General features: G+C 42.6%; 1 long non-coding RNA gene across 2 annotated transcripts; it reads right to left on the bottom strand.

Annotated features, from left to right (window-relative positions):
- On the bottom strand, positions 27,493–29,857 carry LOC110395484. Of its 2 annotated transcripts, XR_002436412.1 has the most exons (3): positions 29,758–29,857; positions 29,577–29,679; positions 27,493–27,622 (listed from the first exon to the last, which is right to left on the bottom strand). It is a non-coding gene; the product is annotated as an uncharacterized LOC110395484 (long non-coding RNA). The 2 variants fall into 2 exon arrangements; XR_002436411.1 differs by having other exon boundaries at positions 29,577–29,857.

The following is a 72,089-nucleotide window of genomic DNA, read 5'->3' as shown; positions in this document are numbered from 1 at the left end:
CATTTGTGATCTGCAATGCCCTCGTAAATACTCTGCAGCTGGTCCATAAAAATGTGCTAAACCATTTCCACATCCATGCGAGAGCAAGTTATTCCGTAAGATCTACCAGAGCGTGACACGGACATAAAGTGGTTGGGAACCACTGTTTTCCTGGACTGCCATAAGCATGATAAAAATAAAGGTCTTTTGGGGAGTGCCACAGCTTTGACAATGAGGTTTCTTCCAAACATTTTTGGAAACACCAGCTCATGCAGATGATCGTCTGATAAACTGCTAGGATCAAGTGGGTTTGCAACATGCAACTTGATCCGTTCTATTGGCAACCACAGCAGCTAAACAACTGCATTAGAAACCTCACCTATAGTAAGAGCATTATTTTAGGGATCCAGCAGGGCTTTCAAGTGTAGATGCTCTCTGAGCAGAGAGAACGGATTTGGTAGAAAGAATAAATAATGCTCGGAATATTTCAAATTGGAGTTCAAGCAGAGACACCTGGAAGAGGGTAGATTTCTACACACTGAGCACCTAAGAGCCCAAAACCAGATGTCACAGCTGGACACCTCACCTAGTGGGTACTTTCAGCAGTCACTTTAGAAAATGCAGCTCTGAGTCCTTCGGTTAATAGAAAACAGGCCAGACATCTTCCCACCACTCCACTGAAACCCTCCAAATGTACTATTTGGAAAGTTATTAACTGGTAGCTGACAAAACCAATTCTCTCCCTTCATTTACAAAAATAAAAATTGGCATCATTCTGCATTTTAAAATAGAATAGTAGTGATGTTAACATCAATAAATCAACCGGGAAGATGTTTGTAAATCTTTATCAGCCAAAGAGATATACTTACCTGCTATAAAAGAAGATAGCTGACTTTTCTACTTCCATTAACTGTTGCCAAATCTCATAAATGTAAACAGAGAATAAATCCTTTCAGTCACTGAATATGAATATTCTCCTGGGAAATTCCAGTTGACATCCAACTTGATTTACGTGCTTTAAGAAAAGCGTTTGTTTTATATGCCTAGGGTGAGCCTTAAAACGTAAGTTCATGTGTAAAAAATGTAAAGGCTCAGGCCTATTTCAGCAAAAAGTGCACATCCTCTCAGCTGCCAACCATTCCCCACACAGAGCAAAGGCTCATGAACTGAAGCTCACAGCATCTGCTCAGAGGAATCTGTTAAACTTAGGTATTGCAACATGGAACTCTGGCATCACAGCCCCTTGCCTGACATTTCCCATGGCTCCCATATTCTGTACTGAAAATAGAAATTTAGAGCTGAAATATTTGATAGGTTCACTCCTCTTTGCTGCTTCTCTTCCATCCTCTTCAGGTGAAATGCCAGTTCCTTCACCCTGCCCTTTGCAGATGCTCCTAACCCTCTCCTTGAGAGCATAATACTTAACAGAATAATGTCCTTAATGAATAAACTTCAATTCTTACTAAACATAAGCATTACTATGAAACACATGGCTTCTTTCCAGATAATATTTCCTAAATCTGAGAGGAATATCTATCTTGCAGCCACCCATTACTCTTCAGTGTCCTTCCTCATGTTGGATGTACTAACTAAATCATTAAAGGAACGCACATCTTGCTTCATATCAAAGCCATATTATTAAGCAAAACGTGATTACTATGTCAGTAACGAGCCTGTCCTCTGGCTCCAGAGGATAGTTAGGTGACCTCTGGATTGTGGAAGCAATAACATAACATTAAGAAAGACTTAAGGGAAACTGCATATTAAACTGACCATTTCCTTGTGCTTTGTGTCTATGCCTTGTCTATGTCTTGATTATTGGTCTGGTAACCAATTCCCCATCTTGAAGATTTTTTTCCATCTGCATACATACAACCACATACACATGAAAGACACATTTGTTCACTGTGTATGAATGTCCCATGCCATTTTATTTTCGGTCTTGGGGAAATTGAGAGAACATCGCCAGGCGTGTTCTCAGTTCTACTCTGTGGAGGCCTGAACTAAAATTATGACTGAAAAGCAAATGCAGTGACCTTTAAAGGAATCGAGAAGAAGCTATTTCCAGCACATTACTAAATGCTATATTTTAAAGGTTCTAACCTTATTTGCTACAAGTGTATAATATCAGGAAAACCTTGTGAGTGAAGGTTCTGCATTCATCACATAGCCCAAGTCACTTACAGAAGAGATGGGGAAAGTTATTACTTTCCCCTTCGCAGACATTAAAGTTCAACCCCCTTTCCTGTAGCGTTTTGCAGCATTAAATAAGGTTCAGGGATCACTTTAAGAATTACAGGCTCCTTGACTTAACAAAAATATAGTTTCCTGCAAGCAACCATAGGTGCATCGTCAAGCTGGGAGAGCAGTTTGTGGGATAGGCATGTCCCACACAGCTGAGGCAGGCAAGCTGAGGGGTACTGGGTTTTGCTATCCAATAACACGTAGTGTAAACTTTATTGAACAAAATACTCTTTTATGAGAATTATTATAGGAATTGATTTACACGATACAGTTTAAAAGAAAAAGATAGGCCAACAAAAGACATGTCATAAAGTCTTGGGAGGCCACCCTTAAGCCCGGGGTTTAATTGCATCAAGTAGGCTCCAAGAGCGCGTGATGGCATGTGCTTCTCCAGTGCTTTTTTTAACACCTGACAGTCAACAGAGATGTCAGGTTTCGATGCTTAGAAAATCATAAAGTGAAATGTTAACTTCACTTTATTTATCATGATTATTTATGGATTTATATCATACTTTTCATATGTGTAATGGCGCTCCACACCAAATAAATCAGAGAGCATAAAGCCTTAGTCACAGCAAATAAAGAAGGAAAGTAGGCAGAAACAGAAACATCAATAAAATGCAGAAGTGGTGAGTAAACAAGCATGGGTTTTATCAGATTTTTATAAATTTGTCTAGAATTAGCCATAGGGATATTGTAGTGTCCAATACTTTACCAGATAAGTTTCTAATAAGAAATAAATAAGAATAAAACCTGTTAGGCAGTAGGCAAATGGAAGAGGTGGATGATACAAGTAATACAAACCAAAGATACACTGCAGCTTGCACAAGGGCATCTAAATTGAGCCAAGAAACAACACTAAGAAAATATGCAAAATCTGAAATTCCTCTGAAGGCACTGTAACATTTATAATCACAAAATATCTCACACAAACATGATCTGTTACCACTCAGATCTCGCCCCTGGTAGCTGAGTCCCTGGCCCAGTAAACTGCAGTATGGCGCTACCCAAGAGTTTAAAATTAAGTCTATAGTTCATGGAACCACAGCTAGATATTACATAGGAAAATAAGAAAGAGTTGAAGAAAAGCTTTAAAAATACTGCACAAACAATTGTTTGGTTTTTTTACATTTCATTTTTAGCCATCAAAATATACCTCCATTTGTTTCAGTGTAACCAGATTGTACCCTTAAAGAGTTACAGGCCCTGGATGTGCTCTAAAGCAGCACAGGAAATCACAGGCACAGATATGGTACTTGACCTTTAGTGGTGCAATGAAACCACTAAAATATATGTTAGGCTGCAAAATGCTGAGATCTTCCACCGTGAAACAAAACAGATATTGATTTTTCCTATACGCCTTTTAGTACGACAGTAAGTCAAACACAGTTGGTGCCACATGATTCTGGTTGTTTGAGATATCATGTAACGTGTTCAGTAAAAGTCGAGAGCAGTGAGAGTTTAGTGCTTGTGCAGCCTGGTTTTCTGAATTAAATCAATTAAATGAACACACCAGCAATGTCTTCCTGTACCTCACAGGATATGAAGATCTGCAGACAGTCCTCAACAGTGCAGAGTTTGATCGCAGAGAGGACGAGGTTCTGCTGCACGAACACGAGATGGTGTTTGAAGAGCTGAGTTCTGAGTTAGCCTCTAGGAAGGAAACCAAAGGAAGAATTCTGAAGATGCAGTGGAAGAGTTCAGGCCTCATCAAAAAGAACAACTGAAAATTTCACCTCAGGTGAATTTAGAATAACGTAAGGATTTGACGATAAATGGTTTTCGAAATGATTTGAAACTATTGACCCTGAAATGGAAGCTCAGCCAGCAACATTTTTGACTCCTTAGAAACAAAAAGGTCACTTAAGAATCCTTTATAAGCTAAGCAGCATCTTACGGCAACAAACTCAAATGAGAACCAGTTCCATCCGTCAACGGTATTTCTGCAACCCAGAACACTGAGCTGATAGTTGCAGATACTTGAGCAAAGGCTCAGTTGTTGCTCCTCCTGCCCTCCAAGCTGGAGCTTTTTAGGCAGGGGGTTCCTGTTCTCCAAACAAGGGGAGATGCTTCAGTATTTATGACCTAACCTTGCTACCCTCATATACTCAAAGTGTATGATTTTCAAAAGCATGGATTACATCTGCTCCCGTAGCTGTACTGGATGCTATGCGGAGGCATAAATCCAAGCAGCAAGGCCAAAACTGCTTACTGGCAGGAACTTAGGTCTTCAGCTGACTCCACCAGGAGTCCGTGCACAGCGAGTGTGGAGAGTCAGCACTGCTGAACATGATTAGTAACTGCAGCTGGGTTCCTCCCAGCTAAATCTGCCTCGTCCGCAAATGACCACCAGAACATGAAAAAAACAGATGACTTGCCATACCTTAAGTGAAAAAATATGATTGAATAAATCCCGAGCATAAGACTTTGTGCCTAATTAGTTAAATCCCCTTAAGACATAAAAAAAAAAAATTGCTAAAAGTGCTCTCAGTAATTTGTAATAAGATGCTTAGATAATGTGCTCACTATCAAGGGAAGTTTCCAGTTTCACTGTACTCCATTTTTTAACATCTTGGCAAAGACCTTTTTCTCTCTCTCATGCTAAAGACCTCCCATTGACACTGTAACGTTAGCCTGGGAGCAGCTGGTGACTATTTCTGATGAATGGCAGGTGAGAGGGGTTTTCACGCCAAACCAACACGCACACAAAACTGGATTCTCCATCCCCATTTCCCTCTCTTAGCAGTTTAAAAGAAGCCTGGGATAAAGAGACTGGGGCTCACAACTGCCCAGGCTGTTTGGGAAAGTTACACATTCACTCCTGCACAAGCAGGTTGGCTTAGGAAAATGCTCAGAGGGAGAGCTGCTTGTCCCTTGGCTTGGCATCTGCCCTCATGGAGGTTTAGCAGGGGCACCAGTGGCCACCAGAAGAGATATGGGTGCCCTTAGTCTACCAACAGAAGAAAAAAAAGAAATTTCTTTGGTAGCTGACCCAAAATGCAACGGGCTTTCTTGATAAAATAAAACAGCAAAATCAGTGCAAAGGGAAAGCTGAAACACGAGCATTTCTCTCCATGTAGAGAGAGAAATTCCAGGGGAGATCCTTGTTTTGATTCTATTTCCTTTCTGTTTTTTTAAATATTTATTTAATTTAGATGAATTTGAGCTTGAAACTTTATTTCAGAATGAGAAATTTAAAAGGTTTTGTCTTTTCCTGTAATTTTTGATATATTTTTTTTTTTTCCTGAGAGTAAACTGAGTGAACACCAAAAGCTGTCCTCTCCCTATCTACCAACACAAACCATGCGAGAAAACTCCACATCAAACTTCATATCCAGTCCTTTGATCAGCGGACAGATTTAAACCACGCAAGCTTAAAGTGAAGCTGCACGAAGCTGCACAGATGCCAAAGACCAATGCTTCTGCTGACAGGAGTGGTGCTGGCCTTTCAGCATCCTGCGACTGGAATCTGTGCTGGTGACCCAAACGTTCCAATGGGATGGACGAGGCCCAACTGCACAATCTGTTGGTTTCAGTTTTCCTCCTGATTGCTGTACGCCAAGAGCGCAAACACCAAAAAATGCTGAGTAGCCCCAATTTGTTCTGCTTTCAGAAAAATCAAGGGCATTCAGAAACAACCGGGACTGACCTCCCCCTCGATTTTTTGTTCTAAAGTTCATCAAAATACATTTTTACATTGCTTCAGCTTTTCTTTTTGTGCCAAGTTCCAGCAATAAACCTGCTTTATTAAACTGACATTTGGTAAGTAGTTAGTCCTGAAATTGACTAAGCCCTTTTGGTATTAGGAAAACCATTCTGGAGGCAGCTGAAATATTAAATGAAAAAAAAAAAATAGCTAATGGAATGGCAGGAAATCTGATTAATTTCTTTTTTTTTTTTTCAAAGTAATGCTGATGAAGCAAGATACCCATTTTGTTCAGCAGTGAGGTAATTTGTTTGGCAAAAAATAGAAACTACCTGAATGCGGACTGAAAATCTAAACCATCCTCGAGCTGAACTTCTGCAGTATTACTGAAGTTCATCTGAATTGTGTTTTCATATTCCCACTATAATTATGACGGATTGGCGCCCATACCACATCAGGATCGGCCACGACTTGGAGAGGAAACTTGAAGAATAGCAAAGTTCTGCCTGAAGCAAAGATGGTGATTCAGCTGGAAGAGAATTTTCTGAGGAATCAACGCTCCAGCTTAGTCACCTGGCAGATTTGGTGCAGTTATAGTGGATATTTGAAACTGAACCTGAGTTATCTTTCCAATGAATTAATTTTATTATCCTCTCTTTAGTTAGCTAAACTCACCCTGAGAATCAAGTTTTTTAAGTGAATTTGGAAGTGGAGAGGTTTTAAAAGCAAATATTAAATGCATACATTATATGGCTATACCACCTTCTGGTACTTGTTGGAAGATTAAGAACATAAGGCAAGCAAGTTCACATACACAGTGTGTAGATTTTTCTTTCTGCAGTTCTACACAAAATTAAAAAATTGTGGTTGCACACAGAAAGCAAATAGTCAGGTGTTGCACCTAATCTGCACATACGTCTGTGTGCTTTTTCAGGTGAACGCAGCACTCTTATGTGTGTGTGCTTCAGTGAGGTGCCTACGTCACATGGGCAGCTCCAAAGAGCAATTCAGTGCCAAGCTGCCCTCTGTCTACTTAACTCTACTGAACCTAGAGGGAGCCCACAGTAACTAAAATTGAATTTAAAACCTTATTTAAGCACTTGTATTTCAGAGGGATGAAAGTGGGTCCTATTTTGTGGATTAAAGGCAGCTCTATTTTTGCAAAAATTGTTGTTTGTTTAATCACCACGATTTCTATAATTCCAAAGTCAAAAGAGACAGTTTCAGAATGTTAGTTCATTATAATAATAAGCAAACTTTTGCCAGGATTTGGTTTGTTTCCTGTAGCACCACAGGTAAGCTTTTCACTATGGTCCTTTCTGACCCCTTGGGAGAAGAAGTGGTGACTGTTACTGCTGCCTAACAAAGCTCAGCCTGCATTACACTATCGGAGCAGAAATGCATCAGACAAGGAAGAGCTTGCATTTTGTTCTCAGGACAGACAGAACACGATGGTTATGAACAGAAACTGGGATTATACTGAATGGAACAAAGACTAGAACTGGGAGCAAAACCAACCAAATCAAGGCACTGCAGTAAGCTTACTACTATTATGGGTGACTGTTTTACCTTATAAGCGAGGTTTTTGTTATGTTTCTGTTAAATATGCTTTTGGAAAAGGAGTGTTTTCTTTCCCTGCTCAGAGAGGATTTTGCTCCCCAGTCGGATTGTGCAGCAGTATTACATGCATTTCGCCAATCAGTAGATCTAATAAAGCAAGCTGCAGAACAATATACTGAAGTCACATACATGCCTTCTGCCCTTTAAATCACAGTAGTTAAAACCAAAACAAAAAGAAATCTCTCAGCTCTCCGGGCTGGTACAGTACTGAATCATTAATCTCTCCCAGTGGCTAGCTCAGTCTAGTTTCTACAATGTCATCGTGCACTGCAGTCCATGTCTACATCCAAGAACGCTCACCGATCTGGGAACTCTTGATTTAATACATGTTGCCACACTGCCCTTGACCTCAGAAGGACTTTGAAGTTTTCTGGCTGGAGATGAAAGTTACAGTATGTGTGGCAGAGACGGGCTGTAGAGTAAGAAAGAATTGCTAACTCAACAACTTGTTAAAACACATATTTCCAGAACTTTTTTTTCTTATTATTTATTTTTTTTTTAAACTAATAAACACGCTATTTCCAGAATTTCAGTCCTCTTGTTCAGATTGATTAGATGAGAGATGAATTTGAACAGACAGATAGATTAAATCAAGAGTTATGGGTAAATTATTTCCAGTCCTCCAAACTTGGCCTGATGGTATCCATTTCCTTGCACTCCTTACGGATTTCTGCTGGAGCGTGGCCTATAAAGCTCTGATCCCCACGCACACCTTCAGGTTAGGAATGGCAATTAGATGCGATCCGGGGATATCTTCGCAGAGAGAGCTTTCTTGTTTGGAAGCCGTAAGAAGAGACCAGATTCAGAAGCTACTTGTCGGCAATGTTACTTTCCAAAAGAATAAAGAACTTTCAAAGGCATCTGATACAGTGTGACCAAATCTGCCTGAAAAACAAGAGGGATGAAACTCCCCAAGATTATTGTTTGCCTCCCTGTCATATGTTCATGCTGTTTGGACCCAAAGCAGACATCTGTTGGACAGCTTAGTCATGTTGTAAAAAGGCCAGATGTAATTAAAGTGTGTAATCGTTTCTTGCCAATCAAAAGGAGCTGAAAAAGAGCACAAAGCCAGAACACCAGATCACAGTTTTCGCTTTTTCAGAAAGGATCACATTTTCATGAGCAGAAGCCTCATACTTCACAGCCTGGGCAAAGACTCACCCATAGGCAGACAGCAGAATAAAAAGGCTTTGCCTGATGTCTCACTTTGGACCAAGAGAAAGGGAATACATTTTCTTAGCACCACAGAGCAGAGTCAGCTCTTGATACTGCTCGTTGCCTGGAGAACATTAAGTTTACACCAACAAACAGGGAGTTTGGAGCAGGCTTATTTCATGAGATTCAAGGATGAATAAAGCTTGATGCCCTTGACACGAGGTGTCTAACGCTGAATTAATCTGACTTTGGACAAAGAGGAATCCAGCAGTCACGAGTGAAAAAAGAGATGAGACCACCTTGTGAATCAAAGAGTTCGTGAGGGGGAGGGGGAAAGACATACTCTGTTTTCTGTTTCCAGATGAGACAAACTAGAAGTTATGAGCATAAACCACTGTTGAAAGAGCTTCAGGTTGGACATCAGGAACAAGTTTCTGATTGTATTAGTGGAGACTCTTAAATTAAATCTCCTGGGAGGAACAGCACATTGTGAAGTCTTCAGCACTGGGGATTTGTAGGAACGAGTTAAACAATCTATCCAGAAGGCCAGGATCACTTCTGCTCTGGGCAGGGGTATGCGTTAGATGAAGTAGTCGCTTGGGTCACTTTCATTCCCAACATCTAATATTACAGGTCAAATCAAAAGGCTTCCTTTGCCTGCACCTCCTGGAAATCATTCTGTGATAATTGCTACCCCTCTTCCAAATAATCTGCATCTTCTAGCTTCATAGCAAGAGGAGTTCAGCGTTGCCAGAAGACTGTAATATCCTTTAAGCAGCAGAACGCTGTAACATTGCCAAGCAGGAGAAACATGACGTCACCTTAAGGACTCATCCACCAATTAGAAATGCTCAGCAAACCTCAAATTAAGCAAAATACTTTTGTCACCTTACTAAAATGTGCTATGATTTATGTTACCCAGGCATAGGAAACACCAGGGAGAGAAGCAGTACACAATCTTTCTTTTTCCTGCCAGTCAGTAAATTGGTTTGTAAACAGCAATTATTTACTGCAGTGATGTCAAGGAAGTACTCCACCAAGCCAGCTCCACCATCACAAGTTTACAAAGTATTTGCAGAATAGATTTTCAGTAACTGAAGTGCTGGCAGACACATGGGCTGTTTGAGTGTCACTCCTTTGAATCCAATAACCAGGACTAAACCCAGCCTTCAGCAGGACCCCAGAGCATAATAAGTGCACACCAGCAACTCCAATACCCCTTTTTTTACTTTTTTTCTTTTCTTCACCATTTTATTTTCAAAACATTATTCTCAGTATGTTGCTGGTCAGAACTGTTCCTTACTGCTGGAAAGCACTTCTTACTCACTGAGTACTTTGCCTGGTGTTTCCCATTATCTACCTTTCAGCAACTCCCTTCTCAGTACCTTATGTAGCAGACTTGAGATGTTTTTTGAGGCTAGTGAGCTTGGCACTGACCAGGTAAAGGAGACATAGCTGGAGTTTAGGCCACCTCAGTATAGCTGCTTTCTTCTCGGTTACTCACAGTCATTCTGTAAAGGAGGAAGAATCCCTACTGGTGCATCTGGATTGAGTGACATGCTTAACTTTACAAGCAGACCCACTACCAATGGCTGCCTTCCTGCCAAAGGGCCCCGCTCACTCTACAGGCACTGACAGATAGGTTGATGAGATTTTCAAGCTCAAGAGATGAACAAAATCTAGTACTGAAACCAAAAGAAAAGAAACTATTTTCCTCCTGTTCTTTCTCACTTCAAAAAGTGAAACTTCTGTTTCCCTCTTCTTACTTGCTGTATCTCAGTTCAGATGTCGCCTTAGGTTGCTTAGATGTGGTGAAACAATCTTGAAGTGCTAGTGAACTGATAAAAAAAGTCATTTTTCACACCTAATTAATATGTAAATTAGTCTAGGCTAGTCATCAAGGCTGCCTTGATGGTATCTTCAGGTTATGATTCAGCCCATCCTAAAGGAACTATCAGAGACAATACAGATGAATCAAACCACAGAAGTGATCGTTTCTCTCCCACCAACTAGAGACAGAGTCTTTACCATTAGGGTAAAGACAACACATTTCTAGGTGCTTAATGCAAATCTCCCCAGAATCTCAAAAGTCAACCTCAAACTGAAGCCAATCTCTTGAGTCAGATCTCTTTTTTAGGGGGGGGATCAAAGCTGTCAGACTAATCTTGCATTAACATTTTTTCTGCTAGACCTTCTAATGTTACAGGCACAGAAACTGAACACCCTACCAAAACATTCTTGCAATTTTTTCAGCTCTTGCAAAAAAGTTAGAGGACTTTCCGGAAAAAAAATTTCATCTTGATTGTTTCCTGCATTTAGGATGAGCCACACAAGCACCCACAAATTCATTTCAGCTTAATTCATAAGTTATTTTAGGTGTGGCCATCATTTTAGCTGTGGGAAAGTTTGCAAACGAAATGGCTGACTGTGTTTTAGTGCCACTCCCAAATCATATTGTGACACTTAAATATTCTTTTGTCTGATTAGCTATGGGGGAAAGCCAGGATATATAAAGCGTCACTCTGTATTTATTGATTTATTGAACAACCATGCTGTTCACCTGCATAGAGTTTGGAGCTTTTGTTTGTTTGTTTGTTGTTTCTGCTCAGTAGGAAGATCTTTCAGTAAGAATAGTTTTGTATCACTCACTCTGTCTTGTCTGGTCATACAGCAGATTCAGCATGTTGTTCTGACGTTTCCAAAGTTCTCATTATCCAGATTTGTCCCTTCTAATCACGTATGTGCTCTCCTTTGGTGCGTATCTAGCATCTGGTTTTGCCCAAGAATCGTCATCCAGATGGGCACGGCTCTGAATTCACAATTACCCATAGGCCACAGGGAGAGGTGACAGGCTTAATTTTGCTGTTTTGGTTAAAATGCCAAATTTCACCGTTTGTCAGAGACTAATGACAGATGAAAACAAGCACAAAGTCATAACGATTGCTCTGAGTGGCCTTTTTGCTGCCATCTAACAAATGTTAACAACGTGGCACGAGGCATTTCATTAAGAGCTGCAATTTCAAGCTTTAAAACTCAGAAACCATTGCGACATCTTAGAGTTTTGAGCTTTGAAAACTGATTTTCACATTTTATTTGCCTGGATGCGCAGTGATGAAAGATCTGATAACATCTCCATGACGTCAGTCTGCCACATTTCACAGCAAAATGCAACAGCACTGCATTTTCATGGTAGACAAAGAACCAAATGTTTATTATGGGCTTTATGACATCACAGCACATGTAGGTTTTACGATTTAAAAATATATATAGGTTAGTCGAACCACATGGGATTTGCCTCCAAAAACCTAAAATTTCTAGTCCATCTTCATACTCTTTTTAGTCCAAGTTTCATCTCACAGCTCTTTTCTGTTCCTCCTCAGTTACGATCGCATCTTTTTAAAACAATGGTAACCTATACTGAATATTGCACAGCACGGGGTCTTAATAAAAGAATTAAGTAATCCATCACCATCTCTTTAAACTTATATTCTGCGTTCAGGCTCTTAATCTTGGCATTCCTATGGCTTCTCTAAATGCTTCTGCAAAATGTCGGACCATTTCCAAGAAAAAGCCTCCATTCTTCCACAGCCCTGGCACAGTACAGCAGCTCCATTCCTTCCTACTCTATGTATGACAGTCTGGTAAGGCTGTTTCATGATCAGTAATATCGGTCATAAGATATGTCAGTTTCTCAGATACAAAATGGATACAAGTTGCTTTGCTGTTTTGTATAATATAGATGAATATTGCTAATCAGATGGCAAAAACTCAGGTACTTGTTTCATGAAAGCCATTCCCAACTCTCAAATACAGCCCAACCCAAAATAGTACACCAGTTAATAATCATTCCTGTACTCAGTTACAGAAGTTCATTATGAGTTATATATTAGTAGTAGTAGTGCTGAAGGAAAATTTAGACAAGCACAGAGCCCTCCAAAAAGCAGTCAGTGCAAGGAAAAGATCTTAGCTCCATTTAGTCCATGCTCTAATCTTTAACTAATTGGCTGTACTCCCTAGGTTAAATCTCACATAAAAGCCTGACACACTGAGACAGACAATCCCATTTTAATAGGCGCCAAAATCTTCTGGACTTTGTAGTTCATTTGTTGCCACCTTAAAACATCTCTGGATTTGTGTACCTACACAATCTATGATTATGTAGTTCTCCTATAGCCATATGAAAGTCAGGATTGTGTCTGATCTTCTACACTATCTCCACAATGGAAACCAAAAGAGTGTTACGAGGATGATCCACTCCACCTTATAGCAGATGTCAGAGGTAAAATGCCACTTCTGGTATTCCTTGTACGTCTCCAATAGCTCAAATCCAGTATAACAGGCCTCTGCAAACCAACATAAATGAGCCTACATTCTCAAGAAATGGCTTCACTTGCCAAGTTGAATACAAATCCTCCATGTAATTCCGATGATGAAAAATTCTTAATGATCTCAGATTTTAGGGTCACATTTCAAGGACTTTGGGACATTGAGAAATTTCTGGAAATGTTTGAGAAAGGTGGCTCTGGCTCTGTCAGCGTGATTCAGTGACTTAAATTTGCTTCCACTTTGAAAAATGCCTCATCTATCTTCTTGGCTGTCATATCAAAAACACTCCACAATCCTTGAAACGGGTAGATTTCTTATGCTTGCTCCCATGACTGTCTAGGCTATGAAGGAGAAAAGATTATCTGATTCTGTACTGATAAATATAATGAAAGAAAAGATGACAGCAGAGAATGTCATTGTTGGCTTCCAAAACAGTCTCTGCCACTTCACAAAGGGAAGAGAAAAAGGCTTATGTGCATGGTAAGCTCCTCTATTTCACAAATTCTCTGCAGTGTAGCTGTGGTAAGGCTCATACCTGATGTACTGGCAGCTTAAGTTAACTTCTGCTGGTTAGGTACTGCAGAAATCCTGTAGCAGGATTTAAAGTCAAGAGGAATAGGAACTGCAGCATAGACAAATCTGTGCATGTCCAGATCACGTCCTGCACATGACACATACACATTACTCGCATTAACTTCAGCGAATGGAAATACACCTTTCATCACAGTAACAAAATCTTAATATACATTTTTGGCCATTCCTAAAAAGGAATACTAATCTTTCATTAGCTACATAAAAAGAAAAGGAAAAAAAAAAACAAAACAACTCCAAAATTTTCAGTCCTCTGTTCCTCCCGTAGGAACACAGAGGACGAGCAGGTAGCAGCCTGAAGCCATCATTTCCCAGCTGTGCTCCTGCACGGGCTCAGTTCCTCAGTCGGAGGGAAATCTCTGAGCCTTCTCCCGCAGCCAGTCCAGGCTCTGCAGGATTCAATGGTGCAGTTTCCACCGTCTTCACCTGTGTCAGGACTTCGCGCTATGACACTGCAGTTAGCAGCAGCTAGCTGTTGCCAACATTATATTATACCTATTATATCACCCACTTCCCAGCTTCACAGCTGTCCTCTGCCCATTGCACTCATAGGCCTCTGATGTTTTTTCAGTGAATTAACTCCAAGAATTTAAAAGAAAGAACATTTCAATATGTTTTTCTGACAGGTAAGAAATTAACTGCATACCAGGAGCTATTGAATTCAGCTTTAATAGTATCAATAAACATTTCTGATTAAATTATGAAATTGATTTTATACTTTTGACCATTATGTTTTTACATCAATATCATCATATGACAGCAAATGTAGTTACTGCTTCCTTATTGATTTTGAACATGGCACTCCAAAGTACTCGTTTGATGATATTACAAAATCAAACTTGATTTCCTGTAGTACTGTAGTAACTTTTGGTCATAACTTGATATGAAGAACCAATAATAAATGGATTATCAGGTTATTAAAAGGTATGTTTTCTCCTCAGAAACGCAGCCACGATTCCGCTGCCTGCTCTTAGGTCTTCCAGGGCAAGTTTCAGGACTTGGGGATGTTGTTATTCTTGTGTGCCAAATAATAAACCCTCCTCTTTCTCTTGATGAGCTATCTATCAGGTTTCTCATGAGTCATCTAAACACTATTTATTAACGAGCAGGAACAAAGTGCTATTTATAATGCTCATTCAAGCAATCCAACAAAAACTCAGAGTTTCTCTAGCTTGGGAGCATTACTCTTTATCTCGCCCTCCTCTCTGTCAGGATAATAGTTATGTGTTGGGCCACTCCATCTCCCCATAAGGTTTAATGTTCTGTTAAGAGAATGCATAATTCAAAAGAACCACTGTTGCTCTGATACATGCATAATAGTAAATCAAAGGTGTAATGTGCTGGATATTTATGTCTCAGGGTTAAGAACAAGTCTGATCAGATTAAAGAAATTTCAGTACCGGGCTTTTTTTTGGCTGCTGTAAATTCTTTCACAGGCCCTCCCATGTCTGAACCTTCCTAGGCTGAAGGACTACAAGGCATCTTCATTGATATAAACTGCTGTCATGAAAGAGGAGCAGCGAGTTGAGACCTTAAGCTGTTCTGTCAGATTGTACTTTGGTAATGGATCTGTGGGTCTGCTGATATGTTACCCAAAGGTGCCTTTTCAAAACAGTCAGTCATGTTTCTTCTTACCTAATTATAGGGGCATCTGTTTCAAAATGCAACTAATCCCTCCAGGTTTTGCGGGCTGAGGAAAGGGGCGGAAGGGGTCAGTTGGAACTTGTGCTCTTATCCTTTTTGCAAGATTATTCCCTAATATTCACAAAAGTATTTAGAGCATTGACAAGTATTTGCCTTGACAAGCCCGTGGAGAACTCGATACACTCTTGTCTGCCTCAGATAAAACATTCTCTGAAAAAAGACATCAGCAGAGCATGGGAAGTTGTTTCACCTTGCTTTGATTAAAAAAACACAATTGGTAACTCCTTAAAAATATTGGCAATCTAATGCCTATGGGAATGAACAATTTCTATAGTGCTGGTTAAATTGGTCTCAGCACAGATGAGCACTGACAGATTCTTTTCATGCAACAGATATGGGCCCTATAACTCTGCTGCTATACCAAAGCCAGAATAGAGTATCAAGTACCCTATGGCATATTCTGGTGGTGGTGTAGAGGGATCTGTACTCCGTTCAGCTCATGCCCTTGCTCCTTTTCTTTCCCATCCTGCTGTGCATGAGGTCTCACGATGCACTAAGCAGAAAATGCTGCAGTAGGTCACAGATCAGCACAGAGGAATGGCAAACCAGGAGTGTGGAGCAATGGAGTTTGCTGCCCTGCACGAGAGATTTGTGAGCAGCTTTCAGCTCTGAGCTACTACACCAAAGCAGCTTCACTGATTTTTTAAAGAATGTAGCCCAAGTCTCTCACATGTCTGACATCGTTCCAGAAATCTTTTTAGCTTTCCATCACTGACCACCATTCCAGAACTACACTTCACAAAAGCTTCGACGCTGCACTCAGAATTCTGTTTGGAAGGCTAAAATTATCATATATCCACTAGACACTTGATGCTGGAAGAAAGGCAATAGCTCAGGTAGAATCAATAAAGCTTGCTGGTTTATCACCAGCTCAGGACATAGTCTCAGCTGCAGGCCCATGCATCTTCACCGAGCCACCTGAATCCTGCACTGGGGCTCCTCAGTCAGCATCCGGACACCTGAAATCTCTCTGAGGACTCCTAATCTTACACAAGGCAGTGAGCACCCTCCATTTATCACCACAAAATGGCAGAAGAGGGTTAGGCTGTTCACCCTGCAAGAAGCAATTCAATTCCAGGCTTCCAAGGGAAAAAGAACCTCTGAAGTCTGTGTAGCAACTTTTTGATCTGCTTTGAGAAATCAAAAAAAGCCATGAGTGTTTCCCACCACCTCCTGAAACACACTGCCTGTTACAGGCAAAGATAACAGTGTCCTATTAGAAAGGTGCTCCTTTTAAAGTTTACCATATTTATTCTTACAGATACTTACAATGATGAAAAAGGGAAGCATCATATCCTTGCTCTGCAGAAGCAAGCAACTGAGATGCCTGGGGAAAAGGTGTGGCTCACCTAATTTCAACCAACGAAAAGCTGAACATCCCTTCTCAGGTGCTCCTTTGTAACTGCTGGAGAGAAATGCCTTCAGGAGATCATAGAATCAGAGAATGGCTTAGTTTGGAAGGGACCTCAAGGACCATCAAGTTCCAACCCTCCTGCCACAGGCGGGGCTGCCAGCCACTAGATCAAGTACTAGATCAGGTTGCCCAGGGCCCCAACCAACCTGGCCTTAAACACCTCCAGGGATGGGGCATTCAAAGCCTCTCTGGGCAGCCTGTGCCAGCACCTCACCACTCTCTCAGTAAAAAAAATTCCCTTTATATCCAATCTAAATCTCCCTTCCTTTAGTTTAAAACAATTCCCCCTTGTCCTATCACTATCTACCCATGTAAAAAGTTGATTTCCCTCAACCATTGCATCCTCAAGAAACTGCACAACTAGGACAAACCACTGACAAGAGGAAATTTCACTGACTGAAAAAGCAAAAATGAAAGTAAATTCTAAATAGCCAAAAGTAGGCAGAATGAACTGCACCCTAAATAATTTTCCTCATCTCTCACATACACACAAAAAGCATGCAGCAGAACAGGAAACAAGACTCGCTCTTCTCCATTCTCACACTGACACTTGAGGCATCAGGACATTTCTTCCTTGTTGCCGAGCCACCCTGCCTCTGTCCATTTGGCATTTATCACCAAGGGAACGTTTCCAAGGGCTCAGTGCATGAAGCGATAAAATTGGCAATTTGAAGTTAGATCTGGGTTCTGAGCTGTGGCCATTAGTAGTCACTTGCTTTCCATTTTGAAACCACTTTTTCCTCTAAAAGTGCCAAAGAGGTTCGCTGCCCCCACGAGTCAGGGCATTTGGTACCTCATGGTCCTCTCTGTTCTTGGGCCAGGAGATGCTCGGATTGCCACTAGGCACAATTTATCAAATCACCAGTGAGATATTTTCATCTTTAGCCTCCAATTCTCTTCCTTGTGGTTTCCCCAAGCTCGCTACTAAGTTAAGTAAGCACATAATTAAAGAACACAAAATAGATTTGGGGACAGATGGAGCGCAGGCTCTGAGTCCCTCCATTTTCAGGACATACAAACAGAAGCTTCATTATTGTGTGTGTACCAGTATGCCTCTGATTCAGACGTGAAAAAAAGAGTCTAAAGTTCTCTTCCCGGGTTAGCTGAGGTTAAACAGGTGTTTTTGGTAAGGATTGCAGTTACATTTTGATTACACTAGCCCACATTCTTACATCACATAATGCAATACGATATACCCAAATGTATCTTTCAGTGCCAAACCGGGGCCCCCAGCTTGATGTTGTTCTAATTGTGTTTTTCATTAATCCCTGTGACCTCTGCAAGCATCATCAACCAAATACAAGCCCTCAGAGCTGAGCGCTGGAGTTTCTTTGGGGGCTATTTTTTGCATCTTCTCTTTACTTTTTTGGTGGAGAATAGTAAGAGCAAAAAGGACTTCAAATTCAGCTCTGAGCATGAATGTTGAGATTAGTCTGAACAAAAATATATCTAAAGAACTAGTTTGTTGCAGTTGGATAGTGTGTCTTCCCTAGTAACCTGATCTAGCCTCCAAAAGGAAAACCCTGACTTCTTCAGAGGGCTTTGGACCCAGTCTCCACTGCAGGAATGCAAGTGTGAGGCAGCGATGCTGCTTTAGAAAGAAGTAATACTAAGAGGGGCGAGGTGAGAAGCCAGTTCTTGATCTCATCCTGGAGTCACTCCATACATTTCAAATGAGGCCAAATTCTCTCGCCAGCCACACCCTGGCAACCTCATGTCTTTTATGAGAGCTGCAGTGGCTCTATCTGGGAGCAGGATTCGACCCAGCGCACCTCCCTCTCTCCTGGCAGGAGCCCATGTGCTCCGCTCTCCGGAGAGCTCAGGGCCCCGACTTGTGGGGAACTGGAAATTTCTGTGGAGTTCAGCAGGGACAGTGCTGGCCACCCCAGTCTCCTCATGTTTGGTGCATATTCCATTAGAAAGCATGCAAGAAGGAGAGACTGCAGCTCGGAGGAGATCTATTGGCAATGCAAAGAGCAGCACAGCTCAGTGGCTCTCCTGCTCTGTAGGTGTGTTTTCATGCACTATGGAAAGTGTTTGACAGATGTGCATTATTATGCACAGCAATAACTGGTGTATATTAAAATGAGCTGCTTGAGTGGGGAGGAGAGAAACAATGCACCTGTTTAGACACCTTCCCATCTACTGCTGCTGCTTTGCTGAAAAACAACTGCTGATTTATGCTCATCTGCATAAAAGGAAAAGACTTTGAAGAAGATGCTTCTGCTGCAGAAAGGTTGCCCATGTTGGGCCTCAGCCTACCTCCCAGGCACATGCTTTTCAAGTCACCTCTTAATTACTCCACAGCTGGTAAGAGGTCCCAGGCCAGCAGGAGATGTGCTTTGTCCTGCTATCAGCAGAGAAGCAAGGTGATGCAGCTGGTCATTGGGATGGAAGGCTACTGAGCAGCCTTAGCCAAACTGAGTTACCAGCAGCTCAGGCTGCTTGCTATACCACAGCTGCCAGCAAGATTGGCAGAAGGCAAATGCAGAGGAAAGGCAGAGCACGGGGTCTGCCATCTGAGAAAGTCCCTGGTGTAAAGCAGGAGGACCCCTCACACATCACTATTTCTGGGAGATACAGATGAGAAGGTTGCAGGCTGGAAGCACAGTGATATAAATCCATCTTGCTGTGACCCTTCCTGTTCTGTATTATCCCATGCAAACAAAACCTGATTCTTGTGAGCACTCAGTATTCAAGTATCACACAAGAGAATCTGCAATACCACCAGTATTTCCTTGCAGAGCATATAGACAAAGAGACACAGACTGTAAAGTATAGTAACCCCTGCTAAGGACCAAGGGTTTCTGCAGAGGTGCCTGTGCTAGCAGAGCAAAGTGTGCAAAGTGTTCTGCAACAGAGCCGTCCACTGCTGTGGCAGAGCAGCATGCCTGTGGTAGCTACAAGCCAACACATTAGCAAGAGGTGCCTGAGCTTTCTGTAGAATAGAATTTGAAGTTTATGAGCCTTTCTTATAATTTTTTTAAAATCAATAATCATATTTTACAATGCAGATTGAAAAAGTCCACACCTAACAAAGACAGTAGAGCTATGCCCATACCCTTATTTCCAATAAACAATTCTATACAATTCTGATATATTACAGAGTTTATCCTATTTTCTCCCAGAACCGTCACCTTCACACTTTTACACACAATTGGCTGTAAAGGTGTAAAGGGTAAAGCTGCATCAGGAGCAGGAAAGCAGGAATACTAGCACAAAAGAAGGCAGCAAAGAGCCAGAAGAGAATGGTGTTTTGCAGACCCTCCTGTCTCCACCCGTTTCTTCCTACAGAACCTATTCCTGTAGCTTCTCAAGACTGAGCAAGGTGTCACCAGAGCAGTCTCCATCCCTGTAAAGGAAGCCACTGGGTTTAGCTGCTCAGCAGCATGGCAATGCTGACTGCTGGCAGAGCTCTGCTGGGCAGCAAGGTCTGAGGGCAGCAGGGGTCAGAGCATCACATGGTCATCACCCGCACTGCACTGCGTGGTGTTCTCAGGACAAACGACTGTCCTGCAGCTCTGCCCATGTGCTGGTGACATAGTTGAATGGACAGAAAACAAAACCTAATCCCATGCTACACAGCCCTGAAATGCAGTATACCCATGGTACATATACAGGCTCCCTACATTTCATTCCTCTTCCTTTTTCCTCCACTACATGAATCAGAGCTGCGCAAGGGAAGAAATCCCACAGCTCGAACGGGTACCTCTGCTATCAGTAGGAATACTGAGGAGTAAAGCTCAGGGAGGGTGTCAGAATAAGACCCAATCTGGATCTGTTATTTCATGCTGTTTCCACATACTTTTCTATTTCATCCACAACAGATTATTCCTGACACTTTTAGAGGGCCCCTGGCCCATTTGCTTATTGGTCTGATCTTTACCAGCAATGAAACGAGAAGTCTAGTAAGCAAAGACTTCTGGAGAGTTAAGAGGATACCCTTTTATATTATTCACTGAAATTGCTTCTTGGCTAAAATATTCTCCTGTCAGTGCTTTTCATGTGTTCAGCAACATCTGCAGGATGTGGAAAGAACAGAAACAAACCAGATGTTGCAAAAGGTAGTGACACTGAGAAACATAATTATTACAATATCTTGTTCGGTTTTTTGTCCCTCTTACGCCTTCATACGCCAGTAACTTCTACCGCTCAGCCAGAGACCGACTTATCTAAGTTCCCTCTGAGCAGATTTACAATCATTTGTAAAAATTGACATATTCCCCTCCATTAAAGCCAAATTTCCTTTAGCAATTTCAGAGGAAAAATAGATTAAGGGAACGTGCATATTTATCTCAGCCATCAACATTTATTCATTTAGGCAATTATCACTTCATTACACTGTCAAAGAGAGCGGGCGGGAAATTCACCGCCGCCCAACCAAGCGCCACGGCGGCCCTCCGCCACCTCCACTGCTGGCCTGGGGTGGCCGTGCCGAGCGTTTGTCACAGCGATGGGCGGGGGCTGCGGGTCCAGAAGTGGCACCGGCAGAGCCGCCACACGTGTCAGATGGACAGACAGCCACAGCCTGATCCAACAGCGCCCCCAGAAGCAAGCCCGCAGCCGGACAGCCGGACAGCCGGCACCGCTGCCTACGGCCCCGGCTTGCGCTCGCCGCACAGAGCAGCAATTGGATTTGAAGAGCTGCTCGCCCCATTAACAAAGAATGGGAGTGGGGAGGGGGGAGAAGAAGCCTTGCGGCCTTCAGAGCGCATGCCGCAGCGCAGAAAGCAGGCGAGGCTATGAGGCTCAGAGCATTTTCCAGCTATTTTAACTCAGACCTCAGGAATTTCGTAGGGGGATCAGAAGACCTGCAAGCGTTGCCAAATTCGGAGGGAACAAAGTATAACTAGATTAATATATAAATCTTATTAACTAAAATGTAGTTGAATACAGTCATTTGTTATCAAAGTCTTTTGATTGTTTAACGAATTGCAACATTTTGGTCTCACGGGCTCCCTGCCAAGTTGAGGCCTAATTAAGGTGGTTGGAAATGAATAGTGTTCTAATTAGTTTAATTACTATATGATGAATTATCAAACTAATTTTTAAAAACAATGTGCAATTAGCCTTTTAGCATTCAACCCCCCGCTTTCCAAGGCAGGAAACGAAGCGGAACAGATTTGTTTTTATCCCTGGGCCGGAGGCTGAGCCATTGGGCCCGGATGGGGCGAGACGCCGGCTCCGCTCCCGGGGTCCCCCTGCTTCACTCCTCAGGCACAGCCTTGAGCACTTGTGGCTACGTCTGTGGAAAGTGCGCTGCTCAGTCCAAGCCCGGGGCATCGTTCCTCATCAAATTCCCAACCAGGGATTGTCCATGTTCCTTCACTTCATTGAGGTTGCACCAAAATTCCTGACACGCTACAGGAGTGGTATGCAAGGGCCCGCCACGCTGGCTCGGTGAGGTTTTGTATTCCTACCTCTCAAAGCAGCGAATGAAGAACTTCATTTGCCCATGAACCATAAAGGTATGCAAGTTCCTATCAACGGCACGTAGGGAAGGAAAGTGTTGCGTCAGTAACCACCAAAACTGCGCTCCATAATGCCACTTGCACAAATGCTGTTTTCCATTTTCCTATTACATTTCTTTTATATTTGTCCCCCAAAGGCTATTTTCTGCTTCTGACTACCGATCCCACTGCATCGCTCCCCCAGCCAGCAAACCTTTCCAGAAATACACTTGCACCTGCATAACCTCAGTAATGTCGCACCCTTGGAAGTGAAAGCACCATCTGGTCCTACTGTAGAGGGGTTCATTACGGGAGGAGTGGCCAAAGGTCACCACCTAGCATTAGCACTGCCAGGTATGTAAGTAGAGGTTGGCTCTATTACAGCATACCTCATTGCTGAGAGGCAGAAGAGGATGTATTAAAAATACAGACACCCACTGAATGGAATGGGATGGAAGGAAGGAGCGAAAAAGTTCACCATAATGACACGAATCCTTTAACAAATAATCAGGTTAAAAATGATCCACTAGGTATTTTGATGAGAATGGATTTTCTCATCCTGTGAACCAGAAAGAAAATGTGGCAGTAAAATAGCTTTCGGCATGACTTAATTATCCCCAGAAAGACTTAGGAGCCTGCTCCAGCAGAGCACTTAAATGCATGCCGAACTTTAAGCACATGGGCATTCTCAAGGGACTATTCATATATCTGGAGATAAGCATATGCTTAAGTGCTCCAGCAAGACACAGATCAAACTGAAGTCTCTCACCAGGGCCTGGAGTCACGGCTAACGCATCTGGTAAGGGTGACAGCGTTTGAGACGTCCCGTCCACCTGGGCACTTGCGAAGTCCCCATTGTCCAAACTATCTGAGCGTCTCCCAATAAATGAAAGTAATCAATCACAGCTTCCTTGCTTCCTGACTGGCATGCAGAAAGAGGCTTTGAATAGGTGCGTGTATCTGTGAATTAAATCAGTTTACTGAGGGAACCAAGGCAAGGAGATGAAATTGCCATATGTTTCTATTTGTGCTGAAGCTAGTGGTCATGCTTGTTTTTCCTGGAAATTTGTTCCACAACCTTTGCCTGGCTCCTGCCAGAGCCTTCATTTATTTGTCAGCAGCGGCAAGGATCCAGCAGATGAGGCTCTTGTAAGGAAAAAAGACTGCAGGGAGCACTGACCTCTCCAGTAACTATGGTTCAACCTACCAAAGCCTTGGACACTGACGTGGAGGCATTCAGCTGAAAGCCATGGTATAAGGGTATATATATTGCTAAGAAAACTCGGTGATGCTTTTTGGCAGGACGCACAACTAAGATGCTAGAGTTACTGCCTAGAGGATTAAGTGGTGGGCTGCCATAGTCCTGCCACTGTTCCTGGGGACAAACTGCAGCCTCTCTGGCTATCACAGCTATGGACAACCAGAATTGCTAGGGTGCCAGTGATAACCAATCCAAAGGGTAATACTTTCAGTACAGAGGATACAGAATAAACTTGTTTTACAAAGAATACCTCTCCTCTCCTATTAAATTCCTAAGGCAAACGGTGAGCTGGCTCTGCATGTTCCTATCAGTTTTCCCAGTTAATTCCTGCAAGTCTGCTCCTTGTGGGACCTTAGAAGCAGCTCTCTGCCTTGAGGAGGACTGGGAGGCCATCAGCCAAACTGGGTCTGTCTGCTCACAACCAAAGATGCATTTGGTAAGATGAGAGCTTAAAACAGGTGCACTGCCAGCCACGCAAGCTAAAGAAAACACTAACAACAGAAAATCATTTCTGGCAATAAAAAGGTTAACAAAAAACAGTACGTATAAGGATAACTTGAACCCGTCATTAAAGAAATTCAGTTATTTAGTCAATTTTACTTATTTACAGGCTAGAAGATTAATGAGTTCAAATACAAACTGAGACAGTAATTAGGTTTCAAAAACATACTATAACACAATCAATCATTGCTGGGGAGTATAATGACATTAGGGTAGAGCCCTCTTTCAGCTGAAGTTATTAGCATGTGATTGGTGAAGACTGGACTTGAAGAGAGAGTCTACCCCAGGGTCCTGTAATAAAATGAAAGAGGAATCTTAAATAAGGAGAAACTATGTCTTTGACCCTTTGTCCTTTGTCTGTAGATGTAGAGATACTGTATTCGGGATTTAGGGCTCTGTAACAGGACTTTGGGGAATGATGGCATTTCAAAAGACAGTTGGTATTTTACTTTAAACAAGACTTTACTTGAGACCTAATATGACACAGATGGTATGTATATGTCCTCTAATCTGGTCATTGAGGCGATTAGCAGCTCCTTCCAAAGCATTTCAGATCTCTTCCTCAAAGTCTTTGCAAATACATCAGCGTAAAGGAGGAATTCCAAATGTTATAGAACACAAAGTGGGAGAAAGAGTGTAAATTTTATCTAAAGAAGGGAAAAGCAAAAACCCTACAAAAGTACAAGTTTTCATTTCATTACTGCTGAAAAGGCATTATTTGATGGGGAATTGCATTAATGTACTATATCCCAAAAGCCTTTATATATTCCTACTGCAGGGAAGCTGAGTTCCTGGAACTCAGTGTCAGCTGAGTTCACAAATGAAGGGAGGACGTGGCTTTTAGGATTTAGGCTAAATTTAGAAGATAGTTATACGTGCATCAGAGTAATACAGTTCCCACAAAAATCAGTGGTAATTTTCCCAATGATCTGAATAGGAGAAAAGTTAGATCAGTTTGTATAATTTTTCAAGTTCCACATAAGTATCTGAAAATCAGATGCTTCAAGTGGAAACTTTTCTAAAAAAACAACTTAGTCACACTTTCCAAAATGCATTTGAAAATCACATACTAAAACAATGCTTAAGCAGCCAAATAGAAATGGCCTAATTTTCAGAGATACTGAGTACTTCCAGACTTCAATAATTTCAGTATTCATCAGCTCTTAAAACCAGACTACCTGCTTTGAAGTGTCTATACGTGGGGTTAAGTACCTAATTTGGAGTGCCCAGGTTTGAAAAATATCAGCCTTAAACCTCCTGCCATTTCTCATGCATATCCAAGTAAATTCCACAAAGAACTTAGGCATCACCACCGCATCTAAAATGAAATCTTCGTAATTTCTTTCACCTCAGGGGTTCAGTGGCACAGACCCTGCATTTTGCTACTAGCATCATTCTCCACAGACATCTAGTTGCTATTATTTATTCACCGTGGTATTCTCAACTATCCCAATTCCCTAATGAACAATTGAAATGGATTGCAATAAGGACGTGACACACAGGAATAAGAAGCTGAAATGTATTTCCCAGCTTCAACCTCCTAACCTGAGGGAAGGTTACGATGGTTGACATGGCTGGGGTCAACTGCAATTGGTTCTACTGGCTACTGTCACATAGATACTATGAATACTTCTCATGGCATTTCAGAGCAATCCTAGCAGTTGATAAATCAAATGCAGAAGAACCTTAACTCCAAATGTGTTATAAATAATCTCAAAATGGAGGAAAAAAACTAACAGCAAAACTATATTTCAAAGCGAGAGCGTGAAAAAATAACAACATGCAACTCAAGTCAATACAATCAATCCTGATAACAAGAGCAGTCAATGCAATTACATTTTATAAAATCAATGTATCCTCCTAATACAAAAACCAGGCAAGGAAGGAAATGAACCAACATCCCCCTCTCCATCAGCATGTGACAATTACAGTTTCACCAAACACAGCTAAACAAGGAGCAGAGCAAGTGTAAGATTCTGAAACCTTGGCAAAGGAGCCAGCACCACATAAAATCTTCAATCCAGAGGACAAGATTTTGCCTAGCTGTTCTTCTGATCCTTTATGTATAAATTCATTTTCATCCACTGGTATCACAATCTAATTCATCCAATAACTTCATTTTTCTGCATATATGCTGCTGGGCTTCATTTTTTTCTCCCCGTGTGTTAAAATTACAAATGCAAAGTTTGACATTAAGTCAAGCCATATGATTACTACTGCTTAGGTAGAATAACTTGTGGACTATCTCAACTTTCCTCATGAATTTAGGGCACAAAAGGCCTGAATGAAAAAAATTGGACTGATTTGGCAATTTAAGAATTGTTTTCAGTTGACCAAAAGTGAATTCAAGGGGGTTGCAAAAACCCATTAATATCTCCAGTTATTTGGAATTAAGAAAATTAAAATGTTCAACTTCCTGTCTTGTCCTTTTCCGCATAAGAAACCACTACTGTAGTCAGCACAAGTTCTGTCCATGGAAAGCCTGCAGGATGAGGCTCTCAATACTGCAAATGGTACCCAGATGGTAATTTTAAGTTTTACATCATTTAGGCTAGGGATGATCTGAGCCTGGACAGACAGGGAGGCTGAATTAAGAGGGATAGAGCTAATTAAGAGGGACAGTACCTAATTAAGAAGCAAGTTTTAGGTTTGAGAGTGACCTTATGTTGAATGTTTCAAACCGGACTTCAGCATGGCAGGGATAATGGTCACAGAGGGTGAGGTGAGAGAAGAGTCATGCCATCTAACCCTGGGTATTTAACTATGGGGATTAAGCCCTTCTCCTCTCTTCAGAGAGCTGTTTTTCTCCAGAAACAATACAAGAATTTTGGCTCCTAGACAGGGCACCTGAGGTAGGCACCCACTGGCCCTCCAAGGCTACGCCACAACGTGGGTCATGGTGACTGACAGAGAAAAACTTTCTAGCAGGTTCTGGGTATTAATGCCTGCCATCAGGCTCTGTACACATTTACCCCCGTCACCTTCTTCCCAGCGTCTGTTTGGGCAACTGTCCAGAATGAAGATGCCATTGATTTTGTTCATGCAGGATTGCAAAATGGCTTTAGCCACAGCATCCTTATGCAATAGTTGGTTGATTGTCATTGTTTGTAAACGATGAAAAGAGTCTCACAAAACTAAAACAGAACTTATTACTTTGGTCTGCAATATCATAATTCAAAATACAGCAAACACACTTCAAGTAAGCTATTTTCCATTTGACTAATACAAATGAACTGCAGATATAAACAATTATTGCTGTTTCATTATGCACTTGCATGCGTGAGAGATGGTACATACTTTTGCTGCATTTTTCTTTTTCCTCTTATGGCAAACATCCAGTCCTAACACCCCTTTCCTTTGGAAGAGAAAGCTGCTGTTATTATTTCCTGATATTTCCAGCTATATACTCCATCTGTACTTTTTTCATCACCAGTGTTTTACACGTGTATGACCAACCTCAAGCAGTCACACGATGATGAAAGTATTTGTGAATCCCTGATTTGTTACCTGCATACTTTTCTTATAGCATTTTCTCACCAGTTTTAGGGTGTGCTCAGGAAATCTCCATGGGATTCTACAGATCACATAACACAAAAGGGTCTGTAACGCTGACACATGTTGAATTGTGGACTACTATAAACAAAATAGTAATCTCTAGGCATCTTCTGAACCATCCGTAAAGCTGCACACTTCGTATTGGAGATGGTTATGGGATGATCTAACGTAATACACTGAAAAATAAATGAAATAAAGAAATTATAAAGATTAAAGAGAAGGAAACAAAGTTGGAGAATACTCTGCCATCCTATTATTTAATATTTACCTAAGCCATACTGAAGACTTAGCCTTTCAGTATCTAAGGAGGGGATATAAGAAAGAAGAGGACAGACTCTTCAGCAGACTCTGCTGTAATAGGACAAGGGAAATTGGAAATACAAGTGGGGAAAAATAGATTGGATGTAAGGAAGAAGTTTCTACAGTAAGGATGGTGAGGCACTGGAAGAGGTTGCCCAGAGAGGTGGTGGAAGCCCCATCCCTGGAGACATTCAAGGTCAGGCTGGATGGGGCTCCAAGCTCTGGGTGTTCCTGTTCATTGCAGCAGAGTTTGACTAGATGGTCTTTAAGGGACCCTTCCAACTCAAATGATTCTATGATTCTATGAAATTAGTTCTTGGAGAGGTGCCATCTTTAGTTTTGGCATAATTTAATGAGTTTCAGAATGAGGAATGCTGCTCACCAAACCGGAGCAAAAGAGGACTGCTAAATAAGAATATCCAAGTTCTTCAGCTCTGCTGGCAGTGCTTGGGTGGGTGTGCAAGGGAGCTGATGAGAAGCAATGCAGCACCACACAATCTGTGTAGCTCACACCATGTGATGGGCAAATGGCTAACACCAAATAATTCTAGCACCCAACTGCCACAGCGTTGTCACCCCTGCTAATGCTGTGCTAGGTGAAACTGACCTCAGAGAGACCTGAAATCGTCATGTATCTTCCCATCCGACCTCAGCATGCCCTGTTAAGACTCTAATGCATGCATTCAACTAGATACATTTCCAAAGGACAATTCCTCTTGGCCACCACAGACATCGACTTAAGATTAAATGTTTATTACTTACAAAAGAACCCAGGCAACTAGACCATTCAGCTGCATCAGAAGAAGCTGAAGGCACTCATCTCCATCCAGGTAATGTGTTGCTGTAAAATATGGGCTGTCTAGGTCACAGCCATAGCCTGCCTCTGAAGGAGCACAGCTTTACAAAACCAGACAATAAGCCAAACAGGCACCGGGACATACCCAATAGCCACCTCTTCCAGCAGTAATTTGTACTGTAATTCAGTTCTATCGTGATCGCTACAGCTGGGTTCAGCTTCATGGTCTCAGCAAGACCTTCAAAAATGATGAGACTTTGAGATTGAGCCAAGCTTCTTGTCAGCGCTTCATACTTCAAGGCATTTGTATTTATAATTCCTGTTACTTAACACAACAGAGCCTGGCATGACAAATCCTAGAAACTGTTATGCTGGGATCTTCGTTTTCAGACTCTGCACCAGAGCTTAACTAAATTAGAAAGTATTTGTATGGCATCTCTGTTTGAGCTGCTGGTTGATGTTTTATGTTTTAATGTTTTAAGTAAAGTTTATTATGACAAGTCAGTGAAAGTGCTTTTAGTAGGTCAATAAATCATGGACCTATCATATCACTGGGTGACAGCTATGCAAAGCATAGAAGGAAATTTGATATTATTCCAACAAAATAGCAACTACGGCTACTTCCAGCTTAGTTGCAAATCCACATCAGTCTGTTGATTGTGAATTGAATAGGTAAATAATTATATTCTGGGGAAGGTAAACAAGGTCTTTGTAGATTTTTATCTGTTTGGCAATTCTAAAACTCTTGTGGGGAAAAAAAAATGATTTATTTAACCTAAAATGATCCTCTGGATGCCCACCACGGAGTCTGTTCTATAATTACCTACTGTGGAGGAGTGGGGAAGGGGCTGGGGAGTAACACAAAGCAGATGAAAAAAGAGGATAAAAAGATTTCTGAGAAGTTGAATTCAGTTTTGGCATCTCTCCAACCATATGGAAACTGAAGGGATGTTAAAAAAAATTCTAAGGCAGGATGCACAGGACAAGGGTAGGAAGTTTCCCTTGTCATTACTGTCAGGAGAAAAAAAACCAACCTTTTTATATACAACACAGCAGAACACCTGTCTGATCAGGAAGTGCAACCAATCTTCAGTGGGAAAGCAACTGTGATCCAGCCTACTTTGAAATTGTTTACACCTGATGGATGCACACAAAATATCTCACTAGGATGAAGTAGAATTTGAAGGGAATTTTGCAGAGAGAAACTGTTCTTACTCTCTTCCATCCTACACTGCTTTCAATTGCCTGCTATAGCTTTTGACAGCAAGAGCAATTGCCTGGTATGGCCATTGATGTATGTCTAGCCATGGGTCTGGACTCCATGGCTGCAGCAAGAACAACTATTACATCACAGAAGAATTCACGGCTGGAAGGCATCAGGAGAGACTCGTGTTGAAACCAAGTGTCTAGTTAAAATTAGACCAGAGAATGTACTGTCATGTTGTCTTCAAATGTGAAGGGTAAAAACATGTGGATTTATTCTGGATGCCATTTTTTTTCTGATTCTGAATTAAGGGACTTAACAAATACAAAACTCTCTGCAAGGGGACTGTAGCACTTAAAACTTGCAAAAATTGCCATGGATTCCCCTGACTTGTGGGCTAGCTATTGGATCTGTTATGCACCACAATGATATGTCACATAAGACCTGTAAAAATAGGGAAAACTTGGGGAATGTACTTTAATTTGTTGTTGCCTTATCTCAGGATCCAATCCGCTCCATTACTTGTCGCTCGTGTTCTCTTATAAGGAACAGAAATACATTCCCGGTTTTAGAAGCAAAACAAAGGAGAAAGTATGATGAGTCTGTGAAGGCAGGTACAAGACAACTATATCAAATCTATGTCTTTAGAGACACCAGTACTTCACCCATTAAGGCAACCTTCTTGCTCCATGAACGAGATCCACATGAAGCCGTAGAAGCTAATGTATGAGCAGATTCAACTGGTAGAGCAAGACTTTCTGGGAGCAAGCTCAAAAACAAAATGACATCTGCAAAGGTCTGTCACCAGGATTTTGTATGGGATGCACCAATGCTCTTCCTGTGAAGGCTCAGCAGAAAGGCCACATCGACTTTGGGGAATATGTGCAAACACACAGTCTAGCTACATTTGTGCAAGTTGGCCGGTGGTGTTAGCTTATCGTAGAGAGAAAATGGCAGGCTTAACCGAGGAGAGGATTGGAAAGCTGGCGGCAGGGTTTGCTCTTTCACTGCCCTGTTCAAAAGGCTGCACCCGTGGGCAGATCACTTTTTCCTGTCTCTGCTCCATGAATACCTTGTTCTTTTTAAGGGGATCATATGGGCCAATTATCATATGTACTCTATTTTAAAGCTACTGGCTATCTTACGTGGAGGACAAGCCTGTGGTACAAAATCCTTGACAACTTTTTGCACTCCAGTTGCATATACACACTTCCCTGGGGGGACAGAGTCCTAGCCTTAACAAGACTTTCTCAGTGTTTGAGACACAAATGAAGATAATACAATATTGCACGCCTGCCTTTGTACATTAGAGCAGTGCTCAGACTTGCAGACTCAGGCCTGAATGGAAAGGCTGCTAAGTAGCAGTACCTGTAATACCATGAGGTTTACAGTTAATAACTAAGCAAAAATAAATAAATAAATAAACTATGCCTGCAAAATTTCAGAGAATCACAGATGAAGTATCTTACATTATGCTTGACTGAAAGGCAGAAGAAGGAAAGAGCAGTAGACAGTAAAAGATGAATGTACACTCCTATTCTTAAATAAGCATATTTTTCAGCACTACCATTCTTACAATGAATCACATGATTGGATAGGATTAATTATAATTATGAAATGAACATAATTCTGTGTAAAATATGGGGTCCGGCAGTGGAGTGTAAAGATCAGAGGGTAAAGTTGGTGCAAAATACGATAACAAAGGCAAAAATGGGGAATTGAACAGAGAAAGATCGCAGCAGGGGTTAAGATAAATATGACATTTTTTAAGTACATACGGAAGGAGAGGGCAGTGAAGGAGACAGAAGGGCCTCTTAAAAATGGCAAGGGTAATTTATTGACACAAGTTGTAAGGGCATTGTTTAAGAAAAAAAATGAAATGAATTCTTTGCCTGTGTGCGCAGAGAGGATGGGGACAGATGCCAGAAAGAGACATGTTTCCCACAGGAGAAAGAAAAATGCTTAAGGAAATCAAGATCATACCAGTGGTAGTGATCAAGAAAGCGGAATGTCGGAAAACTGAAAAAAAAAAACTGCAGGAACAAACGTGATGTATCCCAAAATCGGAGGGAGAGGGGAAGAAATACTGCAGAGACGCTGAGAACCTGGAAAGCACTTGGCGGGAAGCTGCATGTGCCGGCAGAAACCTGACACTGTGCTACCATATGGTTAAAGCTAAATTCAGGTTATGGATGCCACCCAGCAAGCTGGTATTTTTGCTTCAAAGACCTTTTGGCAGCAAAGGAAATTTTACTAGCAATAAAAAGGCCAGTCTTCTTTACTTCCTTCTTGCTTGCCCAGTTTGCCTTCCACCACCTGCTTTGTGCAAAGTTATGACAAAAAAAGGGTGCCTGATGGAGAATATTCCCAAGAAGCTGTGTGGCCACTCTACTTCCCACCAGCATCTCTCAGATCCCCCACTGTGGCTACAGGACTCTGTAGTACTCCTGATGCTCATTTCTGCCTTTAGGTTGTGGTCTTTAACAGTTCTAGAAAACAGAAGACATACCAAAGATGCAGAGGATCTACATTAAATTGCAAAAATCTGTGAACTCAGTCCATAAAAGCTATAGACCCTAAAGGACTTGGCCTTTGCATGCACAAGCTTGGCTTGAAGCACATAGACTCCAACAGAATTGCCCACATACATACATTTGAATACATATGCTACTGACAAAACGAAGATGCAGCAATTAAACCGTGCCTACAGCATGTGTATCATATAGATGGGAATAGCAAACAGAGCAGCAGAAGTAGTAACATTTGAGGGAGGTGGTGTCAATGACATGCACTTAAGCAAAGACAGAGTCAGGCCTTAAAAGAATTTGTGGGGAATTTCGCCATGCTAAGAATAGACAGTTCTTGGAGCAGTGATGGGGCAGCTGCTATTCGTAGAACTTTAGTATGGCTGTTCTAAACTTAGTGTGCAAGTAGTCAGAGGTGGTAAATACTGAAGGATATGCACAGATGCTACCAGGAAAAAAAAAAAAGCTGACTGAAGAGCACGGCCAGTCGAGGTGCTGAGTGCCAGTTCCTCAAAGGAGCTATGCTGATCTACACAGGTTGAAATGTAGCTCCTCTGTGCTTCCCCTCCTAGCAGTGAGAGTCAGCAGCTCTGCATCACGCAGGAACATTTGTCATGGTGCAGGGTTATATGCGCGGGGCCTAATCCCATCGACAGCCAGGGCAGACTTTTGAACATGCCAAGGGGTTGAGACTGGACCTTCAGATGAGGGTTTCTAGTCTGATCATCCAATTAACCGGCATTACTCCTCTGAGGACAGCTTCGCTAGCGCTCCCAATCAGCACAAACTGAAGCTGTAAAAGTAAAATGGGCTGGTGCCAAGCACAATCAGATGCATTGGATATACGTAGTGCAGGTGTGGGGAGGACAATGGGGAGAATTCAGAGACCCAGTGTGAAACCTCAGTAATTGGTGGCCAGGGGCTGTGCTGTTTGGGCAAAACTCTGCCCAGCAATCACTCAGCGACCTTTGCAGACGATAATGACATGCCTAAAATAAATAGAAGTGCAGCTGAGAAATTTAGGACAAGACAGAAATAAGAGCAGAAGCTGTAACTCTTCGGAAGATTTATAATTTATGATCGCTCCATGGCATGAGTTCAACTGTGACCTCTCAGCTGGCAGCTGTCTTTATGCTGCTTTCTCCTTCCACCTGCCTAGTGAGAAAACAGCCACCGTCTCTGTGAGCATGGATAAATCTGTCATCCTGACTTACACAATGAACTCTCTGGAGGGAGACTGAAGTAGTCCAGAGAATAAATCTAGCCCTGAGAAACAGTAGCAAGGTTGTCTAAGTTTACAGCATCTCCTTTTAACCTCTTTGGTGTGGACCTTATTGGCTATAATTATAGCTGGCACTGTCTGACATGCTGAAGCCGGGAATCTTCTGCAGCATGATGGATGTCTTGCTCGAGACAAGTCAGAGCTGGACACAAAAAGCATCGGGGACAGGGCAATGATGCAACACACAGCTCTCATCTGACGTGGCAGCCCTGGGCTTTAAAGCCTTTCCCAAGGACGTCCAGGTGGGAAAAGTGATTTCACAAGAGAAAAACACCTTTGCTGAAGTGCTCAGGTCACAAGGACAATGCACTGAGTTAGATTATCAGATTTTAAGGCCAAAAAGGCATTGTTAGTTCAGATGGATTAACAGGCTCCTTCCACTCCTACCAACCTTCTGATGGGAAGGAGGTAGACATCAACTCAATGTTGAACCTGACAACTGCCAGAACCACATCATTCTCTAATAAAATCCCTCTAAGGCAAAGCATCTTGGAGTGTGCTACAGCAAAGCATGTCAGACAAACCAAATGGCTGGCTGTGAATGGAACTTTGTTGATAAAAAAAAAATTGATGTTTGTTTTTTTAAACTTCCTTTTAAAATATCAGAGAATATCTTTCATCCATGGTTCCTATTAAGAAGCTGTATCTGAATAGCTTAGAAGAGCTTAGGACTGTAATTCATCTGCGTTGTGATAGATGGTAAATCTACTGTAATAGACAGTGAGTTGCCCACCTCTATGGGCACTTATCTTGAACACCTTCTCTTCAAGGCAGTCATGCTCAGCTGCCTTGAGGACACCTTCCAAACACATTTACAACATGCCTATCTCATCTGTTGAGCCACATAAAAACGGGACCTTAGTGCAAGGGCAAGGAAGCTGCAGTATCATACAATACTACTGCTAGCACTGATGCCAGCACCACAAAACCTCCTCTGGGAAAGCCCTTAATTGTCACTAGGCTTTAGGTTTATTCATGCAGTTTCCTTCTCTTGTAGCTCTAGTTTGCACCCAAGCTTGATAACAGTCTCATGAGTGAAAAATGTCATGACAAGACACCAGTAAAGACACGTTCAACCCCACCACATTGTGGCTCTGCTCTGGAGGCAGTCACGAATGGCAGAATGAGTTGGGAGAGAAAGGCTCCTAGACCTCCATCAGCACTAACAAAAACCTCTCCCTCAGCTCTTATCCATATTCTTGCTTTGTATCCAAAATCTTGCAAGAACAGGGAGGCCTTAGATGAGATGCAAAAGAGCCCTGACCTAAAAAGGGCTCAGTTTTCTCAGAGGTATCATGATAAAATTTAATGCAAAAAACAACAATCAGAGGTACTTGGCAGGAGTCATCTTGCAACTATTCTGAGAAGCATTTTTGCCACTGAGATTGTCTGCAAGAAAGAAATTGGACTGCGAAGCTTCAGCGTGCTTTTCTAAGGATCAAAAGCAAACTGTCATGACCTCGCTTCTCTACAAAGGTCCCCGTCAAAGGCATCATGTACCATCAACTTCCTGAACACCTGAACAGGTGCAGGAGGTACATGGACGCATCCAGTATCGTGCAGAACAGGGCAGTGAGTAAAACCACACTAACTCGCCAGCTTCGCATATGGTTTGCTCTTTAAACATGCATTTCCATATTGCTTAATAATCTGATTTTGAAAGCATTTTGTTAGAAGCTGTGCAAAGCACATTCCAGTAATGGAGATGTGCTGTGGTTTCCAAGATTTAGTTCATAAAAGCGTTGTGGTAATCTTAATATCCCAGAGACTGTTGACAGCACAGCAGTGTAATGTAGTGTAACTGCCTGGTGGTTAAGGTAATGATCACGTGGCATGTGACAGAGGGAAAGAAGGGAAAGTGAGACAAAGCCAGTGGCCAGCGGAGGCAAACTGCCATACCTCGTTGTTCTCCTGGCAGAACTTTTGTCCTCAGGCCTTTCACTCCTATGTTTCAGATACCATCCTTCTCTTGCCTTGCCTCCCCTCCCACAACAGGACTTGCATCCTCACCTTTCAGCCAAGGGTTTATTCCCTGCCCCAGGATTACATCAGTCTGAACTGATAAACACTACACATAACACAGGATGGGAGGAAAGTAGGTGAGATAAGTTAATATTTTCATCAGAACAGCAACAACAGAAACTGTCAAAGTAGGTCAGAGCCCATGAAGTCCCTCAGGACCATATGTAAATTAACTCCTTCAAAACTAACCCCTCCGGGAAACTGTTCTTAAAGATTAATTTATTATTTGAATAAATATAATAGTTTATATATCTATACTATATATATTACATAATAGCATATAGGTTTTAATAATTATATAGTTGTTAGAGGTTAAATTCTAGTCTGAACCACAACAAATTGCATTAATTGTGATATCTACTATGGATCTTCACACATTTGATGACAGTACACAACTTGCTGGTGTTACCAGCAAGGCTCCCTTCAGCACACTGCTCACTGTCCACTCAGAGTGCCAGTGCCTGGAGTGACAAATGCAGAGGGCACAGAGGCACAGACCATGGTGTTACAACTGCAGCAAACCATTTTTGTCTTCCTTGTCATTTATGTCCGAAAATGGGATATTATTGCTGGGCCTGGATACAGAACCTAAAAAGAAGTCTGGGGAATAGCAATAAGGAATCTTGTCTGCTCAGCAAGATTCAGGAAGAAAGGAAATGATCTATTTTGTGAATTGAAATTATCCCCTTAATGAATTTGGCTCACTATTTCTAGTAAAAAAAATTTACCCATGCTTTATTTTTGTAAAAAAATGTCAGCTTTCCAAAAATACTGAACAGCTGTCCTGAAATAGCAGATTTTCCTGTATGTTTTCTTTATGATTCAGTCCATTCCATAATTTTGCAATGAGAACTGCAGACAGTTCTATTTTGCTTGCAAGAAATATGCACAATACGGCATGTGCCTCATAATCTTCTGTGATTAATGTATAAAAACACAGTCAGAACATATTTATATGAAGGCTTGTAGAATTATAGAGATTGATCTTGGTTTCACTCATGGCCAATGGCTAAGGAGTACTTTAATCTGCTACAGGTGAAAAGGTAATGCAAACACTCTTGTGTTTACTTAGGACAGCGATTGGGAATATTTCATGCCATATTTCAAATACAAACACTCTTTGGCCGTCTCTGAGTTGAGGAAATATAAAGTCATTAGTATACGGTTTTCTACAATCTATTGTAAATATTAAAATTACACAGGTCATTTGACCCAAATTGAGATTTCTGCCTAGTTTCTTCACAACCTTGGCTTCCAGGGGACTGTGAGAGGAAGCAGTCTCCACCATGGCATCACAGTGCCCTAAAGCCCACTCCATTAGGAAGTGGGAACGGTGTTTCAAGATATTATTGGCGGAGCCTTCAAGCCACCTAAAGACTGAGAGCAAGAGCCTGATGCAATTTGAGCCAATGGACAAGCCTCCTTGACTTTCAAAAGTAGTCTTGAACATCATCTTGAATCTTTCATATTTGCTTTGAGACACAGTTTAAGATCAACTGCTGTCACCTGGATTACTGGTTTGACTTTCACATGAGATTCCTTCCCAAGGGGTCTTCAAGGAAGAACCTGCACGCGCCAGCCATGCTTGGTGTTCAGCATCTTGTTTGAAAGCATTATTTCATGTAGTCTTGAACTCATTTTCAGAGCAACAAAGAAAACCTCTTAGAAGGACATAAGACATGTGGAGGTCAAGCAAATCCACTCCTTGCAAAGAGGAGGATCCTTCAGGAGGATCACAATTTACTTCACTTGTTTCCTTGCAGGAGGCTTGAGGTCCTGCTGCAATCTGAGCTTCCAAGCCTACAGCTACCCTGTGTACTGCTTGTGCTTAGTGTGCTAAGGAACGACCCTCTTAACCCGTTCATATGAAAATTAGTCAGTTTTATTCATATATTTAGATAAAACAGTCAAGAACACTTAAGAAATGAATGATGGGATAAAACTCCATCAGCAGAAATGTCCTCATGCATCAAGAGGCATTCAGATCCCTAACAGACACTTTCTCCTACTTCTTTTTTCCCCACCCAAACTTTACCATCCTTCCGAAATCCCCATATCTGCTTAATCTCTTTTTTGCTGAGTGCCTGTAAGGCCTCAGATTTAAAAGTTTTTTGCAGTTCTGCTCTGTAAAACCACAGAGACTGGAAAAAAATGGAAACAAAATGAAATGGGACAGATCAAAACAATCCCAAACACATTCTGGGTCAAACTGACATCTGATTTAAGGGCTCTATATTCACTGAGTCAGTGACGTTTTTTACTGCGTGGGCTCTTCAAGGTGAATTAGGCTCAAAAAAGGCCAGAATCAAAATTATTATCTGAAGCTGGGAGTACCTTACCTCAGCCTTGCAGTGATGAGGAAACTGTGTACAACTTCTTGTAATTCTTGTCTACTTTAAAAATACAAGTGACCTAAGTAGTCAGTCAGTCATGAAGAGCAATATATGAAACCCTGGGCATTTCTTAGTCCAGTGAACTGAAAATATTGGACAAACATTACATCCAAGTTACTCTGGTTACTGGAAGGTTACTCTGAAACTGGAACTCCAGCTATTCATTGAGATAGTTACTCACTTCAACCTAAGGTGAGTTGTGTGAGAGTGGCCAGATACTAATGTACTGTAACGCAGGAGATCTGTGTGTAGGCCCTGGCTTTAACAAGGAACTTATGTGATTTACAATCAGAAGATTTACCATCTAATTAGCTTGAGGTACCTGAGTTAGGAGCTGAGGATCCATTCATGCTCATTTAGACAGAAAGGACTCCTGAAGGAGTCACAGAATCACAGAGTTGTAGGAGCTGGAAGGGACCTCTGAAGATCATGTGGTCCAACCCTCTGCTAAAACATGTTCACTACAGCAGGTTACACAGTCAAGCTGACTCTTCAGCAAAAAGTCACTTCTCTACCTTTGTTGCAGAGCTACTTTTACTTGTTTATAATGTTGAAGGATAAGAATAATCCAACTGTGGCACAGCTTTCCTCTTGTCCACTTGGTGACTTTTTGGATCACAGAAAGATGTGAGTGTTTATTTGTATTATCTGACAGGCAGGGGACTTGAATCTTGATGTGAAAGCTGACGTACATCATTACATTGCATGCTGACTTAAGTAGGAAAAAAAAAATAGCTAGGAGTGCATTCAGCAAATAATAAATGTGGAACAGGTTTGTACGGTCACTTACTCAGTCCAGCCTAGATCACCAGTGACTTAAAAACTTCTGTAACAGTAGTTTGCTGGGAATTCTTTATCTTCTCCAAGCAGGTAAAAATAATGCCAGACAGCACTAACTGCAATGGCCTCACTTCATGCACCACAGGGCACTATCTGCAGAGGGGCAAAGAGGGGGATATCCTTAAGACACTTCTCACTCACTGAAACATACCCCTGCTGCAAGAACTTGGGGAGGACTGGAGACAGGCAGCACATGCCAGCTGAGAGAGGGAGTCACCACCTCCAAAAATCTCCAAACCCTTTAGTCTTTAAATATATATATGTAAAATACACATATAAAATATAGGTCTCGTTTAATACTGTTTCACATGGGACTCGTCACACAAGCTTCCACAGTGCTACCCCACCTGGCCCTGGAACAGCACACTTCTAGGCATTCAAACACGGCGTTAGTATGCAGAGAGGTTAGAGAACAAAGTCAGATCAAAATATCATTTCATCCCTTGGGTCCATGAGCTATTGGCTGTGAATGTAAAGGAATTATCACACACAAGCTTACTTCTACAGGCGGCCTGGCAGGAAAGCATTTCGATTCAGTTAAAGATCCTTCACAGGGAGCAATAGAAATGTTCTTTTCTTTCAATATCTTTCCATTCCTGTTCAAGCATTTATACAAGTATTCAGGGGCTTAACCAGAAATGAAAGAAATTCATTTTAGGTTATGTGTATTAAGAGGCTCTGGGACTCCTCTACCTGTCTGACTGTGCTAAAGATTTTGTTAGCTAAGTTTTGGGGCTTTTTTTTAAACCTCTGGTAACTATCAGTAAATCCCAGGGCTGAACTATTCTGCTCACCTGAAAGAAACTCTCTTTTCACACTGAGAAGCATTCAAAGCATTTTGAGATGTATGGGATTCATTCCGCATATTTACTCAAGAATTTAGTTGTAAGCGCTTACAAACATCTGTTGCATTTCAGCTCAGTAAGTGTAAATAATAGAAATACAATGGCATCGGCATGTTGGATGCCATCTCATGGAAAGGAAAAATTGAGTTACATTTCTCTTACCCAGCATTTGATCGCCAAAAAAAAAGTACAACATACTGCTTGGGGAAGTGGAGTTGATTAATGGGCCGGTCTGTTAAACCATCTGCTCTTGAGGACCCAGTCGGAATCCCAGTGCCCCTAGCTGGGTCAGCACTTTTTCTGGTGCTGAGAAGTGACATTAACTCTGCTGGCCTTCGCTTTTAGGAAGGAAGAAATAGCCCATGGAATTTCATTTGCCTTGGAAAAACAGAAACGCCTTCCCAGATTATGAGCACCAATGTCAGCAAAGTTCAATAAAAGGAAGTACTGTATCAGCACTGCCTAGAAAAAAAAGAGATAATGCTACAACTCAAGAGGATTGAGTTCAAAATATCTTTCAACGAGCAGAGAATAACCTGATCGTCCTCAGAGTGGAGTGTCATAAAATTAAAAGGAGAAAAAAAGGGACCTGGGGCTTCTCTGTGGCACACCGAATAAATGTACTTCCTGACGTTGTCTTTGATAGTCTGTATCAGCTTGTCACTTGGGCAAAAGGTAATGCTGGCCTAGCAATAAATGCTGTAATAATGTTCCAAACCCTTTGAACTAGATATCACAAAAGCTGGGGGCAGTCAAAATGCCAAATAAAGTTAACTAAGCACTAGAGTGGAGGCTAGAGACAGATGCTGCAAGCTGAATGTCAGATCAAGGGATGAGATCAACAAGGTGCTTTAAGGAGGCATTTCCTGGTGAACTCAAGAATCCCCAGCAACCTTTGTAGTCTTTCATCCAAGCCATATTAAAAGAACAGAGCGTAGTTTTTATAAGGGACACAGCAATGCAAACGCACGTCCATTTGTACTCATCATATTTAACTGAAACTGGTTAGGCTAGCTGCTCTCTCCAGTTCCATGTTTCAATTAAAGTTATCATAAATAGGACACTGTGAAATCAGAGGTTTCAGCTTTGAAAAATTGACCTAACATTTGGTTTCTTGTCTTCAGTGTCAAGTACCTTACTACATATACATTATTAACAACCGCCTTTTTGCTCCCTACAGAACTTACTAATGATGTTTTCATCAGTAGCAACAATTAATTGGTAGTTTGCTGCTATTTTGCATATGAGAAGTGCAGGGAGAATGAATGACAATCATACAAAATCACACTGCCATCTAGAAATCAGCTTCACAGTTAAACACGGTCTGCATAAAAATAGCGGCAACTCAAAGCTACAACAACAAAAATGCAGCAGCTCTAAGCAGCAGAGGAACAAGAGCTGTCCAGGGTGCACTGCATCTTAAGCACGGGGACGTGATGTGAAAGACTTAAGGAAACCATGCAGTGAGAGTGCTAGCCCCTAAATCCTCAGCTCAGCAAGGAATCTCCTTTGGCTTCCACTGCCAACATACTACTGTAAACACCTGGGTACAGCATTTCCAGGTGACCGGTGACATCCTACTGTTTTCAAGTACGGTTCTTTGGCTGGTTTCCCAGTATTTTGCAAAAGGGTACAAAAAAAAAAAAAAAAAGGTCATAACTTTTGGGTAAAGCATTATCCTGAAATTCCAGGAGGTCAGGAAGCATTATCCTGAAATTCCAGGAGGTCAGGATTCAGACGAGGGCTTTCCTGCCGCCTTCTCAGGCTTTGTGTTTCTGGGCTGTGCTTAGTCCCTTACTGTAGCTATATCACAACTGCTTCAACCTGCAGGCTGCAGAGGGAGCCAGGATCTGGCAAGCTAAAAGATCAAGCAATCTGAATGTCTTTTTCTTTTCAGAGGCATAAATATTACGTGTTTGTGTGTAAACACACTGATTTTCCATACTTGCTATTGTCACGCTGCCATACTGTACAATAGAGACAGTGAAATGTAGATATTTCATTATACATAGGCAGATATATGTACGTGTTTGTGTTAACATGGTACATATGTCAGACAGATATTATGAATCAGGCAGCATTCTCCCAGATGGGAAACACCAGAAGTGGCAGTTTTTTTCAACTTGAATGCAGTCATCATACTCTTGCCATGCCTTTCACAACACAGACAGCATCGGGACGCGGTGTTTTCAGACTTGAATGATTAGCCATATGTGTTTCCCTGAACACACTGAGCCAGACACCACCTCCAGTGCCCACTGAAATCCATACAATTGCATCAGAGCGAAAGAAGAGAAAAATCTGCCTCTGTTTGCTGAGATAGATGCTGCCATGTTCTTAAACTGATAGTTTGTGCTGTTGGGAGTACAACATCTAACGCTGTTTTATGGCACATCTCTCCCTAGTAGTTCCTCTACTCTTGAAAACAGCATGAGACATAACAGGAAAGAAGTAACAAAACTATGCTGTTCTCACCTCTCTTCTTTCATGTGCCCACACGTGCTGCTGCTGCCTTTTGCATGCATTGATCCCCGTTCCCGCAGTACTAGGTGAGTTATAAGAAAAATCTCAGCCCCATTGTGCTGGGCTCTGTAGAAAAAATGCTTTAAGAAACAGACCCAAGTAACGAGTGATTCTAACAGATTAGATGAAAAACAGTGGTAAGGAGAAAGAACTACAGATGAGACCAAGTAATACATGCAAGAATTTGAGGAAAGGAGCCCAATTCATCCCACACAGTGCATTAATCTGAGGGCACTGTGCGTGCCTCCATTTATCTTTTGAAACCCGGGCAGAAGATAAGCTTGAGCAGCAATTTTTTTCACTTTGAATGGACAGGAAAGGTTAGAAAGAAGCATTAACGTGTGGCATCTGACTGAAGTAGTCTTGATATACTGAACAACGTAGAACATTAAAGTAATGTCAATATTTATTATACAGACGTGTATTGATTGTGCAGTAAAATGATCCGAAGTAATATATGCCATAATAATAATTGAACTCCATTCAGAAAAAGAGCACTGACATGCAGAGAAGGAAAAAGAAATTGAAAAAGGCTATATCAATGCATTAAATTGGTTCATGTGTGCATCCGATTACTGAACAAATAGAAATAACTACACAGCACTGGAAATTGTGCATGAGCAGAACAGAAAGAAACCAGGGCCAAGTTTTTAAAATGCTCTACTGCAGCTCATTGGGTTTTACCAGTTTAGAGCAGCTGAGAAATTGGCCGTGGCACTCAACAGTTCCAACTCTGTAAGGTTCCCTGTATCCATTTGCACCCATTTGTCTTCTCTTATGAATGATTAACGCATTTAGAAATTGTTATACGCGACATATCAATGTAAAGACAGTGCTGTGGGTTAAGGCAAAATAGCTTGCCTTGGGATTTTCATTATCTCTGGTGAAACTGGATTCATTTAACTAAACTGGGTGTATATTTAAAGTCTCTAAGTTCACAATTTATCTGCATAGTCTTCCTAGGCACCATTTCGCCTAATTGCTGGTAACAATTCCATCCGTAGGACTGCTTATATAGCATATTTCCCACTGCTTCAGCAGATGACTGATTCTTTCTTTCTCTTTACTTTTCACAGAGGAATGATAATGTTCCATATTGAAATAGCAATGAACTCCCAATTAAAGACTGTGAAACCGTTTGCACTTGCAAACATTTTTATGAGCGCTTGGGTACGTGGTGTTGGACAAAGCCAACGAGCAGCAAAGAACTAAATTCAGCCTCTTACAGACCTGTCTGCAAATCTGACTTTGGTCATTCCTGTAACCCTTCGTTATGCTTGTAACCATTTTCTGCCTCTCAGGAAAAGCAGCAGCAATGTGCCATAGGAAGGGCCCCAGCACTGAGCCAGTAAGCAGCCGTCTAGTCCTGATAAATGTTTACAGGCTGACTATAAGCTAAAAAATCCCCTTTCTATAAGATCCAAAAAAGCATTCAGTGTTTTGCAGAGCTTCCCATCACTATTCCTGTAAGCATGAGCTCTGCAACTCCTGCACCTCCAGCCGTGTCCTCCAGGCACGTCTGACCTGCAGCAAGAGCAACCACGCGGCTATGCCTGACAGCAGCAGCCTCCATATGGACAGATGCATGCTGAGCAAACAATCAGCAGTTGAAACGAAGGGTCAAAAGGCACACAAGCAATCTTGGTGGCATGCCTCAGAAACCTGCAAGCATACAACCCAGTTCAACTAATCCTTAACTTTGTCCATCGGCCTATATCCAGAGGCTATATTTCTTTGCAGTGTGTCTATAGCCACAGTATTGAAGGGCACAGTTTGAAGGGCCTAGTCTCAGAGCTGGCTAGGACATACCAGATGCTGCACAGAGGAGCATTTAAAACAGCGTTGAGCTTAAACACCTCACTTCTCCACACTGAGTGCCTCTTGTCACCCCTCAGGATGCACAGGTACAAAACGAATCTGACTTGGGCCAGCTGCATACATTCTATAGTTCCTGAATTAACGAGAATTTCAACACGTCTGCCCAAGTTGCTTCTACCAGTTAACAAAAAACACGTTCCCAAAGCAGAAAAAAAGTGATCAGGAATAAGACCATGGCCCATCTGCCTTTGCGTGTCGCGTGAAGTTGAAGGCAAGAGTCAGCATCAAACAGAAGCAGCTCCCTCAACTTCATTGTCCTTCTTTGTCTTTGATTTTCCTGTCTTATCCTTCAGGCAGAGAAGGAATTAGGCTCTGAGACAGCAGCAATAATAATAGCTCCAACACAGCCCTCCTGTCTCTGAAAAGGACACTTATCATAGGTATCTCTCCACCAGGGAAAAATGTTAGACTATAAGACTAAAAGGAAAGGGATGAGAGGTTATTAAAATAAAAAAAAAATCTTACTGAATATCTGGATTTCTAAGTGCTTAGCTATTGTCTCATTATTTTTGTTGCATTTTTTAATATGACAAAATGATAGCTAATGATTTTTTTTTTCCAAAATCTAGAGTAGATGATGGTCTTCATGTTCAGAATGCTTGGTTTCATTGTTTCATTGTACTTTTTATTACCCCCTGGTAGCTCCAAGCTAGGTTTAAATTTCAGTCCCCAGACCATTTTTCCCAGCAAGAGTAAGGCAGCAATCTCCACAAACACCACTAGCAAGAGTCTGCTGTAAAGCTGACCTACTGCAAAAGTTCCTGTTGGCTTTGTGCATTTAAGGAATCACCATTTTCAGGGAAATTTTTGCCTAAGTAACTGCTCCAGGAATCACTATAGAAACATGTGTGCCCAAGGTCTGCTTGCTCAGGTGCCTGCACAATGAGAGCACAGTGGGGCAAGCCATGAGGTGCAGGAAGGAAGGAATAGAGCTCACCCAGCAGCCAGACACCCTGTGTCCATCCACAGCAGCACCACTGGGTGGGGAAGGCCCATACCGCCCTGCGAGGAAGAGATGCTCCATGCTTCCTGGAGGCACCGCTGCATTTCAGAAGCGTCCCAGGAAGATGCTCCGGCCCCTACCTTACTTTGTGCTGGACACAAACTCGGTATTTTAAGATTTCACTAAATGTAACAAAAGGAAAAGAAGAAAAGACAGAGTGGGATAAAAGCAGGATCTAGATGGAGAAAGGGAGCATGGTCTGTTTTGGTTTTCTTTTGAAAGGTTGTTGGGTTTTTTCCTCCCCTGAGCTGATACTGGTTGCATTTAGCTTGCAGCCCTGTTTGTATGGTGCAGATACTAATGATTAATGATGTGCCAAGTGGTTCAGAGAAATTCAGTTCAGGCCCACAGATAGTTGTCAGTCCCTAAGGAACGAGAGCATTTTTTAAAACTGACCCACTAATTACCCATGAAAAGATTCAGGTAGTAGAGCACACTTGACCTTAATCTCAATGGCAGCAGCAGGTCTGATTCCAGGGAGTTTCTTTTACTTCTTTGATTTTCCTGCATCAGAACTTGAAAGGCCACGGTCTAAGATCAGCTTCCGCTCCTCGGTAGTTTCCTAAATTTTCCAGATGATATTTTGCACAATGACGTGTCATTTCATGTTGTATCAATCACATTACAGTATGTCACTTAATATAGCATAAGGCAATATGATTGACACAATCTGAGATGACTTGTCACAACACAACACATCAACTGGGACATTTGTATGTTTTGGGTTTATGTACATATACGCGCTGCCATCGAAGATGGGGGGGGGGGGCGGGTGGAGGGAGGGCAGTCTCCCTTCTTTAGAAGTTTCCACAACACTTTCATTGCAGGGATAATAAACATCTGTTACGTACACTGAAGCTTCTTCAGTTCTCTCTAAGCTACCTCTAATAATAAACTGCCAGAGCTTGAGTTCATTCCAGCCTTTACTTATACTACACACCTTCTCATGACACAAAGTGCCCTGTTCCCAAGAACAGCCTTATTGTTAGGGAGTGGCATAACACAAAGGCTCGTTACAATTAACCACTTGTCCCTTGGTGGCATCTGACTCTAATTCAGCTCCCAAACAATTAATTTAAAGTAACCTCACAAAGCAATCCCTAAGCAACAGTAATTGGCTAATTCCCCTCTACTTATGGTTATGCTCATTATATTACAGACAACTTTAAATCAGGCTGTCATCGCTAGGCCTGGCTGTCACTGAGGCAATTCAGAGGGATGAATTACTACACCCAGGATCACTTGTAATCCGTCTGCATGAGGACACTCCATCCAGGAGCACTGGGAAGGTGGGAAATCCCAGGCCACATCCTGCAGAAGTTTGACAGCACCAACTACAACTGCAGGAATCACAGGACTGCAATTCCTAACAGAGAACCATTTCTCAGTGAAAAATTAAGGAGGCACATTTGCCCTAAGATCTCTAGGCAGCAGGAATAGGAATGACCTGGCAGAGAAGCCCTTAGCTGGGCACTGCGATTCGAGTCATGTTTCTGTGCTCTTAAAGCTTGGCTATACAGCATGGCACAGACAGCCATCAGCTAACCAGACCAGGAACAAAGTTCAGACCTACCTCTGGCTATCGTGTCGTTGCCCCACGCCTCGAGTCTCCATTTAGCATTGTACTTCATAGGGGTGTTTTGAAGATAAAACTCACAAATGGCCAAAAGATGCACTGAGGTTGTTGAAAAGCAGAGTACAGCAGGATTTCACGAGGCTGTTAAAGTAAACAGGATCCCTCTTGGACTGCTGCCACTTTTTGCATCTGGGGAAATAACTTAGAGTGGCAACTGTGCAGCCAGATGTTGCAGAAGTAGTATTTTAAGTTCTTTTCTGCGGCACAGTGTTACATAGAGATATCAGAACATTCTCTAAATATGCCTGCTTGGGTAGCAGGAATGTATGTTCTGACCAAGAGAGTTCTGTCTTCAGTCAAAAGTTGTAACAAAAGCTCTGAGATTGGTTTAACATCTCCAGCACAGAGACGAGATGATTCTACCCTGGCATATGGTGCACCCTGACCTGACAAGCAGCTGTAGGGCAATCAGAAGTGCAGGTATCTGCAGATATGCCATCTCATATCACATCTGAACTGTGGTGCTTGGCCAGAAATGTGATATCCTATGCTTGTTCTGAGGCTGCAGAACTACACGGAGTGAAGAAGGAAAGAAGTAGCACAAAAAAAGGGGAAAAACTCTGTACAGATGAAACTGAGTGGGCATCACATTTTGTAGTATTCCTAACCTCACAGACCTCAGAAGCACAGACCATAAAATGGGAGAAGAGACCACATCCTCGGGTTGTATGTGTTGTCATAACTCTCATAACGTACAGCTCAGCATATTTAGCATATCATAAACATCAGATACAAAAAACATATGGAGCAGTAAGACAAGCTTTTTTTTTCCTAGCTGAAGAACAATCAAAAGTTCAAAGGCAGAGATATCAACACTGAGAATTTCCTGACTTCTCCCCTGAAGAACTCATCATCAGTCCTTTCTGTGGGGCAGTGCTCACCACTCTTGCTCTCCCCTCCACCCCACTCTGCCAGGTCCTTGGCTAAAGGAAGCTCTGTGCCACCCAGAGAGAGAAATGGGATGGCAAGACAGATACTGCTTCCATGAGGAAACGCTCATCGCCTTCCATAGCTCCGCATTTTATGCGGACCCTGCATGCTGCGTATTGCTAGGCAGCTTTGCATTTTGGGGAGAGGAAAATCATCTTCGGCTGAATTGCAAAAACACAAGGGAAAGAAATAAGAGGAAAAGAGATTCTGTGCACCCTGTGAATGGCAAGTTAACAGCTGTAAAAGGGCCACGGTGCCAACAGCTAAAGCAACACCACTCTCCCTTCGCATCTCCAACCTGCTGCAGGTATATTGAGTCCTTTCTCTCATAAGCTGGAGATTCACAACAAGTTCTCCAGTTTATAAAATAAGGTGTTAAGGAGTTGTGGGTTCCTCTCCTGCCTGCCCAGCTGTGTCAATTTCCTGAGCCAATTCAAGAAGAAGCACTGGATGAGAGCAGACAACGGGCAGCACTGAGCAGAGACAAGCCAGGAGCTTTGGGAACACGTCTGCATCCCTCAACATGCAACCACAGATTTCATTGGGTTAGGTGCACACATTATATCTCTTTTGGTGCAGGGACTGGACATCCAGTGATCTCTAGCAGCAGCATTGGTCTGAGATAACAGATTCCTCCACAGCTGTTACAGAGCTGGCCAAAGAATTTAGCATGTTAAAAATAACGATGCAAAGAGAAACAACAGTAACTCCTCACCCTCAGCACTTGGGTTAAATATAATCTAAACTGTTATTGCTACCGGGAAAACACTGTAGATCGTCACACTCCAGGACAGCCAAAATCTCTGGGAACTCCCAGCCAGGTGTGATCTGAAGGCTTCATCATGACAGGCACTAAGAAACATCGCCTTCCCCTCCTGTCATGTGAATTGAGAAGGCTGAGTCCACACAGAATGCATGTACAGAAGAAACCACCGATTCTCACTGCTACATGTAACCTGCATACAAACATAGGTCACTGTAAGATGGCACACAAAAGAACCCAATGCTGTCTGTGTTGTCTATGACATAATTCCCATTTATTTCAAAGGAGAACAGGGCCAAGTTTGGTCTTTTCAAATATATTCCCGGCCAACATGCAACTAGCACTGAGCACAAAGCTGTGTTTCTGCATAAGCCCCCAAATCAGCTTACACAGCGCATTAACCCAGTGCTGGAACAAATTTGCTCATTAGGTTCTTCCAAGCCAAGCGGTCTCCCACCCACAGGCTTGCCTCACTGGGCTGAGCAGTCAGTTACTTCTCCAGGGACGTGAAAGTTCTGGATCTGAAAAATCCCAGAGCCAGAAAGTTCATGGGAGAGCCAAACACCAGACCCAACACAACGAACATGTGAAACTTGATTTGAACTTGGTGTGAAGGCTTCCTCCCATCCACATGGATTTGCAACCCTTGAGTTTCTATTTTGCAGTTCTGACCAGAACAAGCCCCAACTCTCCAAGCAATCTTTGGTCAAAATAGTCAAGTTTCACACCGGTTTCTCATTAAAGTGTCACACAGAACTCCTAATTTGGGGTGACTGTAATGCTTGCGGTTACTTGAAATCGATCTCATGCACATCAAAAGTGGGTCAAGGCTCCTTCAGCAGAAGAGTATCTAGGAAAGCAGAAGTAATGTCACAGCTTTTGCTTAAGCATTGGATCATTTTTGAGTTGTTAACAGTCTCTTTGCAAGTGCTCGCAGGTTTGATTGCCAGCATCTCGCAGGGTTTTAGCTGAACTTAAGCATGGCTCATTATTATACTGATAAGTGTAGCACATGGTCACAAGCTCTGCAGTGACCTCAGTGAAATTACAAATAGAGATTCAGCTTTCCATGAATTTTTCTACTTCTCCATATTGAAATGCTAACATCACTTCAAGGTCCTTCATAGAGTTTAATTATATACCTTCAGCCTGGCATGGATAATGAGTAAGCGTACTGCTATTGATGAGCTAGAATTATCACCAATATTTCATTTGTATAATTTGAAGGAATAATGGAACAATAAATTCTTCTCCTGGTAAACGTAATAAGGGACAGCTCTTGATGTTGCTCTAAAGGAAGGAAAAGGCTGCTCTGCCAGCAGGAGCAGAATCTGCTCCACAGACAGTTTGCTGGCATGGAAAACTGACTTGGATTAAAACAGTTAACTGGAGTGATCAAAGTCATTCAAAGGGGAGCTGGCTGGAACAATTTTTAGCAAAATATTTTTTTGATCAAAATATGCTGTTTTTGTCACAGCGGGAACATTTCACAGAGATATCTGTTTCAGCAAAGTTTTCAAAAGGAAGATCTCTGAGGCCTGGACTAGACTGCTCCATCACTGGGAAGGAAAGAAATCATAAACGCGACTTCTTTCACAAAATTCCCTCCTGTGAAACGCTCAGGAGCCCTCACCTCTGCTCTAATGATGAAGAAAACAAATATTTTAAAACCTCAAAAGTTGTGGTAAATGCTGTCGCTCTCTGGCTGGCCCCACGCTGAAAGTACTTACTGTCTGCTAGCACCGAGTATTGCAAAACTTGCAGTCTGTAAGGCAAGACCACCCAATGATGTGAAATCTGTATCCGCAGCACAAGCTTCAGTGAGAGCTTTAACATCACGTCGTGCACAAAGGGAGAGCAAAGGATAACATTTTCTTATTTAAAATGTAAAATATTGTTACTCATTTCCTTTTTGATAGCAGCCCAACACAAGCAAATCTAGCAGGTGCGGTACGAAGCTTAAACAGGGGAACAGCCACAGACAGCGGCCCTACTGGTACAGTGAGACTAGCTATGACAAGGTAAAGATGCTAAAAGAAGAAAAAAGCCATCAGAATCTGACAAACAGTGCATCTTTTAGTTTGGTTTGTACGGGTACTTTAAGCACCTTTTTTTGAAGTGTAAAAGAGTTGACACAAAGGACCTGGAAGGTTTAACGTAGGAAGCAATGTCTGCACAATCAAAAACATAATCGTGTGCGCTCCGAGTTGCAGTGAACTTTCACTTAACAAGGTCCTCAAGGGAACTTCCAAGGGAGTCCTGGAGACAGCACCCATTTCTTAGCTCTGCTCCCTGCCTTCCTGCTCTATTTCCCTACCATGCCTCCTTTGGCCTCTCCCACCGCACCGAGGAGCTCTTCAATCCTCCGGCACTCTCCAGTGACCTTTCAAGCATCGCCCAGCTGTCTCTGGAGCTCAGTTCTCAGGCTTCACTGCTCCAGGTTTCCCAAGCTACAGCATGAGCAGTCACAGGGCACGATCTCATCTGCCATGTTTCATCACAAAACGACAAGCATTAACACTTGCATGAGCTTTTAGGCATGACGCTCTTGCAAAAACATACACCGCAACAAGAACACGGCAAAAAGCAGCAAACACAGGATTAGATGTTGCACGCCACCAAGGAATAAAGCTCTCAGATCCAGCTGGGGAAAAAGAAAAAAGACACTACAGAAATTTCAAAAATGTTAACTGAAGTCGTTTGCCTCATAATGCATTTGCTAAACCTGGATTCATTAAGGCCGGCGGAGAGGCACGTTGCAGAGGCACACACTGCCTCACTGACAAAGCCATGCCGTTAGCTGCGGGGAGAGTAATCACAGGGACCCAACAGATCATAACTCCCATGATAGGGCATGAAGCGGGGGTGGGAGGGAGAAGCAATTTTCTCAGCTAACCTTGTCCCAGGCCTGTAAGGGCTTAATAAGATCATAACCAACACCTTGAATTATATCCTGAAATAAACAGGTAGCCAGAACAGAGCACAAAGCTCGAGATTTATGGGCTAATAGTGGGTGACCTTCAAGAGAAAGGTTGCCACGGGCTGTGCTCGCTGAAGTCCTTTGCAAGAGCGGCCCCGAGCACAGAGCGCTAACCCCGAGGTGATGAAGGCGTGGAGCACATGCATCACTGGGAAGCCATCTCTGCTTCCCCAACAACCATAAATGAAAGAAATAGTACCATGAGGATTGGAACTAATGAAGTCTGGTTTCTTTCTTATTTGGTTCTTGCGGTTGATTGACTTCTGTGTCTGAGACGGCACAAATGTCTGACTGAAGGTTTTCTGGCAGCAGGATTATTATGAGATTCCTTCCTGTGTGGATTCTCTGGTGTTAAATAACATGTGAACTCACACTGAAACCATGCTTTCAATAAAGGCTCTGATAGTGTCTCTCTTCCCTGTCCAGCCTCTTACTTTCCCCAGCACTGTGGGAACTTGGTTATCTTTGAGCTCAAAACTCTTCTTTTGTCTCGGTCTAAGAATGAACAACTCTGGAGTTCTACACAAAATGAGATAAAAGGGCACACTGATACACACAGTGCAGATCATCTTCATCTTCCTTCAATGCTAAACTAAGATAACAACTGGATATATGGGAAACATTTCTTCTCAGCGGCAGTGTGCTGAGCCAACGATGATGTTTTCTGAACAGAGCGACAGGTTCATCTTTAAACCTCTCATGAGTGACCAAGAGATGCCATACCCAAAGACAGATAGATGTCTGTTTGTGAAAAGATCATGAGCCAAAGGCAACACACACACATTTGCTACAGAGACCAAGCAAGAGTTTCAGCTGCCCATACAGAACTAAAGTACTTGTGCCCATCTCTGCAGGGATAGCAAGCAGATGCTAAGGCTTCATTATTTCATTACCCATTTTAGCTGTTGAACTCAGACAAGATCCAGAAATGAAATTCCCCTCAGGCAGTGTCCAAAACTCCTTCATGTTAGGAAGGGGGCATAAGAAATGGCAGAGCAGAGCAATGTATTGGTGGTTTTCAGGAGCGCTGTTTTCCTGGTTGGGTTATGATTATGGATTTTATGCAGAGGTAGGAGATAACGCCGCTCAATCCCAATCCCACTCTCCTTTTGCCTCAAGTCATCTGCAGATGTGTCGGTCCCAAAGGCCACTACAGGAAACCTCCATTAACTTTTCTGAACAAAAAAAAAGCTCAGTATCCAGCACCATATTTTAAAAAACTATGAGCAATACCAGGGATGCAGTGAGAAAAGTAACAGACGCTGGTTAGGCAGGTGGCTGAGTTTTGTTTAATCTCAGACCTGTGCCATAAGGAAAGACGAAACACAGCCCATTCTGTGTTGCAATTAATCCCAAAGGTTAATTTTGTTGCAGGCACAGTGTAAACAAAGGGGATATTTATTTCAGAGCCCAAGTACATCGCAGCAGAGGGAACGCAAAGGGAAGGGCAGTTTCCATTGAGGATTAAGAGAAGGCTGCAAGACCTGGCGAAGCCGATGCTGACAGATTTGCTTATTAAAAAGTGTAGCCTTGTGGAAGGGTTGCCATTGATGGCTCTGACGTGGCCAAACTTCAGAAAACCAGGCACAATTGGAAGACTGTGCTGTGGCAGGGACAGTGGGGCTAGGGGGCACTTCTAATTTGTCAAAGTTGTATCTAATTCCACAGAACAAAGTTAGCAAAGAGAGATGAGCAGAATCCACAAATTATTGCTCATTCACCAAGCCTTGATGGAAAGATAGGCCAGCACACAGATTGGGCTTTGTAGAGTAACTTGAGCTGCTCCAATCAACTTTGGATAATTCTGCCTTGTGGGCATAACAGTTTTCCTTGTTTCTTCTTTAATAGGATTATTCCTCACAATATTAAAAAGATAACATCAGTGTCTTTCAGTGTGCCTATAAACTATTTCTAGGTATATGAATGGATGCTTCAGGTGGTTTTGTTACTATTCGTGACATATAAGAAGAGAAGATCTAAGAGAAGATTTTGATTCAAGTCTGACATTTATTTTGTAAATAAACTAAAATCTCAGACTTCCTTTTAAAAGGCAGAGATAGTAAAAAGGGATACAGTAAGAGAAAAAAGAAGAAAAATTATCGTGTTGAATATGACTGTGAGCCACTCCCTGGATTCACTCTACTTGCCGAATACAGTCAAATAGCAACCCAGCTATGTTTACAGTTACAGAAGGCTTTCTATTTACACCTAGGGGTGCTGGATCAGGCCTTCAAATAGCCAGCTCTAGGACAAGAATAGAAATTAATGCATATAAAAAAAAGATTGCCCAGCATTAAGAAGACAAGAAGGAAGGCAAAGAACTTCACCATTCCCTTCACTCCAAGGAAAGAGAATTTGCTATAAAAAAGCATCACAATATAGTATTGCATTGTCACCTAGGAATGAGCTCCTTTCTGCCCTTATTTCAGTGCTGCACTCCACTGATACCATCTGAAGGCAACACTAAACAGACTGCTGGTATCTTAATGCAACAAACCAGGCAACCAGAACCAGCACCCACTTCAAATCTATCAGAAACGGAATGGTTTGCAGCTACCTGATGCTTCCATGAAATTAAGTGCTAGAGAGTTTAAAAACTCGCCCTAAAAGATTCTCTCCGCAGTGTTTTCAATTTATAAGGTACGTTATTTGGATGAGCTAATGCATTATTCTTCACCTCGCTTAAAGTCAAGCAATAGTGAGATGACTGTTTGACTTTGAATTCGTCTACACCTGGATCTCGTACAGACTGATCTAACACAAATCTGGTGGTAGAAAATTACTACTTACTGGGAGGCAGAACAAGTTTTGTCTGGAAATATGTTTCAGATCCCAGCGCTATTTACAGGTTTTCAGCAGCCTCTGAGAGCCCTGTATTCTCCCGACATCAAACAGACCACAGACTGGATTCCTGGGATGCTATCCCCATGAGGATGACATAACAGCCTCTGCTTGATGCTATGATTTTGCTTAAAGGTGGTGCCCACATTTTTAAGTGTAACTAGTAATTTCAGGTGCCTGTTTACTCGCCCTTCAGCTCAGGATGTTTCAAAGATATCTGAATTTCATTGTGTGTCATGCAACCAGTCTCACTTAAGGAGCACCAGCTTAAACACCTTACAGTTTGAAGGGACCAAAAAATCACAAATAAATACATACATAAACATATACACTTTTGAAAAATAAAAAAATTGATAATGCCAGAAAGCCTCTGGTACAGTAACACATAACAGTCTACCTCTAAAATTGACACCTCGCTCATCCCCCGAAAACGACACTTAATAAATGATTAAATTAAGTTATTATTAAGCATGCTTCTAGGAAGGGTTCCACCTCAGCCAAGCCTTTATATGCATGCACGCAAACTCCTGCTGTCTGAGAGGCAAGGGCAGCCCTACTCCTTCCCTGTGCCAACAGAGAATATATCTATGATGGTGCACTCTTTTCTTCTCCGCACTAAAGTACTAGGGTAAATGAGGCTGTAAATCTGTTTGGGTTTTGTTTGTTTTTAATAAATACATGAATTTTAAGGCCAGACAGGACCATTTATCATCTAGATAATCATTTGACCTTCCCTCTAATGTAGACCAAAGAATCCACCTCAGGGACTTCTCTTATTCAGAAAACCTTCATTTGAATATTCAATCTATCACATCTCTTGGGAATTTTCTTCCACTGATGATTTAGCTTCAGTGCTAAAAATGTGCATTTTTCTTTACCCTAAATTTATGTTATACAGCTATTTAGACCTTGCCATACCGCTTTCTGATAAATCAGTAACCTTGGGGTAGGACACGACACGACACGTCCAATTTTTGGCCTTCTGCTACATATGTGTGAGTAAATTCCAAAACTCTCCATTGAAGTTTAGTTCTTGCATTCCACCTGACACATTAGAAAACAACAAATGAAGCAGGTGAATTGGTTTTCCAATGAGTAAATAGAAACGTTTCCGTTGTCTGATGAAAGAGTATGTGAAAAAACTGGCAGAACCTTGAAGATTCAGGACAACATCACAGTCTACAGCTTCTTTACCCTCCTTCACTGCATCTTCTACAGGTTTAACTAACAACAAAAAAATCTCTTCTTAATTGTAAAGATAATCCAACCTTGTTTCATACTTTTGCCCTTCACTGTTTGTGCTCTTGTTAGCAAGAGATGGAATCCTGGAAACACTGGGCAAAATTCTCTTTTGTAATTTAGGGATTCAGCACAGCTGTGACAAAGATGACTGAGCATTATGGCAGCTGAGGAACCTCTGTACTTCTGAGCGCACTTCTTACATGGCAAGAGTGGCAATGGCAAACAATCAATACCAGACTTTCCAGAATGTAAGGACAAGGTGGTCCGACAAAATGGCATCTGACATGGAAGTGCATGAGAAGCAAAGGCGTGTCATTGAACCCCTCCATGCAGAAACAATGGCATCTGTTGACATTCATCGACGCTTGCTGAACATTTCTGGAGACCAAGCAGTGGATGTGAGAACAGTGAGGTGGTGAGTGGTGAGTTTCAGCAACATGAAAGACAAGCCGTGCTCTGGCCTGGCACCTTCAAACAAAAGCCCAGTCTTCGGAAAGAAGGGCTCAATCCCACATCCACACAACATTTGAAGGTGCAGGAAGCTGCTGATTGCAACACACGTTCTAGTATTGTCACATCCCTGTCCTCACTCCCATTAAGCTGCATAATAAAGAAAATAGTCACATTCCCATTTCTCTTAAACATATTTTTGGTAAATTCATTTTCAGATTTTCATTACGTTACTTTTTTCTGTAGCAGAAATTTATCAACTGATATTGCTTTATCATCTCATATTGCTTGCTAATTGCTCACAATGAAAACTTACCATAAACCATTATATTTGTAGTTTAAAAAAAAAAAATAATCATGTTTTCATTACAGCTGTTTGGAAACCTGGCTGCTCTTCCAATTTGATGCAAGTGAGCTCCATAGACTGCCTGGAAAAGTAACCTTGATCTGTGAAAAATCCTATTTTCCATGTCAGCAAATGTTTCCGAGCATAATCAGAAGGCCTTTAATACTGCTTAAGGAATTTTGCTGTTTTGTTACAACACATCTACAAAGAATGGTCATGGCGTAGTGATGTCCCAGACACCCATATCCCATGGGGCTTAAGTATGAGGAATGAAACCTTCAACCTGATTCTGAATTCAATGAAGCAGAAAAAGAGAGCACAGGGGCAAGAGATGAACTCAGCCCACATATACAAAATACACTGCCTTGTGTTTTTCCAGTTTGGGTGGTTTTTTTGTTTTGGTTTGTTTGTTAGTTGGTTTTTTGCTGCTTTTTTTTTTTTGTTGTTGTTGTTGTAAGCAAGTAACTGTTCCTTGTCTCTCCTCCATCTTATTTTTGCAAGAGTGACAAAATTGAGAATATCTTCTGTATTTTCATTTGAAAATGACACCTTGACACCAAATGAAACTATCTGCTAGCTCAAGAGTCTGAGCTGCTTTCCATTACCCAGCGTAGACATGCCCAGTGGGAGGAACAGAACTCTTCAAGGTGAAGAAGATGCTTTCTACACACTCTGAAAAGCGCCAGGTGCTTCCTCGGGTTCTGTGAAACCAATCAAGTATAAAAATGAATCAATTGTATGAAAGGTGTTGAAAACATTCCACTAGAAGACAAATCTCTGCTCTCTCTGCACTCCGAAAGCGTCTGAGAAAGTTCTGCGTTGTAGCTCAAATGCAGAGGCGTCATTTTTCTTTTAAGCACCATCCGCTTTCGAAAGGAGAATGAGGGATTTTGACATTCCCTGAAGACTCAGCAGCACTAGAGAAAAGGGATGGTGATACAGAGATACATTTATGGAAGTCACCAGTACAACCATAATTTCATCGGCCAGCTTGAAAAGCCCTTTTTGGGCAGACTTAAAGGGCCCACTGAGTCCTTTCAAAGGTTTTTACACAAAGAAATTCATCAGTTTTCTAGCACTGGAATTAAATTAGATCCCATATTGCCTCTGCTGAAATCTCTTTACAAACAGTAGCTGTCCATTTATTTATTGGTCTTTTGGAATTGACTTGGGAAATACAGACCCTCAGGAGAGTTCACAGTGTGGTAGAAGCATAGCACGGTAAGCACAGTAGTTTAAACATGATACACAATATTTTCTTCATTTGAAGAGAATTCTGGTTTTATGAGGGCTAGCCTTGTTTTTCTGCACACTGAGTAAAGTCATTTCAACGGGGAAATTTCTTTTTTATGTTTTTCCACTACTTAATATGCATTAGATAGCTGTACTCTATGGTTTGTGATGAAAGGGGAGTCAGACATCATCTTCACAGCCAATATTGCTGCCACTGGAACAGAGCTCAGCGCTCTCACCTCCATTCTTCTAAAGCAGCCCTGCTTCATGCATCAGGCATTACAAAGAAGAGGCAGGAGTAAAGTCTCCTTGAGGTCACCAGGATTACTCAGCAGAATGAGCATTACTTGAAGAAGTGCTGCACTGTGCAAACAGCAATTCCTAACTAACAGTGGAGTCTGTCAGCAGCAGAACAGGCTGCAAGAGATGCTTAATCCATGCACAATGCCGGATTCATCACCTGCAAGCTGGTAATGTTTCACGTTGAAGACGAACACCGCATACTGGGGATTGCTCAGTAAGAAGGTATGTTCTTGCCCAGGGGACAAGATGGCACAGCCTAAAAATCTCAGCTTCCACTTCAAATAAAATAAATGTTCTTGGCCCCTGCAAAGACAAACTCGTAGCCTGAGAACATGCACGAGTAACTTCACAAACAGAATGGGCCCAGAGGAGAGATAAGTACACCGGAGGCTGTGAGAATTCATCCTGCAGCATGTTACCTCTGAAACCTAATTATGCCCATTTACATGTCGTCATGGTCAGCTCTCACTGCTGATCAAGTCCCACAAGAAGGAAAGATGTAGTGCCACTCAGATTTGCACAACCTGCCAGACGCTGATCATTATGGCGCTGAGGCAAAGCAAGACTTGGCAGAACACATCCACTATCCTGGCTGTCACCCTCACAGGTTCCAGCTTCACACACGAAGCAGGTTAGCATTCACACAGAGTCAGTATTTATATGGAAACACAAAAGCGAGTAACACCCCTAATAAAAACAACTCCATGGCCTCCATTCAAAAATATGTAACCTGACCCACCCCAGCAGCTCACAGCTACTCCAGGAAGCAACCCAGGAGTAAAGGAGTTTCTCACTCCTTACAGTTACCCAAGTTCTTGCAATGCAAAGGTCACGCTATGCCCTCACCCCACTGCTTCTTTTGGAATATTTCTACCAGAGACTGCTTGCTGTCTGCCAGGTGATCTACAGGTCACGTTCACAGCATTGGTTTTCATCCTAAGTTATTTCCTTCTTTCTAAGTTCCATCCTTTATTACTGCAGGGCTGGTGATTATCTGTGACGGTGGGACTAATGACCAGGCCCGTGGTTACCCACGTAGGTGCAGCCCCAGAGGTGAGCTTAGGCTCCTCCAACATTCTTTGTCAGGGCAAGCACTCTCTCTTCTCCCACACCTGAGCAGCCAGCAGATTTCTGGGGCCCAGCTCTCAGTTGCGGTCCCTAGATATTTTTAAAATCCACATGAAAGTGGTAAAAGCAATTTGCGGTACCCTACACATTTTGTTGCGTTATTGTTGTTTTTTTAAAAACATGCAACGTGAATATGATGGATGAAGTTGGATTATATAGGATAAACACACATATGAACATACCATTTCATCACACATTTCTACTGTAACTATTAAACACAGCTGCTGTGAACATTTCCTATTGCCTTGCAGTATTTTGCAGTAAATCAAAGTAATCTGCGTTACAGTACAAGGTTTCACTGCAATCTCGAGGAATTTTTCAATTGCCTCTCTTGCATTTCAACTGAGATCATTTAGCTGAAATTATGAAACGCGCATTAGCGATTAATGCTTCCAAGATTCCACATTACTGTCAAATCACTAATACATTACCTTTCATAATCTAATTTGTTCACACACTAAAATACACAGAACATGCAGAGCTTAGCAAATGGCCTGCTAAAATGTCACTTTTTTTTGTTGAATTATTCCTTACAGGGAAAAGAAACACCCCTGCAAGCATCCAGAAAATTGCATCAGTGCCCTCTGCTTTGGGCAACCTTCTTTCTGCCTTTCGTGCATTGGCTTTGGGCCTGGAAAAGAGTGAGAGCCACACACACCTTGCTACTGGGAACGTTGGCCAGATAAAAACCACTTGCTATGCCGGCAGCATTCCCCCATCTCAAACCATAACGAAATCCTAATGGACGGAACCAATCCACCAATCCAGATATAGACAAGGTTGATCAGAACTGCCATACACCCCAGTCACTCCCAAAGTGGGTGTTTAGGAACTATTATGATATGGTTCCATCTTTTAGTGCAAAGAAGTACGTGTCACAGACTGGTGTCCCTGTTCATTGCCGCGAAGTTGGACTAGATGACCTTTACGGGTCCCTTCCAACTCAAGTGATTCTATAATTCTATGGTCTGATGTAATAAAATGCTGGCAAAAAGAGGTTACAGAAGATGAAATGAAGGATGGAGCCTGGAAATCAGAGGTTAAGAGGGTTTCACATGACTAACACAGAAAAAACAGCACAGACATAGCATTTTCTGTCGTTCAGGAGAGCTTTGAGCAGCACACTCTTATGCTTCCCTAGACAAGAGAAAATCTGCAGCCATACTCCTCAGCATAAAAAAAAAAAATTACAAAGGCACATTTGTGTAAAAGCTCTGATATCATCTGCTGAAAGCTCAAGACCTCTGCTTGAAATGCTTGAAGGTCTCTCAAAACCTCAGTGTCCTTAAAATCTACTCTTCTACTCTCCCTTCTCTCTCAGCCACCTTCTCTCTACAGATCAGGTGTGTACGTGTGGTGTTTGCACTTTCCCCAGTCCTGCCCATTGCTAATATATGGGGATCATCTTCCAGCTCTTGCTCAGATGATAGAAGTGAAGTTAACTCATGGCATGCCAGCAGTCCAAGCTGTACTGCCTTTGGGAAATATGGAAGGGTGCAGCTGGACACGTGCAGCTGACTGGGATGCAAGGCTTCCATACCCCAATTTGGAACTCTCCATGCATGAGGAGGGGTGACCTGGACCCTTTATGAAATGGAGGGAAAGCCCCTGACACTACAGCCCACCTGCATTTAGAGCCTCCTTGCATACCTCTGATGACCAAAGAAGTGAAGTCACATTTCTGAACTGAAGTCCAAATAAAAAAAAAAAAAAAAGAATTCTGAGATCTGCTAAGGTATGCACTGCTTGCTGTACGTGGCACTCAGCACAAAGTCTGGTGCAGGAAGTTGGTCTTGAGCACAAAACATTGCAACAGATCCAAAAGCAAACAAAACGCTGGCTACACTCCTGCCTCTGCCACAGGCTGCGCTGATCCCGGCTCTCACCACCCACACAAACCAAGGTTTGGCACCGCTCTGAGAATACAGCCATCACTGCTGGCGTTGCACTTTGACACTACACTGCCATGATGCAGTGGGATGGGGATTTTTTCCTTTTTTTATCCAGTGAGGAAAGCTGGACATTCGTATGCCGTGTCTCATCGGGCTGTAATTGCTGCATTTCTGTTAACAGATCAAACCGATCCAGGCGGCAATTGCATGTCCTCTCCCCATGCATCACCCAGAGTCCTCTCGCTAAGGCAGTTTATCACTTCAGTTGGTTAAAGCAACAAACATGAGATGGAGGCCCCAACACCCCTCGTCTTTGTGCCTGTTTGCCCTCATTCTGTAAACAAACAGCAGGACTTGAAAACGAGTCCTTCAGCGCAGAGGACAGACAACTTCCAGCACGGAAAGAGCCTGGGCCGGGCTGTCAGCTGGAGTGGATCGCACACCAAGGCAGTACTGGGTGCAGGATTGGGTCCTCGGTCCTTCCCTTCGTGGCAGTACTGAGGACAAACAAAACCTGCACTAAAGACGGTGAAATACTGCACCAAACTGACATCGCAGCGGGACGGAGAAGTAAGTGACAGCAAGGGATAACACAAGACAGCGTGTAGGAAATAAGCAACTGTCAGCACTTGTATGAGTGATAAAGATATATATTTTTAAGTGTGTATTTACACAATCTCAGATATCAGAAGTTGGAGCTAGCCACACCATGCTGGCTTCACAGTTGCTGCAAGGGGAAAAAAAAGGCAAAATGCTCTTTCCTACAGCGAGAAGGCAGCAGTATAAAAAGACGCACAGCTTTTTACTAGCTGCATCACCCTTGCTGCAGCTGGCCATCCCCTGACCCACGGATATTTGTACCTAATGTTTTCAGGGAGATAATTTTCACAGCATACCTCAGCTTCTTAGAATGCTCTCAGAGAGCAAAGTCAATCCTAGGTCACTATTCCAGTGTAGTTTCCTTTGTACTAAATCCTACTTTCAAGAAAATTCTCGCCATGGTTCAGTGGTATTTAACCTATCATATAATATCCAGGTTTACTGTGTTAGAAGAAGCAGAACAGTATTAAGCTTTTCCCACAAGCCTGTGATTGCATTTGACCCAGTAACCTGTATTAGATTAACATTTATTCTACAACTCCACAGCAAGCCTTGGACCTGGCTGAGCAGCACTTTATAGAGGACACTAACCATTTTTACAAGTGGAGCAGGAAAAGGGAATTGAATCTGAGGGAGTAATTCCAAGCAAGTATGTTGCTGCAGCGGTTAAATTGTTTATACGAGGAGTTGTGGAATTACATCTGACTGACCTCTCTTTTTATCTGCTTAAAAGACAAAGTGCAGGTCTCCATGGCAAGTGCTAACTCCTGGGGAATGCGGTATAAAAATGCATCATGGCAATAGAGCCTCAATACCCACCAAGGAGAGAGACCTTCAAAGGAATGCGAGCAAGTTAAATTCACCAGGATTAGAAAGGTTTTCACGTTAGCCAGCCTACAAACAGGTTCACAAGCATTCCTCCTAGACTTGCCAGACGAGTTGGGAGTGGAAGGGGGGGCAACGGAGGGGAGCAATTTGCTTTTTATTTATTTATTTAGCTTTGCATTAACCTTAACCTCATGCTAGTTTAGCCAGAATGGGATTGTTATTGTCAGCATTTAGAACAGAGGGGGCCAAATCCTCCACTCCATTGACTGCCTAAATCCTCGGAGGACTTAAGTTCATACAGTTGAAATAGCTTCTTAAACGCTATTGAAAACAGGTACTGTCTTTAAAACGAGGCATTGAAATCTGGCAGGAAAAGCACTGAGGAGGGCTAGGCTGCAGCAGGAAACACACAGGTCTCTTCCCTTTATGAACTTACAGGGTCAGAAGAATTAGTATGACCAAATGTGATTTCACGTCAAGTTTCCAATATACTCATTCTGCTTACCATAATCATCTTATTTGCCTTCTATTCCACCACTACTTTACAACTAGTAGATGTGTCAACCAAAAAAAGTCACACTATGGAAGGAATGACACGAACTTCTAATCGTGACCCACTTCTCCTAGTCAAAACACATTCACCTGATTGCAAAATAAAGTTTGCTCCCTGAAAACAATGACTTATCTCAAGAAATGCAAACTCAGTCTAGGAGAAAGGTGAGAAGAAAAAGGAAACCATCAGCATCAGAATTTGTATTCATTCATTGAATCTACAAGTCGCTCCTGAAGGCAACAAGAGGAATACAGAAACCAAACGCCCACTCTTCAGAAGTGCAAGCAAGCCAGAAAAGCGCAGAGCGCTCGAAGAAATTGTTGTTCCACATCCCCCTGCCACCTGAAGACTTCAGCTTGGGCAGGCTGGTTTGACTCCAGTTGTGCTGCTGCTCTGCAGCAAGGAGGAACCATAATGAGGAGAATCACTGTGGGAAGCTTGCCTGGGGCCAGGCTCACTAGGGCGTCACAGTGCTACCTGCTTGGTGCCGTTTTGTACGTTCTGCCCAGGACACAGACAGGCACTCTTTGAAGTGCGTAATCGTAAGTCAAAGCAAATACCACTTACAGGCAGGGAAAGGCACACGTGCTGGAATTGTGCACAAAGCTTTGCATCATTTTTCTGTTCCCCTAAGCCAGAGCACAACATTTCCAGAAAGGCTGTAAGTCCCAGATCCCGAGGAATCCAAAAAGGATACAAATTGTGACCTGTTTATGAGATACTTAGCTCCACTCAGTACAGCTGTTTAGACTCAGCAGCACAGCTCACTCTGACTGTATTCCATTTAGGGATCGGCCCAATTAAAGTCTGATGGAACCCGCTCTTACGCCACAATCAATAGGTGCAATTTGGCAGCCGTCAGTGCTGCGCAACAACTCGGCACCGGAGCGCCTGTCCCTCCTGCATGACATCAAGGGCAGGTACAATTGGAGGCTTAAGCCTGAGAGGCTGTTGCTCCTTGCCCAAAAGACACAGGGCCCGGGCTTTTCAAACCATTTCATTCAAAACAACAGAAGGAAAAGGGAGGGCCGTGAGGGGATGGGGAAGAAAAGCAACGCCTAAGTGCACCTGGGAGATGTTTTTAAAGACAATAATGGAACAGGCCTAGGTCTTGGATAAGAGTGGAATCTGCCCTCCGGATGCCACCTACAAACAGGCTCGAGCACATTGATGAAACTGTTCAGCTGAAGCGATTCCTGTCAATACAATGAGCGCTGGCTGGAAAGAACAGTGTATACAAATGCCCTACTTTAAAGCCTCTGTGCAAGGAAGAGAAAACAAAATATTTTTAAACAACAAAACCAGACAGTCTCTCCTATGCAGTCTTCATCCTTCCCTCAAAATAATCTCCTCTTGCTCTCCCTTTTCCCATGCCTGGCACTTGGCATTGGTCAGCCTCCAGGAGCAGATGAGAGAGGAAGAATCTGGGTTTTTGCAACCTTACTCTCTGCCTAAGTGGAGGATGGCTCTCAGGCCTCCTCTGCCTTCAGCTGCTTTTTATTTTTTACTGTGCTGGCCACAGAGCAGCAACATTTGTCTGGACCCTGTAGAAAAGTGACTCGTCCCAAAATAATAAATTAAAACTTACAAGAGGAAGATGACAATAGAGAATAGTCTCACAGAGAGGGAGCTGCCTTCTCTGCACAGTCCTTCCTGCTGTGGAGATGCTGTCTAAGTGGCAAAACGTCATTATTCTTCTGCTACATGCATTCAAGGTCTGATCCTGCCCCCTGCAAAGCTGATGCCAAACTTGCCATTGCACCACTGGGCCCCGAGTGATGGATGTATTGTGGTGGTGATGGATGCAAATCACCATCCTGGAAACGAGTGGAAGAAATTGGTTCCGATTTCGCCTGTTCAGCATTAGTGGGAGTCGTAAAGCATCAGGAGAGTGCTCCTGTATACAGTGTGGGGGATTTAAAGTTCCTGTTGGAGAAAATGTGCTCAGGTAGAGCCATTTAGCAGTAGTCAGTAGCATTAATTACCTGTGTAAGACCCAATATGGCATCTATGCAGCCTTTGGATTCTGTACCCCTCATTAACTGTTTCCCCATTAACCTTGACTGGAATCACATTCTACATCTAAGCAGTAAGATTTTTCTTTTTATTTGTGAGCATCCCCATTTCATCCTTGAAGCTTCTCAAATTCTTATTCATTGTAAATGGTCCTGCTTGTAATAAAGTGCTAGTGGAAGTATTTACTGTTTGCTGCTTAATTTTGTCCTCGTGGAAGTCGACGGATGCCAGCTCCAACAGTAGTTAATATACCTTTGAGCACATGCTGTGACCTTTCTCCAACTCATGCCTGACTTCATTCTCAGATCTCATTAAACAGGAGAAATTATCCTCTGAAAGAGCAAAACCAGAAATGTGCAGATTTGCCGCAGAGCTACAGAGGACAGCTTGATTTAAAATGCACCATGGTAAAGGGGAGGGAAGGCAGCGGGGGGAAAGCAAGATCTGTCTCATATTCACACTAACAGTCATATAAAAATAAAGCTGCATTAAAAAGGAGCAGCTCAGAGAGCCGCTGCGTTTGAGTTCTTTTCATCGTATTTCTTGGATGGCTTTGGTGTTTTCTCTCACTAATGCAAGCGCTCTGAATGGAGGAGCCTGGCCACTAGGATGCCAGGAATATTCTACTTGTGCTCCGGCTCAAACACTGAGCTGTCTGGAGATGCCTCTTGCATGTTTAGCACCAGAGGCCTTAATTTCACACGTGGGCACAACACACTACTCGTATAGCTACCTGCTTCTCCCGTTGCGGAGCTTTATTCTCCATTGTCTCTGTGGAAGCAAACACCCATGCAATCCTGTTTTCTACAACTCAACCAGGCAGCTCTCCAAGATTCTCCCCTTTCAGTGAGTATACAGGGGTAGCAAGACACTATTTATGCACCGTCTCCCTAAAGCCTTCTAAACCAAAATTACAGTTTAGATGCTGAAAGTCGAGTGTGCCTTGGCAGAGATGCAACACTGAGCATTCCAGCAAAAGAAAAAAACAGATCCACAGTACCCTGGCCTGAGAGAGCCCACGGGAGGACTGCGAGTGCCATCAGAGAGCCAGAAAACAGGGTCTTGGGCAGTGGTGGGGGGACATGAATTGTAGGGGCAGGCAATGACTACCTTGAGATAAATCAAAGGTTGCTGCAGATAAGAAAACAATGAAGTCTTTTGTGTGTCCTCTGAGGATAAGGCGAGAAACCAAGGGGTTAAGCTACAGCAAGGGAGATCCAGGTTCGTCCTTAGGAAAGGCTTTCTAGCAGCAAGAAGAGTCTCTGCTTTGGCAAAGATTGCCTGAGGAAGGGTGTCCAATTTCTGTTACAGGAGGGTTTTAAGAACAGGTTTGCTGCATATCTGTCAAGGAGGGTTAGATCTAGTTGATCCTGCCTTGGGGAAGGAGACGAGGCTAAATAACTTATTGTCCTTTGTAGCCTCATTTGCTAGGGTTCAATGACACATCTTGCTAGACGCATACCAGTAAGCTAGGTAGAATTTTAAAAAGCCCACGTTTCTACTAGGGCAGTCTTAGAAACTCTTTCCATCTAGAGAGAAGCTCAGCACCACACCAATGAGAAACGTATTCTACAGATCCTGACCTGGCAGGCCATAGGAGCCTTGATCCTGTGGCAGGTAGGAGATGGGCAGGCTGTGAACACCAGGCTGCCTACATCTGCACAGAGTTGGCTGCTAATATCCCCCCCCCCAGCATCCAATTTTTGGGCCCCAGTAGCAAGGCTGTAAGAGAAAAGGTGCTGCCCTTGGAAGACTTCCCACGCAAAGAAGGATTTTTGTCACTACCTGTATGTTGAAGGGTAGCTATAACAAACAGAGCACATCAGAACAAATGCTAAAAGCTAGAAAGCCTCAGTTTAGTTGGTACTACAGTGAGTGGAAGGAAAAATTCTGATCAAGCTCACAAATCAACATAAGTTCCTTAGACCACTGCTAAATTGGAATTACCACATTTAAGTAAATATATTACTTGTATCCACTGCAAAAGTTAGTTGTTCCTATTTGCTGAAGTTTCTTTTTTGCATTTTTTTTTAATCACTTTTGCATCCTGCCAAATAAAGTGGAATGCTCTGAAGCACTTGCAAACCACTAGGACAGGTAAGCATACACCTCCAAACACCTGTGGTGCCCTACATTTGGAAAACCATGGGCCAAGATTCAAACAACGATGCCAAAAGAATCATGTGGTAATTTTAGCAGGTTCAGAAATACCTTAATTTTGTATTTTTAAATGCAGAAGGTAAACTTCTTTTTGTGCCCTTTAGATACCATTGGCTATTATTTAAAAATTACCTTTGGGGAGTGTTTATGTTTTTCCCCCCATTTCTGATTCAACCTCTGTTTCCAGCACTGCTAGATCTGTTGCCTCTCCACAGAATACCTACAAAACAGACATACTCTCTCATGTTACTGCTGAAATACAGTGCTCATGTTCAACACTAGAGAACAGCTGAGTATAAGGAACTCGATAAGGGCTCCAGCACCTCACCTTGCTCAACATGTTTGTCACAAAAAGGGCCAAGTATATTTTCATTTCCATGCCATTAGGGCACTGCCTGCAATTCATGAACTTGTTCGTCTGTAACACTGGGACTTTACAGACAGACAGTTGGGACCACTTCTGTTTCTACCTCAGAGAGGTGGGCACAGTTATGAGTAGGTAACTATCTCCTCAGTAGAAAAGTCATTGTAGTCCCATGTCCTCTTCATTGCCATTAAAGAGAAGAACATCCATGGGAAAAAGAAAAAAAAAGAAAAACAAAAAACAAAAAAGAAATATCAACATAAGAGATTTTGTTCACATTCTAAGGAACATTGGGGGGAAAAAAATGGAAAAAAGCCATAAATATATGCTGGAGGGGGAAAAAAAAGGAGGCCAGGTGAAGAAAATACCCATAAAAATGGCCTCTCTTTCAAGTCATCTCAAAAGAGCCAGAAAGGTGCCTTCTTGGCTGTATTTCTGTGAAGCAATAGCTACATCCAGTGGCCACTGGAGCTCACTGACACAGGGCCCTAGCTGATGTCCGCAGAGACATAGGGCTGTGGGGGTGGGAGGTGTTTTGGTTTTTAATGCAAAAGTGCAACAGCCACTGCTTCTGTCCTCAGGGCCTGTGCTGTCCCTGTGCTGTTCTGGTTTAACTACAGAAGACAGCTCTAACTACTATAAACTGCAGTACTAATGTATTCTGTTTCTAATCACTCTCTCACACAGGAAAAGAAAAATCAATTCTGATTTTAACAGCCTTGCAGCATACCTTAAGAGAAGGTATTTGTGAGTATTACATATGCCAGTTCAGGGAAACTCAGTGGTTGCTTATTGATTGTGCAGCATCTCTCCAAGCTGCCACTTTCCCATCCAGGCAGGAGGCCAGCAGCCTGTTCCCAGGTTGGGCAGAGCTACCCAGCAGAACACCCAAGAAACCCAGTGGTTACAGCCACTTTCCCACAGCTGGGTTTGTATATTTAGTTTGCAAAGTTTGGAAAGGTATGTAAAGTCATGATTTCACAGTGCTTCCCAGCATGACAAACTTAGAAGCTTCCTAGATTTGGCCTGCAGCACGCATCCAAAGAACCCGAAAGTGTGTTCAGAGCAGGGGCACACACTGCCAGACTGGTTCAGAAGAAAGAACTTTCTTGTCATTGTTAATCATACTCACTCTTGCTAGAGGATTCTACATGAGACTTTTAAAAATTAAGAGAATATTCTCCATCCACTCACTAGATCCCTCCAAATTTGAGTCAGATGGAGGTTTCATCCTCCTCGTGCACCAGAAAGTACATATGTAAGGCTCATGTCTGTGCATGCAGCACTTCCCACCATCCTTCCAGGTGGAGCAGAAGAAAAGCTGTGTTCTGTCACATTTCTCATCCACAGCTTCGCCTCCTATGTGCTTTGATGCACCAGGAAAAGGCAAATGGGCCTCAAGGCTGCAAGACAGTTAGTTAACAGTTTGAGCATCAACAACAGCAAACCTGTCTGCACAGTTTTGCTGAGATGCTGAGGATTTCAGAGGTGGTAGGAGAACAGGGAAAAGATGTGGGAGAAGAGGGAAGAAAAAAACCACTGGTTGAGTGCAGCACACTGCTGATCGAGATCGGCTACATCAGCTGGTGTCAAAATCCTTCAGCCATACTCCCAAGCAGGGCAAATGCTCCAGTTTTGGAGGCTAGCTGCAGTCATTCAGTCTGTTTTCACACACTTGTGTAGAGAAGTGGTATTGGTCAGACCTGTGGTTTAGCCCAAGGAGAACACACTGCATTGGAGTGAATGTCGAGGCGGGAGTGAAAGCATGTAAAAACGTGGTAGGCAGAAAGCCCTGCCTCAGACTGCAGCCCAAGGCAGCAACATTGCTTCGTTCTGACTTCTTCCACAGAAGCTCAGGCGGTTTGTGTTGCTCACTGCATTAACAGGAAAGCGCTGGAAGATTTTTAGCAGCTAAATACAGACTCTTGAAATAGATGAGAAGTATTTGCGGCTATTTCTGCTCAGGCACTCCACAGAAGATCAATTTTATAACATTAGGTATAAAAACCTCCCTATAACTGAAAACTGTTACCCCTTCTCAGCTCACACAGCAACATGTGATTTTCCAGCACCAAACATGGATGCACAGTCACAACATTTTGCCAAGGGGTGCTGCCTGCACATGCTCCTCCCTCACGCCAGACCCCAGCATTGCTTCACAAGAATACGTCTTACTCTTCCCCCCAAGAAAAGCCAAAGAGAAAAGAAAATGGTGAGGCAGCAGAAAACAGATTGTTTTGGTATACAAAGCTGAGCAGCACACAGCACAGGGACAGAGGAAAAGCACGTAGGTACCTGAGGGCAAAAGGCGAGCCGAGGCCTAGGAGCCAGCTTTCATGCTCATACCTGAACTCCCTGGAATCTCCATTTATGTACAGGTTCCAAATTTCACAGCTGCACTACCCCTGCCACCAGAGTGAACTGCGCTAGGGGAGGCACACAAAGCATCACCTTTCCTCCTCCATCATCTTTCCTCCTCCAGCACCTCCTGAGAGAGGGGAAGAACACGGTCCCCATCTACCAGTTTCTATCATTATTTCCTCCTGTGCTCGTTCTGATTTGCCCACTTGGGGATACTTACAAGTCAGAAGAACAAAGCAAAGATGGCACTCTATTGCTAGTCTGAGTGTTTCTATGTCTGCCTGCCTGGTGCTGTTAGGAATTGAAAAGGCTTCAAAAGTTTCAAAATACCCATGATACCATCAAGCCAAAACATTTAAGGAATCTAAATAAACCTCTAAGGTTCCCGAAATCAGCTTTGTAGTTGTGCCAGCCACAGGCTGCCAGCAAAGCCAGCCTTCATCAAAATCAGAAGAGCTGGAATCAACATTTGCTGTGAGAGCGGGGAGAAAAATCAAACCCAGTGTTAACTGTTAATGTATCTGCCTTCAATAAATAATGTCAAAAGGATGCAGCTGAGTAGTTCTAGGAAAATGGAAAGTCGTTGTTTTGCATATTAGAGAGCGCTCAAAACTAACACAAAGAAATTTTTAGGCAAGCAAAAATATTTCACTCAATCTGAAAAATGCAAGGGCTTGAGAGCCAAGGCGGTGTTAACTGGAGATAGATGCACTCCCGTAACTTGAGAATTTGCCTCAGTGCCACCTTTGCAGGGCACCTGGGGACAAGGAACAGAAATAAATCTCAGGACTATACTGAGGGGATGCCTTTTTCCTTAAAAAAAAAGAGTGAAGACTGTTGGTCTAGAAGACAATAGCTGCTGCTGGTGTATGCTGGTGCAGTAATGGTCACCCTTGTAGTGAGCAAGCTGTCAAGGCTGCTAAAATTGGGCTATAGCCAAATTAACTCAACAACACACGAGACAGCGGCTGTGGCAGTCCAAAATGCTCGCGTCTGTCCTGCCATATCCATTCCTGACAGAAGACAAACGCCTTGATGTTAGCTTTATCTGGATGCATTTATTTGAGAAAATAAGCACGCCGTGGTTAGTTTGTTTTTTTTTTTTAATATCTGATTTAGTCAAGACATGTGGCTACAAAGAAAACGCAGGACTTTAAAAGCCTGAGAGTTTCTGCATTTATTTGGCGTCAGACAGACTACAAAGAAGGTCACTCAGCTGTCAGGATTTTACCATTCCTGACTTCCGAAGGCACTCTCTCCCCAGGAATATAACGGTTTTCATGTACTCCCAGCTCCCTCAGCCGCTCCCCATCACACTTGTGCTCCAGACCCCTCTCAGCTCCGCTGCCCTTCTCTGGACACGCTCCAGGGCCTCAGTGCCTTTCTTGCAGCGAGGGCCCAGCACCGAGCGCAGCACTCGAGGTGCGGCCTCACCAGTGCCAGTGCGGAGGGACGGTCACCTCCTGCTCCTGCTGGCTGCACTGTTGCTAACACAAGCCAGGATGCCATTGGACTTCTTGGCCACCTGGGCACACTGCTGGCTCATGGTGGACCGGCTATAAACTAACACCCCCGGATACTTTTCCTCCATCCAGCCTTCCAGCCACACTGCCCCAAGCCTGTAGCACTGTATAGGGTTGTTGTGACCGAAATACAGGACCTGGCACTTGGTCTTGTTGAAGCTCATACAATTGGCCTCAACCCATCAACCATCCTATCCAGATGCCTTTCTAAGGCCTTCCTACCCACAGGCAGACTGACACTTTCTTGAGGAATGTCCAGCCTCTACCCTTCAGGACTGGCTCCCAAGGGACACTCCCAATGTCCTAAACAGCCCAAAGTCTGCCCTCTGGATGTCCAAGGTAGCAGATATCCAGAGAGAACTCTCTGCTGTCTTCACCAAGACTGAGAACTCTAACGTTTTGTGGTCTCTGTGCCCAGTGGCTTCCAATCACCACATCTCCCAGCAGTCCTTCTCTGTTCATCAACATCAGGTCTAGTGGGGGCACTTCCCCCAGTAGACTCTCTTAACAGCTGCTTCAGGAATTTATCTTCCACACACTTCAGGAACCTCCCAGACTGCTTTCCTTCTGCTGTATTGTATTTCCAGCAAATGTCAGGTAAGTTGAAGGCCCCCATGAGAACAAGGGTTAGCGATTGCGTGACTTCTACCAGCTGCTCAGAGAATGGTTCATCTGCCACTTCATCCTGGTTGGGCGGTCTAAAACAGACTCCCAACAGGATGTCAGCCTTGTTGACCTCCCCCTTGATTCTTATCCATAAGGACTCAACTTTTTCATTCGCAGCATTGAGCTCTACAACATCAAAACACACCCTAATATACAGAGCCAACCCACTACTTCTCCTTCCTTGTCTTTCCCTTCCGAAAAACTTATAGCCATCCAT

The sequence above is a fragment of the Numida meleagris genome, chromosome 3, assembly GCF_002078875.1.
Source record: "Numida meleagris isolate 19003 breed g44 Domestic line chromosome 3, NumMel1.0, whole genome shotgun sequence".
NCBI lineage: Eukaryota > Metazoa > Chordata > Aves > Galliformes > Numididae > Numida > Numida meleagris.
This window is presented reverse-complemented; position numbering and strand designations above follow the sequence as displayed.